The 67763-nt window shown below is 57.5% G+C and overlaps 4 protein-coding genes across 8 annotated transcripts in view; 3 read left to right on the forward strand and 1 right to left on the reverse strand.

The window, feature by feature from the left end:
* Positions 1 to 5071: 5071 nt before the first annotated feature.
* On the forward strand, positions 5072 to 24397 carry SYNGR3 (synaptogyrin 3). The gene is made up of 4 exons (XM_038151379.1): positions 5072 to 5228; positions 15671 to 15911; positions 20400 to 20542; positions 22321 to 24397. The coding sequence occupies exons 1-4, from the start codon at positions 5130 to 5132 to the stop codon at positions 22528 to 22530; spliced, it is 693 nt and encodes a 230-aa protein (XP_038007307.1). The 5' UTR covers positions 5072 to 5129; the 3' UTR covers positions 22531 to 24397.
* Positions 24398 to 26448: 2051 nt separating this feature from the next.
* ZNF598 (zinc finger protein 598, E3 ubiquitin ligase) lies at positions 26449 to 38868 on the reverse strand. 2 transcript variants are annotated; one of them, XM_038151378.1, is made up of 12 exons: positions 38637 to 38868; positions 37426 to 37538; positions 36027 to 36156; positions 34555 to 34766; positions 34154 to 34371; positions 33240 to 33357; positions 32062 to 32246; positions 31663 to 31732; positions 30537 to 31279; positions 29424 to 29559; positions 28531 to 28675; positions 26449 to 28420 (listed from the first exon to the last, which is right to left on the reverse strand). In XM_038151378.1, exons 1-12 carry the CDS (start codon positions 38817 to 38819, stop codon positions 28073 to 28075), a joined length of 2601 nt encoding a protein of 866 aa, XP_038007306.1. In that variant the 5' UTR covers positions 38820 to 38868; the 3' UTR covers positions 26449 to 28072. The 2 variants fall into 2 exon arrangements, with proteins under 2 accessions (XP_038007306.1, XP_038007305.1); XM_038151377.1 differs by having other exon boundaries at positions 31663 to 31735; positions 38637 to 38867.
* Positions 38869 to 49800: 10932 nt separating this feature from the next.
* Positions 49801 to 52153, forward strand: NPW (neuropeptide W). Its single transcript, XM_038151366.1, has 2 exons — positions 49801 to 50551; positions 51744 to 52153. The coding sequence occupies exons 1-2, from the start codon at positions 50150 to 50152 to the stop codon at positions 51777 to 51779; spliced, it is 438 nt and encodes a 145-aa protein (XP_038007294.1). The 5' UTR covers positions 49801 to 50149; the 3' UTR covers positions 51780 to 52153.
* Positions 52154 to 60594: 8441 nt separating this feature from the next.
* SLC9A3R2 (SLC9A3 regulator 2) overlaps positions 60595 to 67763 on the forward strand; it is a 35503-nt gene continuing 28334 nt past the window's right edge. The window contains exons 1-2 of one of the 4 annotated variants that reach the window (XM_038151096.1): positions 60595 to 60919; positions 64814 to 65071. In XM_038151096.1, the coding sequence (XP_038007024.1) occupies positions 60710 to 60919; positions 64814 to 65071 (468 nt within the window). In that variant the 5' untranslated portion in view covers positions 60595 to 60709. Of the gene's footprint in view, positions 60920 to 62905; positions 63034 to 64813; positions 65072 to 67763 lie in introns of those variants that run through there. The other 3 variants (XM_038151097.1, XM_038151098.1, XM_038151099.1) reach the window with 3 other exon arrangements.

The raw sequence follows: 67763 nt of genomic DNA on the forward strand, positions 1-67763 counted from the left end.
AGATGGGGTAAAAAATATACAAGGAATAAAAGACAATGCCCTTGTGGCCAGAGCACATGGCTGGAGGCTCTAGAGGTCAAAATTCAGTTCTTTTTTAGTCATAAGCTTCTTGCTAGACACCAGGTAAGTCACTTCATCTTCTGCAGCCACACTTTCACTTCTGCTTAAGGGGGGTAAAAATAGCTGTTAGGGCAGCCTTGGCCTGTATTTCCTGTTTAGATGAAAATCTCTTTCAGAGAGGGTGTTCTCATGGGCTCGTGCTGCACAAGCCTGGGCTTGAGAGCGTTCACCCTTATAAAATCCCTCATCTCCATCCCTCTCACAAATCTCTTTTCCGTCAGGTTGCATTCTGCTCGTGAATCCGAGGACCCATTGGGGTTGTGTTCAGTTAAGAAACAAAACTTTTCTTATTTTCAGTGTATTTTGGCAGCAAAGCTTGACGTAGCTGTGGATGCTCCTCGCGTCCAGTGTGGCTTGAGCTGCCCCATGTCCTTGTACCTGCCAGCTCTGCTTACCCGTGCCACAGCCGCAAGTGACAAGCACCAATGCCAGCTGTCGGCTGGCACGTCCCAGCACGGTGGCACCTGGCAGTGTGCTCCTAGGGAGGCCAGTTTGGGAACAGCAAAGACCTTGTTCCCTTTTTTCCAAGCTCCCCCCACGGTGGGGAGCAGTGGCTGCATCAGATTAGATTCTGGTTTGCCAAAAGCCCCGAAATGTTCATGCTGGGAGGCATGTGGGGGAGCAGATGCAGAGCTCCCTCCTGAGCTGTTGAGGCCACGGCTGCACCGCTGGGAGGAGTTTCGAAAGCCTTTGGGGCTGGCTTCAGTTTGGGTTTTACGCAAGCACTGAGATACCAGCTCCCCTGCTCAAAACCAGCGCTACCTCAGCTCGCCGAGCTCCGTTAGCCCAGCCTTCCCTCAGTGATTTCAGCCAGCAAAGTTTCCACAGTTTCTTCTGGCACATTTATGCTGGGTTTATCCGTACAGTAAATGCTGAATCCCACCTGAGAAACAAGCAGATGAGTAACCAGCCAGTAAATGTTCTTCCAGGTATTTTTGGATCTCTTAGGATGAAGATGCTTCTGGTGGCAGTGGGCTAAGGCACCGCTCAGCAGGAAGCCCATTCTCTCTGCCCCTGGGCCCTGTGGGCTTCTGAGCTCTTCTCAATATTCCCATCAACGCTCATTTTCATTTTCTCACTTGATGGCCGCAAGCAGCATCAGCCAAGCTCTAATGAAGGGCAAGCAAAGCATTTCAGAGCAACAACTAAACATCTCTCAAAGTGCTGCTTCAAGCCCGCTGCCCTGGGAATGTGAAGGACAAGCTGTTTTCCCACCCACGCCCGTGCCAGGGCCGGCTCAGACCACGGGGAGCTGCTGAAGTGGGGGCTGGAATCTGTGTCCAGAGCCCCCCAGCCCCCTCAGACAGGCTCTGCACGCTGGGATTGCTTCGCTCCAAACACACACTGCTGGGGCTGCTCCCAGAACAAGGGGGTTCCACCTGGCTTTTCCCACCTGGAGCACCCTGTCCAGCTCTGGGGCCCCATACACGATGAAGATGTGGATCTGTTGAGGTCACTGCTCCCCGGGCTGGAGCCCCTCTGCTCTGAAGCCAGGCTGGCAGGGCTGGGGGTGTCCAGCCTGGAGAAGAAAATGCTCCCAGGAGACCTTGGAGCCCCTTCCAGGGCCTAAAGGGTACTGGGCTGACTGGGACAGGTTTCAAAGAAGGAGAAAGCCCCACATTTTGTCTCTTCCAGGTTGTCATGTCCACATTCATAGCCCTGAGAAAACCTGATGGGGTTTTTTGTCATAGAGACAAAGGTAAGAAATTGGCTTGACCAGAAGAAGCAGAAAGCAAATACAGGTTTTCCACTACCTTTAATTAAAGTCATGTAAAATAAAGACATGGGCAGCTCTTGAGCAGTTGTCTGCGTGCTGCTCTGTTTGTTCCCTGTCCCTGGAATCCAGTGGGAATGGTAAATACAGACAAAACCTGTTCAAATCAAACAAACGCTCTGGGAAGTGCCATTTCCAAACGCTGCTGTTCTCCATTTGATGGGGAAAATGTGGAAGGTGCAATATCCTTCCCCACTATTGGCTGGCTCTGTGTATCTGTTGATCTGCAGCAATAGGAAGCCAGACAGAAAGACAGTTTGTATGTGGGCTGGAGATGCCTCCTGTGCTCTATCTGAGCTGGAGCAGGGGGAGAAAACTGGCACCCCGTGATGTGGGCAATGGTTGTATAAACACTGCACACGGCAGAAGTCGGGGGCATGAACCCCAAAGGAAGGACAAGTTTAGGAGCAGAGATTTCAGTGCACCACAGTCATGCCTGGAAGGGTATAAAGGCCATCCCTGTCTGGAAATGGTCATGACTTGTTCTAGGGTAACATCTCGAAGATTCAGGCAGTGTTCCTGCTCCCTTGTGCTTTGCATTGTCCAAAAATTCCAGCTGGGACAGATGAGCTGGGCAAGACACGTTAGAAAGAAGGAGAAAGAAGTGGTTTTCCCATCATCAGGAAGCCAGGAGCAGAGCCCAGAGGTCCAGCTGGTTCCCTGTGCAGCATCCCTGGAACAGGCTGCCTCCCTGGCCCTGGCCATCCTGGAGGAGCAGGGCAGTGCCATGCCATGGAACTCTGGGCTGATGGGTTTGGGGGGGTTTGTGCCCAAAGCGTGAAATGGATTTTTGAGGATGCTGAAACAGCTGCTTCTAAACTGCTGAAGCGGATTGAAAATCTCACCTCGGGTAATCCCTTCCAGTTAATTTGGTCTTTGTTCCTGACCTGCAATTCAGGGATGAGCTGGCAGTGATGCTCTTGGCACTGGGGTGCCATCCCTGGCCAGCTCCACGAGCCATCCTGCCAGCAGAAAGCAGGAGGGACCAACCTGTCATTCTCTTCATGGCCATTTCGGTTTTGCCTGGAAAAATGTGCTGGTTCCTGAGCTGGTGACATTGAGGAATGAAGGGCTGAATTCTGCTTTTCCTGCTGGCAGTCAGAAATAGACCTGGAGAGATGATGACTCACCTGTAATTGAGAAAAACTGCGAGGCATCATTATGAGCTTCAACAGTTAAACCCCGATTCCAGCCTGCCAGAAAGAACAGACTGACGAAGCAGCAGAAGGCCGAAAGGAGCTGGAGACAGCATCCAGCACCCGGGAATCCTGGGCTCCGTGGCTGCACCGTGTGTGACACACCTGCCCCGCAGATACCCCGCGTGCTGTGGCACGGTCCCTGCCAGGGGGACGGGGCCGCAGGGGCCGGGGCAGCTGTGCCGGGGCCGGGAGAAGCCCCCAGCCCCACAGCCCGGTGGCAGCAGGGCTGCGCGCTCCTCCTCGCTGCGCCTTCCCCTGCAGCTCCCGTCCGGAGCAGGGATGATGTCAGGGTTGTCATGGCATCGGTATCTATGGAACCGGGAGCAGCATCGTGGGGCTCAAAACCGGCTCGGGACACGCTCCTGGAGCCGCGGGGGGAACTCCCTCCGCGCTAATCGAGGGTTTCCCTCTGAGCTTCTTCCTTTCCCTCCTTCCTGCTGTCCACGGGGAGGGAGCAGGGATGGGGCTGGGTCTCCTCCCGTCCCGTGGCAGCTCTGGGTGGCTCCTTCCGTGCGAGAGGTCAGCCCCACGCATTTTCACTTCCCTTTTCTTGCGCCAGCCGTGACTGTGCAGCAGCAAAGAGCGGCTGCCCAACCTCGCCCTCTGCCCTCGGCCACTGGCCCCGGTGAGTGGCCAGCAGAGCCCTGGCTGCTGCCAGCTCTGAGCCCTCCCGGCTGCAGGGCCTCTGAGGGTCCCCAGAGGGTGACAGCCACCCTTTGTGGGGGTCTGGGCACAGAGGGGGTGTTTATTTTAGGGTCAGGACCCACAGCAGAGGTGAGCTGAGCAGCGCGGTGACCTCCCTGTGCTCCGGGCCATGGCGTCGCCCTCCTGCCAGCAGCCCAGCTGCCCACAGGGAGCCTTTGCCATTGCCTGGTGACACTGGCGTGGGATGGTGACCCGTGCAAGGACACCCCGCCCCTGCCCACGGCACGCTATCCCCAGAAGCAGCACGGTGACTATGGATGGTAATTCTTGGAACAGCACAGCTGGCAGTGGCAAGGTGTCCTGGCTCTTCTGTGGTGTCCCCAGCCCCGGCACAGTGACCACGGCCACAGCATGGTGACCATGGCCACAGGACAGCAGCACTGGCTATCCGCAGTGCTCACAGCTCTGCTGTGGTGGCCATGCCCACAGCTCGGTGACAGTGGCTGTCCCAGTGTTCCAGTGCCCGTGCCCACAGCTCGATGACAGCGGCTGTCACATTCTCACAGTGCCCATGCCCACAGCTTGATGACAGTGCCTGTCCTGCTGTCACAGTGCCCGCAGCCCCATCCCGGTGTCAGTGCCTGTCCCAGTGTCACAGTGCCCATGCCCCATCCCGGTGCCTGTCCCAGTGTCACTGTGCCCATGCCCAGTGCCTGTCCCAGTGTCACAGTGCCCATCCCGGTGTCAGTGCCTGTCCCAGTGTCACAGTGCCCATGCCCAGTGCCTGTCCCAGTGTCACAGTGCCCATGCCCCATCCCGGTGCCTGTCCCAGTGTCACAGTGCCCATGCCCAGTGCCTGTCCCAGTGTCACTGTGCCCATGCCCAGTGCCTGTCCCAGTGTCACAGTGCCCATGCCCAGTGCCTGTCCCAGTGTCACAGTGCCCATCCCGGTGCCTGTCCCAGTGTCACAGTGCCCATGCCCAGTGCCTGTCCCAGTGTCACAGTGCCCATGCCCAGTGCCTGTCCCAGTGTCACAGTGCCCATGCCCCATCCCGGTGCCTGTCCCAGTGTCACAGTGCCCATGCCCAGTGCCTGTCCCAGTGTCACAGTGCCCATGCCCAGTGCCTGTCCCAGTGTCACAGTGCCCATGCCCCACCCGGTGCCCGTTCCTCAGCTCGGGCTCGCAGCGCCGGGAGCGCGCCCCGCGCCGGCCGCGCGCACCTGCCCCGCGCCCACCACCCCCTCTTCCCCCCCCCCCCACCCGACGGGTGGTTCCTCCCGCCGCCCGCACGCGGCGCTGCGGACGAGCCCACGAGGGAGGGGCGCGGGGGGGGCGGGCGCGCGGCCGGCGGCGCGGGGCTCGGCTGGGCGCGGAGCGGGCGCGGGGGAAGATGGAAGGAGCGTCCTTCGGAGCGGGCCGGGCGGGGGGCGCCATCGACCCCGTGGATTTCCTCAAGCAGCCGCAGACCCTCCTCCGGGTGACCACCTGGGTAAGGCGGAACGGCCGCCGGGGCGCGGGGCTGGGCAGCGGCGGCGCGGGGACAGCGCCCGGTGCGGGGACAGCGCCCGGCGCGGCGGGCAGTGCCCGGGCGATGGGCAGTGCCGGGGCTATGGGCAGTGTCGGGCTGATGGGCAATGCCCTGGCGATGGGCAGTATCGAGGTGACGGGCAATGTCGAGGCGATGGGCAGCTCAGGTGCGTCGTGCCCGCAGCCGGTGCATCGTTGCCGGTGCTCGGCGCGGTACCGGCCCCGCGGGCAGTGCCGGCTCCCGGGGGAGCTGGCGCGGAGTTTCCTCGGGAATGCGGCCGGGAGCGGCGGCGGGATGCGCCGCTGCCCCTCTGCCGTGCGGTGCTGGCGGATGCGGCTCGGAGCGGGAGGCAGAGGACATTTTCCTGCCTGCCACGCTCCGTGCATGCGTGTGTGTGACAGAAATCCGGGAGCCAGCCCTGCCCAGCTCCCCCGTGCTGCTCACAGGATGCCGTGCTGCTTGGACGTTTCCCATCTGTGAATTCCCACCGTGGAGCAGGAGGTGGGATGGGCTGTGCAGGGCTCGGGGAAGGCTCTGCTGGTCCGTGCCCGGGGCGCTGTGCCGGGGTGCCCCTGGGGCCGTGGTGCCCCGATGCCCGGGGCTAAGGACGGCTCCTAATTTGCCTCCCCGAGCCTGGCTTTTTGCTGAGATGTGCAGGTGTGCAGGGCCTTGGGAGGTCAGGAATGCCAGGTCCTTCCCAAAAACCCTGCTGTGGGAAGGATCTGCCCGGCTCTCACCGGCTCCATCATTTGGCTGGAGGCTGGGCATGAGCCTGGGGCTTGTCCTCGCCCATGTCACGCCTGTGCTGGCTCCGTGTCACTGTGGCAGCGCTCAGTGAGGCAGGGAGCTCACAGAGCTGTGCTGAGAGGGGCAGTCAGACCCCAGCTGCCCTCCTCCCGCTGGCTCCGAGGGGCTCTCCGGCCTGGGCTGCCCTGGGAGAGGCCCCAGCAGCAGCACAGGAGCACTTCCAGCTGCAGTCACATGCTCAGAGTTAAAGCACACGCTGCAGTGTGTGGCTGACGGGAGCTGCTGTCCTTCCCAGGCCTTGCAGAAGGCCCACAGCTCCACTGCTGGGGAAAAACGGGGCCAGGGATGGATCTGGGGCATCCAGATCCATGGAGGCGGTCTGGATCTTGGTGTGGATCTTGGGGCATTTTGGGCGGGGTTGAGGCACGGGGCAGCAGTTGTTTCCTAGAAGAAAACTTGGTGTGGATCCTCCCTGAGTGGCGATGGCAAGCTGCTGGCAGTGGTGGAAGGTTTGGGTACACAGTTAAATAAATCTGCCCCACTGCTGGTGAGTTCAGCCCCTCCTAAAATAAATGTGTCACCTTGCACCCAGAGGGCTCCCCATCCTTTTTGGATAGAGGGGATTGGACACTTCTGGGAAGCAGGACCAGAGTATGGAACGTGGGTACAAAATAAAGATCCCAGCTTAGGAGATGTTCCTGTATACATTCCCTGGTTCATTCAGTGGTGAAGTTCCTCCTTTCCTGGCTCTGTGCTCCCAGGGAATCAGTGACAAATGAGTGCTTCCAACTGCAGAAAGGCATCAGCTTAACTCCAAACAGCACAGGGCCCACCAGTGTGCACAGACTGGGGTGAGCAGGCTGCCATCCCATGAGTGTTTGCAACACTCAGAGCTGGCCAAAGCCCGCTCAGCAAAAAGGGAGTTTTTTTCTCTTTTCAGTGGGCTGGGGCAGCTCCCTTTGGAGCCTTTTTCCCAGGTCTCTCACTCCCTGGTGGATCTGTCAGGGTTCATCACCGCTCCAGCCTGGGGTTCAGAGCCCCAGTTTGGCTGTCCCAGCCCAGTTCCCCGTGTGTTAAACCAGTTCAGCCTCTGTGGCCCCTGCCCAGCGCCAGCTGGGGCTGCACTCACAGCATCCCCTCCTGCTGCTTGCCTCGAGCCTGCCTTCCAGGCCAAACCCATGGCAGCACGGAGCCATTGGGTCGGGGAGGCAGCCAGAAGCTTTGCTGGGGTCTCTGCTGCCTTCCTCGCTGCTGTCCTGGGCGAGTGGCAGCGCTGTGGCACGTGGTGACATCCGTGCTGGTGGCCCAGAGCCAACAGAACCTCGCCAGGGCGTCCCAGGGGAGATGAGCTGCCCGTGGCAGCACAAAGCAGCCACGGCTGGGTGTTGGGCCAGCCCTGGGCTGAGCTCAGCTTTGGGTGGGCTTTTTCACGTGGTTTTCCTTCCTGTGCCTCGGCGGCGCGGCGTGGTGCCGTGGGTGCCCCGAGCAGCTGGATCCCACAGCGGGGACAGAGCCTTGCTCTGGGTGTGTGGCAGCTTCTCCTGGGGAGAGGAGGAGCTGCCAGCATGGGCTGGTTTGGGTGGGGGTGATGGAGAAACCCCTCAGGGATTGGGGGCCAGCCCCAGGTGCCTGAGGCGAGTGACTCGTGCTGATTGGGCTGATGGCCCCTGCTGGGGCTTCCCACCACCAAAGGAAGGTGCAGTTCCCTTTTTTGGGATTCCAGGGCTGTCTGGGGGATGTTGTGCTGGCAGACATGTGAGGGACTGGCAGGTGAATGGTGAGCAACACGGAAATGCCCAAATGTCAGCGGTGCCCAACGGGGATTCCTGGCTCTGCCTCCCCCCGGGAGAGTAATTCTGAGTATCTGAGGGGGAAAAACACCACTCCTGGCTTGAGCTGCAAAATCAAAAGCTGGAAAGAACCATTTAACAGTTCCCCATTCATCTCTTCCCTCTCTGTCTGATGCAGTTTGTCAGATGAAGATGTGATCGCTCTTGTGGTTTCCTTTTGAGACATTTTTTGCACAGCCAAACAGAGTCGATATTCATGAGGGCTGCCTGCAGAATCATGAGCTCCTTTCTCTGTCACTGCCCGTGCCAGCCAGACTTTCAAGTGGCCACTCAGCTCCTCAGGGCAATTGTTCATTTAATGCAGGCTTAGGTTTGGCTTTTAAAAGCAGTTTTGGAAAATATTCTGGTAAACTTTTTCAGCAATTCCTGTGATTCCATGCAGAGCAGCAGCAGAGGCTCAGTGCTGGGTCCCATCAGTGCACCCTCACGCCCCTGACTGACCCACCCCATCCCACCCCATCCCATCCCATGGATCCCATCCCATCCCATCCCATCCCATCCCATCCCATGGATCCCATCCCATGGATCCCATCCCATCCCATCCCATCCCATCCCATGGATCCCATCCCATCCCATCCCATCCCATCCCATCCCATGGATCCCATCCCATGGATCCCATCCCATCCCATCCCACCCCATCCCATGGATCCCATCCCATGGATCCCATCCCATCCCATCCCATCCCATCCCATGGATCCCATCCCATCCCATCCCATCCCATCCCATGGATCCCATCCCATGGATCCCATCCCATCCCATCCCACCCCATCCCATGGATCCCATCCCATGGATCCCATCCCATCCCATCCCATCCCATCCCATGGATCCCATCCCATGGATCCCATCCCATCCCCGCCTCGCTGGAGCTCAGCAGAAGTGCAGGGAGTGGGCTCTGGATGGCTCCTCAGGGGTTTCTCTTCCTCCTGAGCACTCAGGGCTCTCAGGGAAGAGCTCCAAGGCTGCTCTGGCGCCCCGGAGCCCCCAGCAATGCTCAGAGTCATTAGCCTGATCTCAGCTGCCTCACACTTCGCTCCTGACCGCTTTTCAGAAGGGTCATCAGATTTCTGCCTTAATTTTCTCTTTCTGCAGGCTGTGGATTAAAGGCAGAACTTAAACTGAGCATTTTGGTAATGGAATTATAGGGGAGCTTTGCTGCATCTGAGCTCGAAATGGTTCTGAATTGTCATGCTCCTGTCATCTCTGGTTTCGGGCGCTGCTGGTGTGCCATGTGCTCAGATTGCGGGGCGCGATTAGGAGCCTTGAATGAGCGCTGTGTCTCAGCCAGCCTCTCTTACCACATCAGAAACAGTAATTCAGGAAAAATCAGTCATGTGCTCACCAACAGACATCCTCCCAAGCTGATTAGCCTGGTGAACGTGGCCCTAAACCCATTACAGCCGGCATCAGCCCACCTCTTTCTGTGCCAGAAACCATCTCCGTGGGCACGTGGCAGATCTGGCAGTGCTAAAGCTGAGTTTGGGCCTTCACAGCCCCTGAGAAATGGTGCAGATCAGTGCTGGAACACCCTGGGACTGACAGCTGTGAAGATAAACTGGCCTTCCCTTGGTGCCCGTCTCTGTGGGCACGTGGGAGATCTGGCAGTGCCTAAAGCTGAGCTTGGGTCATCACAGCCCCTGAGAAATGGTGCAGATCAGTGCTGGAAACACCCCTGGGACTGACAGCTGTGAAGATAAACTGGCCTTCCCTTGGTGCCCGTCTCTGTGGGCACGTGGGAGGTCTGGCAGTGCCTAAAGCTGAGCTTGGGTCATCACAGCCCCCCAGAAATGGTGCAGATCAGTGCTGGAAACACCCTGGGACTGAGAGCTGTAAACATAAACTGGCCTTCCCTTCGTGGCCATCTCCATGGTCCTGTGGCAGATCTGGCAGTGCCTAAGGCTGAGCTTGGGCCTTCACAGCCCCCGAGAAATGGTGCAGATCAGTGCTGGACACCTCCCTGGGACTGAGAGCTGCAAAGATAAACTGGCCTTTCCTTTATGCCCATCTCTGTGGGCACGTGGCAGATCTGGCAGTGCCTAAAGCTGAGCTTGGGTCTTCCCAGCCCCAGAGAAATGGTGCAGATCAGTGCTGGAAACACCCCTGGGACTGAGAGCTGTGAAGATAAACTGGCCTTCTGTCATGGTTCTCAAACCACAATACCTTCCCTTGGTGCCTGTCTTCGTGGGCACGTGGGAGGTCTGGCAGTGCCTAAAGCTGAGCTTGGGTCATCACAGCCCCCAGAAAATGGTGCAGATCAGTGCTGGAAACACCCTGGGACTGAGAGCTGCAAAGATAAGCTGCAGGGCCCTGGGGGCTGGTTGTCCCCTGTGCCAGGGGGATCTGTGCCAGGCCCGTGCACAGCCCAGGGCTTAGAGGGGCTTAGGGCAAGCTCGGTGCTAAGCAGGATTTGGCCTGTGCTCATTTGACCTGAATTGTTTTCCTTTCTCCTTTGGGGGGTCCCTCCTTCCCTGGCTGGGCTCCAGGAGGGCAGGGAGCTGGGCAGGAGGAGTTTGGGAGGCAGTGAGGGGTCTCCAGAGCCTGGCCTGGCTCTCTGCCCCCGTGGGCTGTGCCCAGCACTGCTGCTCAGCAGCCACTGTGGTTTTTTTGGGCACGCAGGACTTGGGAAGAGATGTGAAAATTTGATTTTATGTTTCAGAAGGTTGGTTTATTATATTATGATATATATTGTATTAAAAACGTTACATTAAAATTATACTAAAAATAGAGAGAAAAAGATATTAAAAAGCGAAATAAAAATAAAATAAAATGAATAACAAAGTCTTGTGACTCACTAGAAAGTCTGAGTTAGTTGCTAAGTAGAAATACTCAATAAAGACCAAGCAAGGAAGCACCTGTTGCATTTTACAGAAACAAACAGTCAGTTATTTACATTTGTTCCCGAAGCTTCTCAGCTTCTCAAGAAAAAAAAATCCTAAGAAAAAAATTTTCATAAAAATATCATAATAACAAGCCACGGCAGAGGAAATGAGCTCTGGGCTGTTCCTCCTCGTGCTGACGTGAATGTGTGTGTAACCACTGGGCTCTGCAGTCTCCTACAGCCCCTCACCTTCTGCTGGTGTTTTTTGTAGGTCCCGAGTCCCAGTGCAGCTCCTCAGCAGTGGGAACATCTCACCTTAAAATGGCTGACAGCTCCCGCCGAGGCTCTGGGCTCCTGCTCCCCTGTGCTGGTTGCTTCTTGTTTTCCTCGCCTGGCTCTGCTCAGGCTGCGAGCTCTGCTGAAGCACATTTTAGGGGATGGGCTGCAGGAAGCTGAAAGCAGCAGGGAGGAAAACTGTGTGTGGTGTGACATCCGTGCTGGTGGCCCACCGTGCCACCCCCCGACTGCCAGAGCCAACAGAACCTCGCCAGGCCGTGCCAGGGGAGATGAGCTGCCCGTGGCAGCACAAAGCAGCCACGGCTGGGTGTTGGGCCAGCCCTGGGCTGAGCTCTGGGGGTCCAGCCTGCTGGAGCTTCAGGAGGGAGCGGGGATCTGCAGAGCACAGCTCCTGGAGAAAGGCAGGCAGCCTGGCCAGGCAGCATCCTCCAGATGGCCAAAATGGGGTGGAGGGAGGGCAGACACAGCTCCAGCTCCGTCCACACCTGGAGGGTGTCTCCAGCTGGGCACGGCAGGGTCCCAGCACCCTGGGCTCCTGCGGGGGCCTGAGGGGTCCAGCAGAATCCTGGAATGGTTTGGGGTGGAAGGAGCCTTAAAACCCATCCAGTGCCACCCCTGCCACGGCAGGGACACCTCCCACTGTCCCAGGCTGCTCCAAGCCCTGTCCAGCCTGGCCTTGGCACTGCCAGGGATGGAGCAGCCCGAGCTTCTTTGGACGCCTTGTGCCAGCGCCTGCCACCCTCTGAGCAGGGAAGACCTGTCCCACTGTCCTGTCCACTGTCCTGACCCATTGTCCTGCCCATTTTCCTGTCCCACTGTCCTGTCCACTGTCCTGTCCCACTGTCCTGTCCCGTTTTCCTGTCCCACTGTCCTGTCCCACTGTCCTGTCCCGTTTTCCTGTCCCACTGTCCTGTCCCCTTGTCCTGCCCATTGTCCTGCCCATTTTCCTGTCCCACTGTCCTGTCCCGCTGTCCTGCCCCATTGTCCTGTCCCACTGTCCTGCCCCACTGTCCTGCCCCATTTTCCTGTCCCACTGTCCTGTCCCACTGCCCTGTGTCACAGAAATGCTGCCTGGCCTGGAGAAGTGTCTCTTCTTGCTTGGAAGCAGACTTTAACTGGGGGAGCTGTGCTGCTGGCTTCATCCACAGGAGAGGTCCCAGTTGCTCCCTAGCGTGGTGGGACCCCAGCTCCCTTTGCCCCTCCGTGTCCCCGCGGGTCTGGGGGCTCCTGAGCTGTGCTGTGCTCCCTCCAGGGTGGCACTGAGGCTGCTCTGTGTGCTGAGCTGCAGCTCTGTGTGGAAAGGATGGGAGAGGAGAGCTCTCCTCCTTCCCATTCCCCCCAGGCAGGGCAGCGCCCGTGGGCTGCTGGAGCTGCTGGAGCTGCTGGAGCTGCTGGATTTGGGGCTCCCAGCGCTCAGGAACCCCCACACAGGAGCCCCCGAGCTGCCAGCACATCCCCGTGGCAGCTTTGGCAGGATGCGAGGCTGGAAGATGCGATTTCCCGCCGGGGTGGCTGGGGAGAATCCCGTTCTCCTGCCGTGCCTTGCGCCGGTTCAGCCAGGAAAAGCAGGATTTGTGGCTGGGCTGTTCAGCTGGAAAATGGAGCGTCCTGTGAAGGCCCCCGTGCAAATCCTCTGAGATGCTGCTCAGGCCCACCAAAGCTCGCTGACAGTGGAAAATCTGACCTTGTGTTTTCCCTGATGAGCTGGTGGGGGCTTTGAGCCCCTGTGGTTGGTGAAGGTGATGGGGAAAATGCACTTGATCTGTGGGAACTTCAAAAAAAAACCACAGGGGGTTTATTTCCCTGCCCACATTTATTTCATCCACCCACGTTTTCCTAAAATAAAAGCACTTTTTCGTCTATACTTAGAAAGACAACACCAAATTTATTCTCATTAAAACGTTTCACCAGCACCAGTGGGTTTTTTAAGAAAAACCATAACATTGCAATCCCGGGGTGAGGGAGAGGTAACCCGTGGAAAGGCACGTTTTGACAGGAATATTCCAGGTGGTGCTGATGTTTCGAGCTCATCTATCCAACGTGTGCACTTGGAATTCGTTGCTCCTTTGGCCTCCCGAGGCAAAGCTGTGTGTGCTGTGTTCTGTGCGGTGAAATGTGGCTGTGGGGCTCTCATGGTTTGAGCCCCTGGGCTTGTCTGGCAGCAGGAAGGATGCTCTGCTTTCCAAAATCCTTTGGGACTGGAAGTTAGGTGATAAAACATCCATTTTTAAAAAATAAAACCATGGGCATTGACAGCCCCGGGTGTGCAAAGCTGGAGCAGGCCCCACACAGCTGTGAACTGTATTTTTGGGGGCTCCCCTCCCCACCAAAGCTCGGGCTCCAGGAGGCTCCCCCAGGCTTGGAGCAGGATTTCAGCCCTGGGAGGGCTGAGGGGAACTTCTCAGAGGAGCCGAGTACGAGTTTGCCGGGCTGCCAGAGAAGTAATGGTGTGGAATCAGAGGTCCTCAATTATTCATGTTTTCCAGAATCACAGTGCTTCTTCCCAGGGCCTGTTTCATAAATGCTGCTGCTATTTCTGATGGTAAATAACAATTTTGCATTATTTATGGGCAGATTTTTACAACTGCTGATGTTACAGCTGCTGCCAACGCTCTGGGAAGACGATTAGTGCTGTTTGTTGTTGTTTGTGCCTTACACACAGCCCCTCCTGGGGGAGCCTGGGCCTGGGAGGATGAGGATGGAGGCGAGGGTGGGGATGAGGATGGGGATGGGAAGGATGAGGATGATGGGGATGGTGGGGATGAGGATGATGATGGGGATGATGATGGTGATGAGGATGGTGATGGTGATGTTATGATGGTGATTATGATGGTGATGATGATGATGGTGATGATGATGATGATGGTGATGATGATATGATGGTGATGATATGATGGTGATGATGATGATGATGATGGTGATGATGATGATGGTGATGATGATGACAATGGTGATGATGATATGATTATGATTATGATAGTGATGATGATAATGATATAATGGTGATTATATGATGATGGTGATGATGGTGATGATGATGATGATGGTGGTGATGATGATATGATGGTGGTGATGATGGTGATGATGATGATATGATGGTGATGATGATGATGATGGTGATGATGATATGATGGTAGTGATGATGGTGATGATGATGATGGTGATGATGATGGTGATGATGATGATGATGATGGTGGTGATGATGATGATGGTGATGATGATGCTGTGCCATCCCAAGTGCTCCCCAAGCACAGCACCAGTGAGGAACAGGGTACAGGATGTGGGTGTCCCCTGAGCTCATGGCTGGTGCTCAGGGCTCGCCTGGGCCAGGGATGGGTGGGGACAGGGCCCCAGGCCGGGCCTGAACTCCCAGAGGAGCCTCTTCTCTCTGCCCTGCGTGCCTGCAGGGAGCCGGCGGGGAGCCAGCGGGGCTGCTGGGGCTGGCAGGGATGAGATCAGAGGCTGCCAGTGTGAGGGAGGTGTGCCTGCCCTGCCCTGCCCTGCCCTGCCCGGCTCACAGCCCCTGCCCTGCCCGGCTCACAGCCCCTGCCCAGGGCTCCAGGGTGGGATCCAGGGCAGGATCCAGGGCGGGATCCAGGGCAGGATCCAGGGTGAGATCCAGGGCGGGATCCAGGGCGGGATCCAGGGCAGGATCCAGGGTGGGATCCAGGGTGGGATCCAGGGCAGGATCCAGGGTGGGATCCAGGGCGGGATCCAGGGCGGGATCCAGGGTGGGATCCAGGGCAGGATCCAGGGCGGGATCCAGGGCAGGATCCAGGGCGGGATCCAGGGCGGGATCCAGGTGGGATCCATAGTGGGATCCAGGGCAGGATCCAGGGTGGGATCCAGGGCAGGATCCAGGGCGGGATCCAGGGTGGGATCCAGGGCAGGATCCAGGGCGGGATCCAGGGCGGGATCCAGGGTGAATTGTGCTGCTCCTGCAGCCTCCCCTCCTGCCTTTGGGGATAAGGGAATTCCTGGGGTGTGCAGCAGGGGATGGTGTCACCTCAGGCAGCCGCTGCCATCGCTCTTTCTCCTGCCTGCAGGGGTGTCACAGGGGTGTGGTGACAGGGGTGTGGTGACAGGGGTGTGACACCTGCGGTGCCAGCATGGCCACCTGGGCAGCCCCAGCAGCCCCTGTCCTTCTGTCCCTCCTGGGCCCAGCCAGGTCACTGCTAACAGATTCAGGAGCTGCACCTTTCAGCCCCTGCTGAAAAATCGCCCTGCTGCTCCCAGGGCAGCCTGTGGCCCTGTGCCACCTCCCCACACAAGTCCCCTGTCCCCTCCAGCAGCCATCCAGCCCTTCCCTGGCTCAGCTGCTCAGTTGTCCCCTGTCCCTGGGGACACCAGGCACTTTGTGGGGCCCATCCTGAGAGCAGAGAGCAGCACAGCACCAAGTCCCTGCAGGGACCTGCCCCATCTGGGTGTTTTTCCCCTCCCCAGCGTGTCTGGAGAGGCAGGTCCTTGCACTGCTGTGCCCAGCAGGGCCCTGGAAGGCAGGAGGAGGTTCCACCTGCCAGAGCAGGAACGCCCAGGTGCAGCCTGGAGCCACCGACCTTTGTCGAGCCGGGATGTGTGTGACAAACGCCACGTTGCCATGGGGCCCGGGGCGGGATTGTCGGCGGCACTGCTGCTGTGGGGAGCAGAGTTCAGTGCCAGCAGCAGCACGTTGTGTTCTCTGCTTGCTCCTGCAGATCTTCTCCATCGTGGTGTTCGGCTCCATCGTGAACGAGTGCTACGTGAACAAGGACAGCCAGCACCCCGAGCTGCTCTGCATCTTCAACGAGAATGAGAGCGCCTGCAGCTACGGCATCGCCGTGGGCGTCATCGCCTTCTTCGGCTGCATCTTCTTCTTCGTGCTGGACCTGCAGTTCCAGCAGATCAGCAGCGTCAAGGACCGCAAACGGGCCGTGCTGCTGGACCTGGGCTTCTCAGGTACCCTGCTCTGCTCTGCTCTGCTCTGCTCTGCTTTGCTCTGCTCTGCTTGGCTCTGCTCTGCTTTACTCTGCTCTGCTCTGCTCAGTTCTGCCTCCCTGGGCTCCTTGCTGTGCCCTGCCTCTCCTCTCTGGAGCCTTCCCCGCTCCTCCCGTGGCCTGGCACCACTCCTGTGCCTTGGCTGGGGACAGCATGGGTGGCAGGGGAGCTGTCCCATGCAGCCATGGGCTCAGTGAGCACTGCGGGAGGCATCTGTGCTGGCTGGGGACACTGGGGTGTCCTCACTCTGCAGCTGGAGGCGTTCCCTGAGCCGGGTCTGGCGAGGCCACCCGCAGGGGTGAGGCTTGGTGGTCACATCTCAGAGCCCACAGCGGGGTTTTACCTGCTCACTCCTCCTGCTCTGGCTCACGGAAAGCAAAGGTGCTTTCAGCGGCTGCCTCGGGTCTGGTTTCACTTTGTGCGCGGGTTTGGGGCAGGGCAGGAGCAGCTCTGGGACCTGCTGTGCCCTGGAGCTGAGCTGATCCCTGCAGACAGGAGCAGGCAGGGTGCTCCGGGCAGGCAGGGAACACCTCTGCTGTGTCCTGGCAGCTGCCTGGCTCCCCTTGCAGCTGCTGCTGTGCGCTCCCGGGCTCTGTTCACAGTCTGAGGTGATTTATCCAGCACAAGGTCCCTGATGGCTCTCTGTCCCAAATGAAGACATCCATCATCCCGTCCCCGCCTTGCCCGTTGTTCAGGCTGTTCTCTCCTCGCTGCAAAGCTCATTTCCAAGGTGCTGGAGCATCCAGCCCTCGTTAGATAAAATTTACAGCCCCTTCTGTGAGGCTTGGTGCCTGAAATCCTTGGATTCCAGCAGAAGGGGGACACCACATCCACCCTGTGGCTGCTGCTGTGTCACCGAGCCAGGCTGGGATCCTGCTCCCACCCTGGCAGCCTCTGCTTCCTGCCAGCCCCGGGGAGCTGAGCACTGCTGGGGGCTCAGCTGGCACTGCTGGCACTGCTCTCAGACCCTGCCTCCTTTCTCCTCTGTCCCTGGGATGGATCCACTGCGAGGAGAAATGAGGGAGCCATCCTGGAGTCCTGGAATCCTTGGAGCCTGGAATGGTTTTTCGGAAGGGACATTAAAGCCCGTCTTTAAAGGGACATTGGAAGGGACATTAAAGTTCCACCTTCCACTTGACCGGGATGCTCCAAACGCAGTTCAGCTCTTCCAGGGCTCCAGGGGCAGCCCCAGCTGCTCTGGGCACGCTGTGCCAGGGCCTGCCCACCCTCCCAGGGAAGAACTATTCCTGAAGTGCATCAGGGCAGTACCTGGGTGGCGGCTCTGGGGCACGGCCGGGGCTTCAGGGCTACACGGGCAGCAGCATTTACAGCCTTCTCTTCCAGCTGCTCCTCCAGCTGTTCCCGTGGACAGGCTCGCTGGAGACCAGCTGTGACGGGGCTGGTGGCACATCCTCCCGGTGTTTGCCCTAGCTGATCGTTATCTGCCGGCTCCGCGGGGCTTCCCGGCTCTCCTTCCCTGCTCCAGCCGGAGCTGGGGCTGGCACACGGGACCACACCCGTCACTGCCAGCTCAGCCCCCCGAGAGGGCTTTAAAATTCCTGTCACCCCTCCAAGCATCAGCCCACCCCCCCGGCTGCTGTCCCGGAGGTGCTGGCCGTGCCTGACCCCAGATCTGCCCTGGCAGCGGTGCCTGCCTCGCCCGTGGCACCGGGGCCATCCTCCTGCCGCCCAGAGCTGCCCTGCAGGGGAAAAGCCTCTCCCCGCAGCGCGGAACCTCCCGGAGGGCAGCAGCGGCTGCCCCGCGCTCCCGGCTGAGGATGCTGATGGCTCCGGCGTGAGGAAGGTCGGTGCTGCAGAGGGGTTTGGCAGCTGCAGTTCCCAGCGCAGCCGTGCTGGCTGTGCATGATGTCATTTTAACTCCTGGCGTCCCGGGGGTGCCACCGGGGCTGGGGTGGCACCGGGGACAGAGTGGCAGCGGCGGGGTCAGCGGCAGTGTCCTGCCAGGGAGGATGAGCTGCACTGGGTGCAGTGGTACCCACGGGGGTGCTTCCCCTGCACAGAGCAGTGCCAGCCCCAGTGCCAGCCCTGGGTCCCCAGCCTTGTCCCCGAGCCTAACCAGTGCCAGCCCAGTGTCCCTTGTGCCAGCCCTGGGTCCCCAGCCTTTTCCCAGAGCCTAACCAGTGCCAGTCCAGTGTCCCTTGTGCCAGCCCAGCCTTGTCCCTGAGCCTAACCAGTGCCAGCCCTGTGTCCCTTGTGCCAGCCCCGGGTCCCCAGCCTTGTCCCTGAGCCTAACCAGTGCCAGCCCCAGTGCCAGCCCAGTGTCCCCAGCCTTGTCCCTGAGCATAACCAGTGCCAGCCCAGTGTCCCTTGTGCCAGCCCTGTGTCCCAGCCTTGTCCCTGAGCCATCCTGCTGCTCCCCCCGTAGGAATTAACCTCTGGGAGCTGCTCTTGTTTCCCCTCTGGGTTTTTAGCTTCCAGCATGCCCCAGTGTGGTTCTGAGCAATGGCTGAGGTCCAAACGTGGGGCTGGGGCTGGTTCCCGTTCCAGGGAGAGCTGCTGGGGAGGCCCCTGTACCAGCAGGGGAGCAGAACACATCCCTGGGTTAGAGGGTGACCTTTAAGGGGTGAATCCCAGGAAATCTCTGCCCTTTGGTGCTGGCAGCAAGTGACTGTCCTGAAGGGAAGTGAAAATGCTTGTGCAGAGATTTGGGTGGCTTTGGTGACAGGACTGGCTGGGTTTGGTGAAGTGTCTGTCATTTGGAAAAGGAAACCCGCTGATCCTTCCTGAGAAGGGAGGATTCCTTCCACGGCCAGGCCTGGAAGGGATGGGAATTCCCTGGATGGGAATTGCCAGGCCCAGCTGTGCAGGAGGAGGCAAGGAGCTGTGTGTCTCAAACTGCAATTAGGGGCAAATTCTCAAGGCCTCGAGCCCTGCGCCTCCAGCACTCAGTGTGGATGCTGCCAGGCATTTTATGGCAAATTTAGGGAAAACTGGCAAGATAAATGGGAATAAATGGGAATAGATGGGAATAAATGGGAATAGAGGTGAATAAATGGGAATAGAGGGGAATAAATGAAGGTTCTGCTGTGCTGCTGATCCTTGGGATCCTTGGGATCACTCCCAACATCCCCGTGTGCACCGACACCCAGAATATGAGACAGGAATGGTGGAGACCCTGCAGGCAGCACCAGGGGAGGGTCCAGATGCTGCAGCTCCTCTTCCCAGGGCTGGACAGCACCCCTGCTGCTGGCCCTGTGTGGCTTTTCCTTGGCTGTGCCCTGAGCTGCCTGGCACTGGCACTGCTGGTGGCTGGGGATGGAATTAGGGCAGCTGCAGCCGTATCTTGCTCGGCCAGCTTTGCTTCCAGGCAGGAATAATCAAATAATCACCAGAGGGTTTCTGCTCAGCTCCACAGGCCCGGGGGGATTCTCTGCAGGGATGAGCAGAGCTCTCACGTGTCCTGGAATCACGGAATTACAGAATGGGTCGGGTTGGGAGGGGCATTAAAATCCATCTCATCCCCCCTGCCACGGCAGGGACACCCTCCACTGTCCCAGGCTGCTGTCCAGCCTGGCCTTGGGCACTGCAGGGATCCAGGGGCAGCCCCAGCTGCTCCGAGCCTCCCCACACTCACAGGGAAGAATTTCTCCTCAATATCCAGCACAAATCCACCCTCCCTCAGCTCAAGGCCATTTCCCCTTGTCCTGTTATTCAATGCCCTGGTGAAAAGTGGCTCTCCAGCACGTCTGGGGAGGGTGTGCTGTCCCTGGGGCTCACTGAGATCAGGCTGAGGCGTGGCTGAGCTCAACTTCAGGCGGGCAGCACGCTGAGATGTCCCCACAGGCTCCTTCCATCTCTGGGTTTGTGCTCAAAAAGCTCCTTTGGGCCCAGGCTCCCAAAATTCCCATTCCTGTTGGAACCTCCGTGGTTTGTGCAGCAGCAAAGCAGAGCTGCTGGGCAGGGGCAGCACTGACCCGCTCAGCTCCTGTGGGATTTTGAGTGAATTTCAGACAGGACCCCTGAGTTGTTTTGGGTGATTTTATTTATTTTCCTTATCTTCTGCATAGGCAGGAAGGGTGAGTTCAGCTCACATCTTCCCTGCATGGCTCAGAGGGTCACAAGGCTGTTAGCTACAAGACCTTTTAAGGATTTATTGACCAATAAAACACTGCTAACGAGGATATTTATGCTTTTGACCCAACCCTTCAATGGTTCATCTGATGGACTCATGCTACAGTGTGAGCTTTCTTAGCCAATCAACTTATGACACCCAAACTGACAGTGCTACACTTCAAAACTCAAAACTTTCTTCTCCTTAGCTTGACCTGTCTCTGCTTCAAACCATAAATCCATTCTCCCTTCCAGCTCCTCAGTCTGGGAGCCTTTCCCAAGGTCCCAGATCAAACCCTGGGTTTCACTCCAACCTTTGGCTCACAGCCCCAAGGTTCTGGGGGTTCCCTGCCTTCCAGATTCTGTGTTCCCCTGCAGGTTTCCTGGCCTTCCTGTGGTTTGTAGCCTTCTGCTTCCTGGCAAACCAGTGGCAGAGGACGACGCTGACCCGGGGCTTCTCGCAGGGCGCGGACGCGGCGCGGGCGGCCATCACCTTCTCCTTCTTCTCCATCATCATCTGGGTGAGGGGGCCGAGCAGAAATGAAACCTGCCTGAGCTGCTGGGGGAGGCTGGCTTTGCAGAAGTGGACGCTGCCGGGCGGCGAGGGGCTGTCCTGGGGAGCCTGCGGGCTCTCCACGCCTGGGACTGCTGGCTCCTGGCCAGGGGAGCTTCAGCTCGGCCTCCTCTGCCCGGGGAATTCCAGGCTTCCCTTTCTGCCGAGGCCGGGAGGTTTTGTTCCCGTTGGAAACGTGTGGCCAGCCACGAGCTGCCCCGGTTTCGGGACCTGCTTGGAGGCAGGGAGTCCCCAGGAGCAGAGCTCTGCACCGAGCAGCTTCACGGGGTGGCTGGGGGACTTTGGGAGCTCTCAGGCTCATCAGCTCCTCCAGAGACACACCAGCCTGGCCCCTCTGCTGTCCACCTGCAGAAGGGGCTTAGAAACCCCCTTGATCCCATTTTCAGCTCCACCTGGGCAGAGGAACTCCAGCCAGGGCTGTGAGAAACTCCCTGATCCCATTTTCAGCTCCACCTGAGCAGAGGGACTCCAGCCAGGGCTGTGAGAAACCCCAGGGCTCACCTGGACCCCACCTGGGCCAGGGGGCTGTGCCACCCGGGGGGCTCCCACCCCAGAGCTGTGTGTGGAGAGGCAGGGATGGCTCTGGGTTCCCTCCAGCTTCCCCTGGGCACAGAGCCCCGGGATGTGCCCTAATTCCACGTTGCCTCCAAAGAACTGGGGCAAAAGGCAGCGCGAGGCTCTCCAGCTCCAGCTCTCCCCCAGTTCCACTGCTCCTGCTTTATGATTATCCCAATAAATCTCTTTTAATCCCAGCTCTTCCCCATCTCTGCCACGGGGAAGGGCCCTGGGGGGATGCTGATCTGCTGCCACCCCGGGAGGGCTGTGGGGACACCACTGCCACCCTGTCCCATCCCAAAGGCTGGCCGCGATGGCCGGGGAGCCATTCCTGGCCTCTGCAGACACTTTTTAGCCTCCTCAGAACGTCGTTTACAAACGAATTGAATTGTTAATGAAGCCTCCTGGAAGGAGAGCGAGCGCGGGGCGCTCCCGGCTTTGCCGCCCACGTTTCCCACCGTTTGCAACCTCAATTCCAGCAACCTGGAAAAGGGTGAAGGAGTCTCGGCAGAACTGACCCAGTTTTCCGGGCTGGCTCCCGGCAGCTCTCCCTCCCCACAGCAGATGTGTTTATTTGGGCCAGCAGTGCCAGATGTGCACGGCCAGGGCCCCCCACGCCAGGCAGAGCTCTGGGGTCACCCTGCCCCTCAGAAATGGCCTCTGCAGTGTTCCCGGGGGGTTTGGGGCTGGGTTGGCTCCCTGGTACAAGGGAGTGGGGCGGCAGCCTGCGGGGTGCTGCAGGGGCTCGGTGCTCTGCAGGCAATGGGGGATGTGGGGTGCTGGGGGATGTGGGGTTCAGAGGGCTGTAGGATCCCAGGGGGGATTTGGGCTCCTGGAGGAATTCGAGGTCCTGGGGGTTTGGGGATCCTAGGAGGACATGGGGTCCTGGTGAGATTCGAGGTCCTGGGGGTTTTGGGAACCCTGGGAGGACATGTGGTCCTGGAGTGATGTTTGATGCTGCTGAGACACAGCATGCTGGGGAGATTGGGGGGTCCTGGGAGTTTGGGGGTCCTGGGAGGATCAGGGGGTCCAGGGGTGATGTGTGATGCTGCTGAGACACAGCATGCTGGGGGGACACGGGGTCCTGGGGGGATTGGGGGGTCCGGGGGGTTCCGGGGTGCTGCGGGGTGGCAGCCCTGCCCCGTGTGACGCTGTCCCTCGCTGCCGCAGGTGGTGCTGGCGCTGCGGGCGCTGCAGCGGTACCGCCTGGGCACGGACATGTCCCTGTTCGCCACCGAGCAGTTCGGCACCGACCCCGGCGCCTCCTACCCCGGCTACCCCGGCGGCAGCGGCGTGGAGAGCACGGAGACCTACCAGAGCCCCCCGTTCACCGAGACCTTAGAGGCCAACCCCAAAGGTTACCAAGTGCCAGCGTACTGAGGGGCCGCGGCGGTGCCACCCCCGCCCGGTCCCCGATGTCCCCAGCCCCGTTTCCTTGCCGTGGCGAGTCAGTGCCGGGTCCCTTTATTAGCTCGTTGTGCAGTGAATTCTGTACAGTGGTATTGGTTCTTGTCTTACCTGTCCCAGGGTTTCTAAAAGCAGTGTTCCCTCTAAGCCAGGAGGAAGGAAGGTTGGTACCGCATCACCGACACGTGGGGAGGAGGAGGAGGAGGAGGAGATGTCCCCTCCGAGCTCGGCTGGGAAAGCCCAGGACACCTTTTCCTCTTAGAAAACAGCAGCCGAGGAATTCTTATCTCGTTCTTCCAGAGCTAACACAGAATCCAGCGAGGGGGGTGGGCAGTGGGGGGAGCTGGCCCTGGCTGCTCCCGCTGTGGAGCTTCCAGTCCAAGTTCCAGGAAAGTGCCAAATTCACAGGGAAATCGGTGGTGCCTGTGTTTTCCTTTGTATATACTTGCTGCACAAAACAAATATCCAAACGGGTGTTTCCAGGCTTGGTTTAGAGGCACAGGGGGGCACGGCAGGCCGGGGTTGGGAGCGGTATCCGGAGCGCTCCTACGCTCCAGCAGGTCCTGGTTGAGGGTTTCAAAAGTTGCTGTTTGAAATGGAAACCAGCAGGAGCTGGTTGCTGACTGGGAGTAGCCTGTGGTCAGGGGGAATGGGGCACTTCGTGGTTCCGTTTCCTCGTGGGGGATTGGGAACTGTGCAAATTCCTAAGGAATTTTGGGTTGGCGGCACTGACATCCTCACCCCGGAGAGGTGAGGGCCGAGGTGAAGGGCTCAGACTCGACATCCAAGGCCATTAGGAGCAATATTGGACTTGCATTTTTATTCTGGGAGCAGCCGCCATCCGTCAGCTGCAGCAGAAGCCCGGGTGGGGACACGTGTGTCACCCTGCAGCCTCCAGAAATGAGGGATTCAGGCAGGGAGCCGGGAGGGCTGCACAGGCCATCGGAGTCCATCCCGTGTGGGCTCACAGCCGTGTCGGAGGTGGTGTGGGAAGAGTCAGTGAAAAGCAGCCAGGAACAGGCTCGGGCCGGGGCTTCAGCTGCAAAGAACAAAGGAGAGGAGGGAATGTGTAAAACCCAGCAGATCAGCCACCTGCCACCTCTCCCTGCCCGTGTGGCAGCTGGTCCGGGCTGTGCCACTGAGGGCTGGAACTCGAATTCCCAGCCCGTGGGTGGCAGCTCCGTCCCTGGAGGCTCCCGGCGCTCCGGGCTCCTGCCGGCAAAGCCACCGCTGCCTCGGAGCAACAGCCACCACCTGTCCCCTCCCTGCCACAGGTCGCCGTCGCCACAGCTCATCCTGCTGCTGGGTGGCAGATCAGTGTGCTAATTAATGAGCAGCAGGTTAATGCTAATTAAGCAGCCAGTCGTGCCCAGGGCAGGCCGCTGGCGAAGCTCCTTGCCTTGGCTCCGGGTCCTGGCTGTGCCCAGCCCCTCACAGGTGCCTGACCACGACACCCCAGTGCAGCATCAGCCTCAAGGGATTCCGGGATCTTTGTGGTTTTGTGGAGTCAGTTTTGCTGGGAAAGAAAAAAAAAAAAAAACCCGAGGATTTTGATACAGGGTACGGTAGAACTGTAGCAATATTTTCCTTAGAGGGAACACTGAAACTTTAGCAGCACAAACAGTACTTGTGTTAATATTTTAGCAAAATTATAATCAATTTAAATGTTTAAATTGATTGTACGTGAGATAATGTTCGTTGGGTACAGTGTATTTTTTCTAACTATAACATAACTGTTCCAGAGTTTCCGTGTAACCGTAAAGAGCTAAAGCTGTGTCTGCCTGCGGGACACGTCCTGCCCCGTGTGCCCCCTGCTGAATATTACACGCTCTGAATGTCCCCCCGAGGCCTGCATTGCCTTTCTTTGCCCCCACACGCACATCCCACCACGCTCTGGGACACGGGGAGGACACCAGCGCCGCTCCCGGTGCTTCCCGAGGCTGGCTGCAGCTTCCCAGGGATTCCTTCGCCCTGCAGGAGGAAGGGCTGGGTGCCTCAGGGGCTTCCTGGCAGCGCAGGAGATGCTCCTTGATGAAACTGGGCTGGGAACGGATAACCTGTCCAGCCTCACCACTCACCCGGGGGGTGATCCTCTGCGCCCAAAGTGCCCGTCAGGCAGTGCAGGGGTGGCAGCCCTGCTGGGGTGGCACTGGGACGGGCAGGAGCCACAGCTGGAGCGTTTTTGCAGGGAATGGCGCTGGGCTCGTGTCCCGTGTGGCCGTGCCAAGGCCGTGTCACCAGGCAGGACGGGACAGCCCCAAACTCCCTGGCCGTGGTGAGAGCCCTCACCCACCTCAGCCAGCCTCACAGCCCCAGCCGGGGGTTTGTTGGTGCAGTCCCTGGCCTCGCGGGGTGACACCCGTGCCTGGAATCCTGCCCCAAACCCTCGGGGAGCCCCCCAGCGTCCCCCCAGTGTCGGGTGTCACCGTGCCTGGCAGTGGCAGCCCCTTGGTGTCAGAGCAGAGCAGGGTGTGCAGGGGGGGCTGTCACCAAACACACCCCAAGGGGGCCGAGGCTGGAGAACCAGAGCCAGGGCTGCAGTGACCCTGGGCTGCTGGGGCTTCAGGGGTTTGGAACACCAATTTTCCTCTTTTCTCCTCTTTTTCTCCCAGCTGGGCCACAGCAGCACTCACCCCCTTGTAACCACCCGAGCCACATCCTAGGAGGATGCCAGGGCTGTCCCAAAATTGTCCCAAAAGCATGCCAGGGCTGTCCTGAGCGTGCCAGGGCTCTGCCATCCTCACCAGCTGTCTAGAGCCCTCTGTTCTCCCCAGAGGCCAGCAGCACCTGGAGCTCACAGAGGGCTCAGCCGTGCCCAGCCCAGCCCAAACGCTTCTGCACAGTGCTAGCTCTAAATCTGGGTGGAAAGAGCAGAATTCCAGCGTTCTGCCTTCCCTGGAGCTGCATCCTGCCCCAGCCATCCTCTTGCTCCACCACTGTTGCTCGCCCCATCGTACGCTGTGCAATCCAAGCATATGAAAAGATTTGGAATTTTTGCCAACATTTCAAGCTGTTCCCAGCAAAGGGGGAAGCTTTGCCTAAGTGATGTTCAGTAAAAGCATTCTCCCCCTGCACTGCTGCTCTGTGTCAGGGGCTGGAGCACACCCTGAGGGCAAACCCCTCCCTTTGCAGGCAGCATTGGGATCTCACGCTCTCGTGCCTGGACACTGGGATGAGATTCCCATGAGATTCCCATCGGTTCGTGCCACAGCAAGGAGTGGCACCCAGCACTGCTGCTCTGCCCGTCAGCCCCTCCCAGGGCTGGCCTGTCCCTTCCCTCCCAGGGCTGGCTCCTGGCTCTGCCTGCTGCCCCTCTGCTCCTTGGGAAATGCCATGGCCGTCCCATGCAGCGGGAATTTCTCTCAACAAACACTGCTGTGTGTTTCAGACCCCTCCCAGCCCGTGCTGTCCCCACGCAGGTGGCTCTGGTCCCCTGTGGTCCCGTTCTCGGTTGCATTTTGCCCGCTGTGTGTCACCAGCCCCTGTCCCCCCTGCGAGAGGCTGGGGCCCAGCCCTCACTGCCTCGACTGGAACCCCGAGTTCAGCTGCCTGGATTTTGTTGCAATACACATTGAAACCTCAGCTCCTTGCAGAGTTTTGATCTCCAGCAGCTCCCGGCTGGGGGCTGGGGGGTTCAGTTTCTTTGCCAATACCTCTGTCCGAGCAGACGCTTCCAGGAGTTGCAGTTGTCACTAACCTCTGTGCAGTGTAGTACAAAGTGGACTGTGTATGGAAATAAGTTTCAAATGTTTACAATTTTGTATATATTATACATATAAAAATATCTTTTGAGAGAACAACCCGTGGTTCTGTATTTTCGGTGTCTGTGTAACCAACTGCAACTTATTTTCAATAAAGAGCTAAAAATGAATAGAGGAAAAAAAAAAGAGATTTGGTAATAACTTTATTGAATCAGGTGAGCACAAGGAACAAGGAAACTGCAACATCAGGGCCCAGAGATGCAGCAGCTCGAGGGAACTCCCAGCAGCACCTCCCAGGAACTCAGAGCTGCTGATGGAGAAATAATGAAACCAAGGGAAGACAGAAGGGAAGACATTTCACTCCCTGAACTTTACAAACCAAAGGGATGGGGAGAGTTGCTGACTGGAAGTGGTGGCAGCACCCAGCCCCCTCAGGGGCCAGGATCAGCTCCAGGATCCTGAGTGAGGCAGGAACAGGGACTGCCAGGGGCTCGTGCACCCAAATCACCCTCCCCAGCCCCTTCTGGGCCAAATCCAACGTGCACAGGTGGTCAGAACAGTCTTAAATATTCAAGAAAAGAAACCCAAAGCACTTTGCAGCCTGAGAGCAAGCAAAAATAACACATGTAAGGCAAGGAAGAGTGGCTGTAGGCAGGAGCAGCTCTTGGGTAACGCTCTGAGCTCGATTTCACAGAAATGATGGTGCTAGAAAAGCCATGTTTCATCACTACAAATGACATAAATTAATGTCAGCTTTGCTCCTACACGTTAGAAATAACTGAACCTGGAGATGGGAGAGAATCAGACACTGAACTACAGCCAGGGGGACTGCTGGCACTCCAACACCTCAGAGCTGCTGCTGGAGGAGTCACTTAGAGGAGGAAGAGATCCCCCTCTTCCTCTGAGGTGCAGTTTGGGGGTGCCAAGGAACAGGAGCACAGCTAGGCCAGCCCGGTGGTACCGAGGGAGGTGCAGGTGTCAGACTACTGTAAACAGATAAATGCACTTAAAGGCACTGCAGAAAACATGGTCAGTAATCAGCAGCATTGAATGTCCCAGGATGCTGTTGGGAGCTCCCACCAGTAATACATCCAAGAAATTGGAAACATGGCAGTCATTAAATAAAATTCCCGTGTGCTTTACGGAGAGTAAAGCCTTAATGCTGTTACTGTACATGCAGGGCTACAAAACCAGCTTCTTGAAAGAACTTTACAGAAGAAGTCAGAGGCAACTTCTAATCTTGCACAGATCGGCCCAATTCTTCAAGCAGCAGAACTGACTCTGTTTGCAGAAAGGGAAACTCTGCAGCCCAGTGTTTGCAGCTGCCCTGGTCACACACCCCAGTGAGCAGCACTCTCTTGCACCTTTTACACCCCTGACTAGTGTGATCTTCACTGAAATAGCACAAAAAAAAATCAGAATGTTATAAGGGAAGCCACCTCCGTTCATTTCAGTGATCCATAAACTTCCCCCACCCCCAAACCAGAAAGAAACCCCCAAACCAGAAGCTTATTCCCCTACTGTGTGTCCCCTGTCATTCTGCAGATCCAAAAGGAATCCCAGCTATTGCGTGTTCCGGGAGGAAGGAGCCCTGCCTGCCCCCCTGCAGCTCAGCCTAACCCTAGCCCAGATTTGGGAGCTCAGACAGCGGGTGGGGACGAGCTCTGGCACATTCCCGTGATCCCTTTGCCCAGGAGGGCTTCCCAAGCCACCTGCTCCTCTCTGCCTCAAGGGCACCGGCCCCCAGCTACTGCCAAACCTCGTTCCAAAGTGCACATCCACAGGCAGAGCCCGGGTGGTGGCCCCGGGGAGAGCTAACTGATGATCCTGCTGATTGCCTGCAGCGAGGGGAACTCCTCGTCCTCGATGTGCAAAGCTTTGTGGGTCACCACGTCCTGCTGGGTCAGCACCTGCCTGCACGTGGGGCAGATGTAGCAGTCGAGGTCGGCGGGGGAGTCCGTCTGCCAAACATTCTTTCTGTTCTTTTTGGGTTTGTTGGAGCTTTGCTTCTCCTTGATCCGGAAGTCGTTGTGAGCAGAGAGCAGTTCCTGCTGCTTGGCCGTGTCTGGCAGCAACACCAACAACTCCTTGAAAATCTTCTTGAAGTTTTCCCCCAGCAGCTCCCGGCAGCTTTTGTAATACTGAGCTGCAGAGATCAGCCCCTGCAGGGGACAGGGACGGGCAAGAATCAGAGGAAAAGGAATATTTGTCTATTGAAAATCCCACTGGAATTCAGGCCTCCCAGAAAGGGAGGCTTTGGGAAGCCACTCACCTGCCTGAACTGCCCAGAATGAGTTTTAAATTTGTTGAACTTGGACTCGTCGCTCTGAAGAAATTCTTTAATGGATTGTATGAGCTGGATGTTCCTCTGCTGGAAGTTCTCAGGTATCAAGTATGATCCGTGACAGGATTTTGGCCTGTGTTGGGAAAGACCAGAAGTGACCCTGACACTGGTTTGTGTCACACAAAGACGTCCTGGGACGTAAATCACAAGGCTGTTCTGGTTTACAGCTGCACGTCCTTCCTCCACACAGCTACACAAAAGCAGCACAGGGCTGTCTTGTCAGGATAATCAAATATGGGATTTCCCTATCAGATTCCAGCTTTACACAAACAGAATGTTTAAAATCCAAGTTTAACGTGGTCCTGACGTGCTGCTCTGTGAGCTGGGCGCACTCAAAAGACCTGAGCAAAGACCTCACTGTGAATAAACCAACTGATAATGCAGGTTCTGTACGAAACTGACACAAAGTTTTCCCTCCCCTTTTCCCAAAAACTCCTCTTTCTCTCTCAGAGGAAGCAGGGAGCAGCTCCTGCAAAGACCAGAGCAGGGAAGGTCACCAAGGAGAACACGCCTCAGCACCTTGCTGCTGGGACTCCCACAGAACCCACAGGAAGCACAGAACATGTTGGAGCTGTAGATTCCCAAATAAATCTAGGATAGACCAAGGTGTGAGCAGCCAAAACATTGCCCAGGTCTGCAGCTCCTCAGACTTGTAACTACACAGGGTGTTTTATGCAAGTCTCCTGAATCCAACCCACAGCACCCTGGGACTTCCCAAGGGAACCTTCCACCTGCTGGCCCCTTGGAGTCACCCCCCGTGTGCTGTTTGAAGCCCCTGTGACACGAGGGGACGTGAGGTGTCCCACAGGCCCTTGACTCACTCTTTCAGAGCTGTAGTGACGGGTTCAGAGATGGTGGAGGATGGGATGACAGCGAAGCCCGGGGGGGGTTTGCTGACAGGCACCGACAGGCCCGGAGGCGGAGGAGGGTTCTTCAACAGCACCACGGAGTTAAAGCCTGAGGGAAGCAGGGAAGGGGCAGGAATTAGAGCAGCCACAGAGCCCCGGCTAAAACCCACACCAGTGCCTGACACACTCTGCAGAAGCACCGAGAAGAGTTTGCAGTGCAGACATCACTATACTGGAGAAAACATAAAAAAAGTCTTCAAGAAGCACTTGAGAGTGGCTGATGTTCCTCTACAGAGAAAGCGCTTTAATTATTCATTTCCTTTCTCAATGGAAATAATTTTGAAAGCCCACTCCAAGTCACAGAGAAAAACACTTGTGCATTATTAAAGTGAACACAAAGCACGGGAGGAGGCAGCAGGCCTGGCCTGGCCTCTCCAGCAGGAGCTGCACCAACGGCGGTGCCGGCGCCTCCCGATGCAATCCCACTGCCATGAAAACCACCCCGGGTCACGACTGTTCCCGTCTCCCTGCTTCCACAAGGGTGTGGCTGAAAGCACGGCAGGAAACCTCTGCCAGCACGGGAGGAAGTGAAGTGACAAGCGCCAGCAGGGACAGGACACAGCCAGATTCCCTTTGCCTGCAGCGGCTTCCAAGGCAGATCTTGGAGCTCAACACACGGATGTGTCAGCCCTGGGGACAGGGAAGAACCAGCTCTACATCCATGAGCCACCTCCAGCGAGCTAACACCTCCAGCTGTGGGGCAGAGGTGAGTCCCAGAGGACGTTCCAGCCCCTCTGTGACACCCACGCTGCCTCTACCTCCAGAGCCCAACCTGGCAGCTGGCGGCAGAACCACACGAGAGCCAGGAGTTCACACAACGCATCCAGGTGTTCTCTGGGCTCTCCCCAAGCAAAGCTGGCCATGCTCAGCAGTGCTTCCCCATCCCTGGAAGTGTCCAAGGCCAGCCTGGAGCAAGCTGGTCTAGTGGAAAGTGCCCCTGCCCACGGCAGGGAGTGGAAGGAGATGATCTTTAAGATCCCTCCCACCCAAACCATCCCACGACTCTGAGCTCCATTCCCTGCTTACCTGGTGGCGGGGGCATCCTGGCTGATCCTGAGCTCCCAAGAGCTGGGAAGTCTTCCTGAGGTAAAGGGCATTTGTTAGTCCCTGGGGGCTTTTTAAGGCCGGGGGGCTCTTTGGGTGTAGCACAGCCAGCTGATGGTTTCTCCGAGTGCCCGTTGACGAGGGCCGTGGCAGCAGGGAACGCCCTGCAGGGCTGCTCTGCCTCCGGGGGCTTCTCTGTGGCTGGCCTGGGCAGCAGCGGCTCCTGGGGCGGGCGTGGGGACGATGGGCTCTGCTTCTCAACCCCCATCTTCTTTTTCTTGCCCACTTTTGTAAAAGTTTGTGAGGTAGAGGCTGCCAGCAAGGACGAGACGTCGAACATGGTCGGGGTGTTGCGGATCTCCTGGGTGGTCAGGCCACCGCTGCCGTCCTCGTCGTCCGAGTCACAGAGTTTATTGCTCTTCTTGCTTCCTTTGGAGGTGTTCAAGGATGGTTTTTTGGCTGGCTGGTTGACGCAGGGGCCGCTCATGGCTTTGACCACGTTTTTACTGGAACCGCTGTTCCACGCAGATGTGATGTGAGTTACTGTCCTATTGGTGGGCTTCACTTTGGACACCAGCGCTGGGAAGTCCTCCTCCTGGAAGGCTGCTTTCCTGGCAGTGGCTGTGTACAGCAGAGACATCCCCGACGAGATGGTGGGAGCTGCAGAGGAGGACAAGCTTGGGAAATCTTCTTCTTTAAGCTTAACCAGTGGTGGCTGAGCAGAGCTGTGGGGAAGGGAGAGGGCTGAGGTTACCGAGGCAGCAGAACCCCAAGGGACAGCACAAACCCACAGCTCTCCACTCCTCCTCAGAATGTCACTTAGAGTGACACAACAGGAGTTGGACCAGATGATCCTCGTGGGTCCCTTCATGCTGAGGATATTCCATGACTCTACTCCATGATTCTAAGATCAAGGCAGGAGCTGAAGCAATGCCTGATGCTGCTCATGCTGGTGAGCGGCACGGAACCAGCTCCAGGCAGGAGGGGACGGGGCAGGGGAAACCTTGGAGGGATCAAGTGATCTGGACAATTATTTTCCCCAGAAATGCAGAACACATCAACCAGCTTCTAACCGTGCTTTGTCCCTGCTGCAGCCCTGCAGACTCACCCTTGGAGAGGTCCTGCTGCAGAGCCGATGGCTGGAAAGTCGTCCTGGCTGAGCGCGCCGTTAGCAGCTGCTTCTTTTGGAACAGGGACAGAAAGAGCAAAGACACTGTTTTCAACCCAAACCCATTCATTCCAGAGCAGGGGCTATCAATGGCCATGACTGCAGCACTACCAAGGCCTATTTTCAGCAGCTGATGATGTCATTAACCGACATTCCAGAGGAACAATTTCAATCCCTGCATCACTGTTTCCTTCAATTAACCGTGCTGCCCATTATGCTGAGGCATTCAGGAAATTCATGATACTTCAAATGAGTAAAACACGGGTAAGGCAGAACTTTCTGAGGGAACCTTCCAGACACTGAGATGCCCTGCAGCTGCAGGACCTGTCCAACACTCACCTGTGACATCGTTTGAAGGCTTTGGCACACGTTTGGAGCCGAGCACGTCGGGATCCCTCAAATCCTCCTTTCTCCCCCTGCTGCTGCTGCCTTCCTCTTTGTCCTCCACCCTCTTCTTCTCTTCCTGCCGTTTGGCTGCCACAGATGCCCTGACTGCTGCTGCAACATCCCTGTCTTCTTCTTCCCTGCAGGACAGGGCAGACCCCCTTGGTCAAACAGCGAGGATCCCGGAGCGCTGCCTCGCTGCAGTGTCACCTCTGCGGTGCCAGCTCTGGTGACAACCCTGATCTCGTGCTGCCACCTGCTGAGAAGCCCAAACCAGCCCCACCACTCCAATCCACCCCAGCCAGGCAACATTTTTCCCCCTGCATTTCCAAGTTCCATGTGTGGGAATAACAATCCAAACCAGAAGAACCCGGGCTGAACTGGGAGAGACAGTACCACGGATGCAGGGGGCACCTGTCTCATTTCCACATGTATGGAATCACTCTGGGAGGCCACAGGAACTCTTAGAGGCATGGCTGGGCATGAACTCTCAACACACGCACGATCCACATGCCACACCAACAGAGAGTGTTTTGGGATGGACTTTTTCCCCCCGTGGAATCACCAGTAATGAACCTGCTGCCCGTCCAGCGAGAAAAAGAAGAAAATAAGATGTGCAGGATGTAAAAAGCACTCGGGTCTGGCGTGGATGAGAGACTTAGAAATGCAAAGTTTCATTTCAATACTTAACCCTCTTCCTTTCCCAAAGCACTCAGCCTGGCCACACAGAGATCTGTTAGTTCAATGGAAAGCATGGTCCTTAGAACAGGAATTTCATGACTACCCAGACCCAAAACTCCATTAAACCTGCACAGACTTGTCACCTACTTCAGAAAATCCCATTTAGAGAAGTTTGCATAAAAACAGCTACTGGAATTAATTCAGGGTTCTGAGTTTATTTAACTCAGAAGTTGAGGGTTACATGGTTTGTTTCCTGAGCTGAAACCTCACACAAAATAATTCCAAGCATGTAGCCAGGACTTGGATTGGAAGCTCTCAGCTAAGGATTCACCATGGAGGCTTCCAAATTTTGTATCACTTCCTTCCTCCTAATCCACCAAAATATTGTGAATTGGCAAGTAAAAGCCAAGACTAAATGGCAGTAAAACTCCACACAAGGTTGTGCTACTCACCTCTTGTACCTCCAGCTGCCTCTCCTGTTCTGCTGGTTCCCTCGGCTGCTCAACCTGCTCGCCCTCCCTTGCCTGTTGAACCTGTCAACCTCCTCGTAGTCATCTCCACCTACAACACCTGAAACAGAGGGGAGGGATGATCACTCTCAGTTATTTCTCTAGTGTGGGTATCACGCTGTGCATGAAAAATGCAAAAATATCCAGGTACCAATAAATGATCTTCATTTCTTTCTGATGACCAAGTCAGCAGTTCTCCTAAAACTATCTGTCCTCATTAAACTCACACACAGGGAAATCCCACATCAACTCAAAATCCCACATCAACTCAAAATCCCACATCAACTCAGGCAGGAAGGGATGTCTGGATATCCCCTGCTCCAGCCCTGTACTCAAAGCAAGGCCAGCTCTAAAACTACATCAGACAGCTTTGTCTGGGCAAGTTCTGGTTATCTTCAACCTCTGCAACCCCTCAGGTTGGAGAGGCCTTCTCAAACTCTGCAACCCCTCAGGTTGGAGAGGCCTTCTCAAACTCTGCAACCCCTCAGGTTGGAGAGGCCTTCTCAAACTCTGCAACCCCTCAGGTTGGAGAGGCCTTCTCAAAGTCTGCAACCCCTCAGGCTGGAGAGGCCTTCTCAAAGTCTGCAACCCCTCAGGTTGGAGAGGCCTTCTCAAACTCTGCAACCTCTTGGTGCTGTCCCAGGGACTGTCTACCTTCTTTGGGAAGAATTTCTTCACGGCTACGAAATATTCACCAGGCATTCCTGAAAACTCTTAGAGAGTAAGACCCATCGAATGGTTTGGCTGGTGGGGGGACCTTAAAGAACACCTCCCACCAGAGCAGGCTGCTCCAAGCCCTGGGTGCCCGCAGGGACGGAGCGGCCGCGGCCGTGCCCCCCACCCTGCCCCCGGCTGACCGTCGGTCCTGCGCGGGTGCCGGGGCGCGTAGGTGAACTGCAGGTCGATGTGGCGGTTCTGGCGCGCCTCGGCGCGGCTCTTGCTGTGGCAGGCGCTCTTGTGGGCCTTGTAGTCGATCTCGGTGCGGAAGGCGTGCGTGAACTGCTCCGAGCTGCAGCGGCCCTCCTCGCACAGGAAGTGCTTCTCCCTGAAGTGCTCCCGCAGGTATTCGTAGTCACTGGGAAGGGAAAACACGGAGCTGAGCTGTGGTGGCGTTCACAGGGGTCCCAGGAAGACAGAAGGGATGAGAACTACCACTCTGCTTTCAAACACTACTTACGGCCTAAATTCAAAGCACACCCGAGGAATTTTACTTCAAAATTTAAGCCAGAAAAAGGACTCGTATCGATCAAGTACTTGCCTGTAGTACTCCTGAGCCCCCTCAGAGTCACAGAAGTGGCAGAAGTAGTGATCCCTGCGCAGGTGCTTCAGCAGCTCGTCGTTGTCCAGGTAGCGCTCGTCGCAGAACTTGCAGAGGGGGTGGCCCCGGTGGGAGGTGTCATCGGGGTCCCCGTGGATCCGGTGCCGGGCCAGGTCCTTCCTGGAGTACCATTTCCTCTCGTAGGTGAAGATCTGGAGGGCAGGGATCGTGTTAATACATTGGTATTTATAGATTTGGACTGTTCCCTACGGACACGGAACCAAACAGAACCAGCCAGGCCCTGTCCAGCTTCTCCATCTGTAGGGGTGGAAGATTTGCTTCAAAAAGATGCAGTTTGACCACCACCACCTAAAATCTTTGGTGGACAGGAAGTAAAATTCAAGTGATAGAGTGAAATTAAATCTAGCTTTCATTTCTCTGAACACTGGGAATCAATTTAATTCACTTTTTTTTCCATTTGGAATCTTTTTATGCCGTAACGAGTTTAAATTATAACCTCTGGAGTGGAAAAAGCCTAACTATGTATTTATCAACAAAGACTATTTTGCATTCTCGAATTTAGGAACCCCAAGGGAGCTGTTTTACCTTCCTCTCACAGCAACCACCCCAAATGGCTGCACGCAGGGGATCCACTTCAGTGAACAGCTCGTGTATCACAAGCCAGCCCTCTGTCCCCACCACCTCGTGAGCTGTTTTGGTAAAAAGGGTTCTGGAGATGCCAAAAAGATGAACCCAGCCTTGAGAACAGAATATCCTTTATTTCTGGCCTAGACAAGGACTGGGAAATTGCTCTGGGAAAAGGTTTGTTTGGCTTTGCCGAGGCTGATGGACTGAAGCTTCCACAGTTTAAGAGTTTCTTTTCAGGGGGTATGAGTAACATGGGACTTTTTTCCTTGAAATAAAAATCTCTCCAGTATTCTGAAATTAAAAAGCAACAGTTTTAACATTGTTTGAGAGAGAAAATGGCAAACAAGTTCCCTCAGTGCTGGCTGTGTACCCTGAGCATGAAGCACCTCACCAGAGCTCAAAGGACACCAGAAACCAAAGGAGGTCCTGCCCTCCTTTGCCACTTCCCTTCAATCAGCTCCAGGAATTCCAAGACCACAGGAAAGACTCAGCTCAGTTCCCAAACTTATTAGGGCTCATTTAGGTCAACCTGCTCACTCCTGGATCCCATTCCTTTTGGCAGCAAACTCCAGTTCACCTGGCACAAACCAACTGGGGCACCACCACCGCGGGGTTTAATTTAAAACCTGGAGAAGCTCCAGGCCCTCTTCATGAATCAGTTTATGGAAGGAGAAAGGCTTAAAATAAAGCAACTGGCCTCACTGCAGGAAGAGGGAACTTAAATAAATCCTTGCCGTTCTGTCTTCCCATCTTCCCAGGAACTCCTGGAGGTCACGGAGGGAAATTCCCTCCTTCCCACACATCCAAGCAGAGGCCCAGCTCACCTTTAGGTGTTTAACACAGAGTTTGCAGCAGAAGAGCTCGTGCTGCTTCCTCATGTGCTGCTCCAGATCTGCAAAGGTGTTGAAGGGCTTTGCATCGGGGCACAAGGAGCATTCGTGCTGCAGCAGCTTCCTGAGGGACGAGAGAGATTCCCAGAAATGACCCAGCTCCCTCTCAGCACCCCCACGCCCTCAGCTAAACACAAACGTTCCATCCCTGGCAGAAGGCTCCAGCTTCAAGGCTGCCCCTGCAATCTGCAGTGGGGTTGTGGCCTGCTCATGGCAGGAATTGCTCATTGCAGGAATTGTTTATTGCAGGAATTGCTCATGGCAGGAATTGCTCACTGCAGGAATTCTGCTGGATGGCAGGAACAGGATGGAACCAAACTACACCGAGGTTCCAGCTGCTGGAGAAGAGCTGAGCAGCCGTGGAGTAGGAACCACACTGTCACTGCAAAACTGAGTAAACTGCAACAAACCCTTCCCCTGCTGGAGATTCCTGCAACCTCCACATCCAATTCCATAACAGAGAAACTGTCAGGAACTGGGGAATACGGTGGGGAGAGATAAATTGAAATTAAAGAATTGTACTGGGAAAGGAGGGAAAAAAACCCCAGCCAAAACCCCAGCACGCAGTGGCTCCCAGGAAGAGCTGAGCACTGGTCTCACTGGGAGAACTCCTACTCCCTCATTCCCATAAATATCAAGCCATGCAAAACTGTAAATGTCCCAAAGTTACATTCTCAGCTCAAATCAGGGTGAATATAATGCCCAATTCTCCAAGGAAAAGGTTTCACTGCCTGTATGCATCTTTTCCACTCTTCTTTCCATTTTCTCAAACCCTCCCAATTAGGATTGTTATGAAAATCTTTGTAGAACGTGATGCTAATGCCACGTTTTCATTCTGCACTGTTTTTTCCGCTTCACCTTTTTTCTCTCCCGTTCAGAATTAAGATCTTTGTGTGAAGACATTGTTACTCTTCATGCAATACTTGGCACACCTTGGTTTGGTTAGTCCTTATTCAGCACAGCAGTAATTACAATTACAACAGTAATTAAGTCATTAAGTCTTTATCAATTTCCACAGCAGCCACGCAAGGAATGGGAAGGTTTTCAGCACGTTTGCTGCTGTCCAAGCTGCCAAAAGTGACTTTTATGGAGAGAGCAAAGCTTGTGCGTTGTGCTGGTGAATCCAACACCGCAGCCCCAGGAGCTGCTGGGTGCTCAGGGCCCTGCTCCAGCTGTCACCTCGCCAAACACACCTGCACGGCAGGTGACTCACAGCTCCCGAATGCCAGGAGCCAGAGCACCCCGCCCTCCCTCCAGCAGCAGCAGCGCTTCCTGCCACGTCCCGTGTGCCACCACGTGCTCGGGGACACGGCAGGGAGGAGCCAGCGCTCACCTGTACAGCGCGTACACCTCGGCATCCATGAAATAAATGTCGTATTTCTTCTCATGCTGCAGCTGCTGCAGGGCGATGGAGGAGAAGGACGGGAGCTTCCGCCCGAACACCACCTGTGGGAACAGCAGGCACGGGGATTCCAGCAGGCGCGACCTCCGGGAGCTGCCCACGCCCACAGCCCTGTGCCAGCCTCAGCTGTCACCTCCCCGGGGAACTGTCCCCTGCCACGGCACATCTTATCAAGCCGCCGGGGAAACGTGGATGGGCCCAGCCCGGCCCCTGGAGTTTGAACGAGATTAGGAAACGCTCCCGGTGTGTTTTGCTCCCACAGCTGGTCCCAGAGTAAATATCCTCAGGCAGCACAACCCCTTCCACAGCCAATGCCCGGCAGGAGCCCTGCCCCCGGCTCCTCCCCGGCTCCTGGGGGAGCACACGGGGACTTGGGAGTCTCCAAGTGACAAGTGACTTAATGCCCAAGGCTGGCAGGGAAACCACCGTTTGGTCTTTCCTTAACTCCCAGGAAAGCGAGGAGCTAAACACACAGCACGTCCCGAATCACCTGCACCACGCACCCCTCTCAGGGCATCTCCCTGCTCCAGCTGCCCCCCGGGCTCGGAGCACCGCAGCTCCCAGCTCCAGCACACATTCCCAGCCCGGGAATTGCTGCGGGAACAGCTGGAGTCACCGGCTCCAACCCAGAGAAGCTGAGACATAAACACAGTAAGGAATTTCAGCTCTTACAGCAAAAGCTACATCGGATATCCAGAAGTAGATTCCCAGAGAAGCTGTGGCTGTCCCTGGATCCCTGGCAGTGCCCAAGGCCAGGCTGGGCAGGGCTTGGAGCAGTCTGGGACAGTGGAAGGTGTCCCTGCCATGGCAGGGGTGGCACTGGATGGGCTTTAGGGTCCCTTGCATTCCAAACCATTCCAGGATTTTACGATTCCATGATCCTCCCTAAGAGCTGCTGGAGCAGGGAGCTCCATTCCCTGCTGCCAGAGCGAGCCATCCCCGCTGACTTCACACCATAAACATTCGCTCTAAACTCCATTTTCTTCACGTTTCGTTTCCCACTCTCCCGGGCAGCGGCGGCACCCCCGGGAGCGGAGCAGAGGGCGGATAACCCGTGCCGGCCGGTGCCACCGGGCCCATTCCCCGTGAGGAAACCCGGGAGCTGCCCCGCCCGGCCCCCCCAGCCCCGGGCCCGGCCTCACCTGCCGCAGCTCCTCCCGGCACACGGCGCAGTAGCGGACGCCGCAGAGCGCCCGCATCCGCACGGAGCAGCGGTAGCAGATGGGGTGCTCGCAGCGGCCCAGGGCCACCACGTCCAGCTCCCCGCAGCACAGCACGCACGGCCCGTCCGCCGGGCCCGGCCCCGCGCCGGCCATGGCGGCCATGGCGGCCTCGGCCCCGCGCCGCCCCGCCCGCACCACTGAGCGCGGGCTAGAGCGCCGCCCCACCATAGAGATGCACGCTCGCACAGCGCTCGCCGGCCATAGAGCTCCGCCCAGAGCGCCGCCGCGCTGCCGGAACTGATTCCCCGCACGGCGACAGCGCCGCCCCGCTGATGTCACCGCGCGGTCCTCCAGCGGCCGGCCATAGAGACGCGGCGCCGTGACCATAGAGATGCGCGGGGCGGAGCGGCCCCGGCTGCGCCGCGCTGGCTCCCTCTCGCTGGTGGCTCTGAGGCGGAGGAGGACCCCGGGGGTGCTCGGCGGTCCCGGACACGTTTGGGGTCCCCAGGTCCTTCCTGGCTGGGGGGACATGAGGGACCTCGGACTCTGCACCTCAGTCTGTGGGGACATGAGGGACCCAAGGCTGTTCCTGCCACCTCAGTCTGTGGGGACATGAGGGACCCAGGGCCATTTCTGCCACCTCAGTCTGTGGGGACATGAGGGACCCAGGGCCATTTCTGCCACCTCAGACTGTGGGGACATGAGGGATCCAGGGCCATTTCTGCCACCTCAGTCTGTGGGGACATGAGGGACCCAGGGCTGCTCCTGCCACCTCAGTCTGTAGGGACATGAGGGACCCAGGGCTGCTCCTGCCACCTCAGTCTGTGGGGACATGAGGGACCCAGGGCTGCTCCTGCCACCTCAGTCTGTGGGGACATGAGGGACCCAGGGCCATTTCTGCCACCTCAGACTGTGGGGACATGAGGGATCCAGGGCCATTTCTGCCACCTCAGACTGTGGGGACATGAGGGACCCAGGGCTGCTCCTGCCACCTCAGTCTGTGGGGACATGAGGGACCCAGGGCCATTTCTGCCACCTCAGTCTGTGGGGACATGAGGGACCCAGGGCCATTTCTGCCACCTCAGTCTGTGGGGACATGAGGGACCCAGGGCCATTTCTGCCACCTCAGTCTGTGGGGACATGAGGGACCCAGGGCCGCTCCTGGTATCTCAGTCTGTGGGGACATGAGGGACCCAGGGCCATTTCTGCCACCTCAGTCTGTGGGGACGTGAGGCTCTCAGCCCATTCCCGTGCCCCACTGCTGGTGGATGTGGATTTTCCCAGGACAAACACCTCCCCCGGGCTGCCAACAGACCCTCCGTGGGTTCATCGTATCGCCAGCTCCGCTGCTTGGTTTAATTTTAAAATTTTGTATTTTTTTATTTCCCAAGTAAACCCGGGGTGACTGGGGAAATAACAGCGTTAAAAACGCACTCGGAACACTGCAGACCCTGGGGTTTGGGATCCACCAGAGCAGCAGCACAAAGGAGCTCAGTGTGACGTGAATAAACCTTTACTTGCTGCAGGGGCTGAGTCCCACACAGTTCCCCCTGCACGGAGGCAGCCCAGGTGTGAAAAACACCAGCCACTTGTTTTTAGAATTTTAAAAGTTTAATAGTAATAAAATGGTTATGAAAATAGTTATGTAATTAGAGTAATAAAAATTTGGACAGTTAGGATTAGGACAATATGAGACAATAAAAACAAAGAGTTACGGACAGTCCGGGTACCTCTTTCTGGGCAAAATAAGCCCGAAAAAGGACACACGTTTACAGAGGATTAACCCTTAAAAGCAACAGCCTATTGCATATTCATACATCTCATACATGATTCAAAACTGGAGGTGTTTCTGCTTAATGTCTACTTCCCCCCTTCATCTTGTAAATCAATTTCCTTGGCTCCTCGGAGGCTGAGTTTTCCCGATAAGGAGGCAATAATTCTTTTCTTGGAATCTTGGTGAATTGTTGCTGTTGTGTCTGAGAAGAATTTCTGGATTACCTTACCCGTTCCTTGAGCTAGTTACAAAAAGTATCTTACATCGCATAGTTTCTATTTTAATATTATGCTACAGCCTAAAAAACTACATTTACCACACTACTTTAAAAGATTAATACAGCACTACTAAAAAAAAGATTAATACAACATAGCTTTCCAACATAACACATACAGTATCAATTTTAATATTTGCGAAGAGCCAGTCGTACGAGATGCATTTTTCACAGGTGGGAATTGCTGCTGCTTGGACAGGAGAGGGTGCTCCAGGAGCAGGCAAAAATGCCTCAACAGCAGCCATGTTCCTCTGGAAGTGGGGGAAAAGGAGAAAAAGGGAAAAGAAAAAGGATAAAAGCTTGTTTGGTGACAGCACAGAGGAACACACAGGAAGTTTTTCCAAGTTTGCTGCCTCCCACCTCTTCTTCCTCACGGATTCCTGCTAAATGACCAACGCAGGATCACTGAGTCATAAAACCATGGAATGGTTTGGGTGGAACCTCAAAGCCCACCCAGTGCCACCCCTGCTATGGCAGGGACACCTCCCACTGTCCCCCTGGGTGTTTTCCAGCCCTCTCAGGGATCCAGGGGCAGCCACAGCTCCTCTGGGAATTCCATCCCAGCCCCTTCACCACCCTCACAGGCAGGAATCCCTTCCTCACATCCCATCTATCCCTGCCCTCTGGCAGTGGGAAGCCATTCCCCCTTGTCCTGTCACGCCAGTTCATGATGAAATTCCTACTGGATTCCTGGGGTCTTGCTGGAAGATCTGATTAGCACCACTATGGTTCCCTTCTTTTCCCCGAATTCCTTGCCATTTGAGTCAAAAGTTGCTCTTCGTTATCTTTGAGCCATAAACAATCATTTCAGGACAAAGCAACTCGTCAAACAGATCATTAAAACATCCCATGATGCTCACCAGCCTCGGTTAATGACATCTGTGCCATCAAATAAATTAAGTAATAGCTTTGTTAAGTGTTTGGGAGCAGATAATGCCGGATTGGAAGGATTTGGATCATTGGGTACAACAGGTAATATTTACTTTCTCCTAGAGAGCCCCATTTATCCCTCTCGAGTGGAGTGGGATAACACACGTCTCGCTAATCAAGCCTGAAGTGTGTTTGGGTGGGGCTGCGTGGAATAATTAGGAATGACTGGTGATGCTGGCTGTAATTACTCCAGGAAATGTTCCCCGAATTAATGACACTGTTGAAAATGTTTTTGTGCCCCAACTGCATCACCCAATTTTGGAGAGCAATTAGCCTGAAATGAGCTGCAGGCTGCGGGCACTGATGTGCTGCCCCGAGTGTCACTTGGCTGGGGAGTGACACCATGGCTCGGGATCATAAACACACCTGGGCAGCTGGGATGGAAAGGGACATTACTCACTGCCAGGACAATGGGACATGGACACTCGGCAGGAGCTGGGACATTTTGGAGTTGGTGACATCACTTCCCACCAGCCCAGGAGCACCAAGGACCTGCTCCAAAGCTCTGATCCTGCTCAGTGTGTCCACAGCAGTGTGGTTTTCCCCCAGGAACGTGTCGTGTTCCTGGCGCTGCTGCTCAGCAGGCAGGCAGCAGCTCCTCAGCTGGGGCATTTTCTGCTTTGGGGATGATACTTGTTATAATCAGTGTCTGGGGGAAAACCACTGAAGATTCCGTGTCCCGTCACAGTGCAGGTGAACCTCCCCCAGCACTGACAGCTCCTGCCAGGTCAGATCCCATCCTCAATCCTCAGATCCAGGGAGTTCATTTGGAGCAAAACCCACGCTAGGACATCATAGAATGGCCTGGGCCGGAAGGAACCTTAAAGATCTGTGTGCCTTCCAGCACAGGCTGGAGGCCAGATCCATCCCTGACCTCTACATCCACCGTGGGATGACCCATCCCAGCCCAGATCCCAGCCCAGATCCCAGCCTGTGGCACGTTGCCATTGCCAGAGTTGGGTGTCCTTAACTGCTGCCTCTTGCTCTTCCTCCACAGCACCTCAGGGAGCAGCTTGGAGCAGCCCTTCCATGGCATCACGGCCTCAGGCTGCACCAGGGAACCTTCAGGGTGGATATTGGGAGAATTCCCTCATGGAAAGGGCTGTCCAGCCCAGGGCAGTGTTGGAGTCCCCATCCCTGGATGTGGCACTTGGGGACACGAGTTCGTGGTGGCTTTGGCAGTGCTGGGAGCGTGGTTGGACACAGTGGTGTTGGAGCTCTGTTCCAGCCTCAGTGATTCGGTGATTCCATGATTCCATCTCCTGCTAACGCAGCTCTGCTGCTGCCATGGCTTTTCCAGCAGTTGGACACATCTTTCCACAGCTGTAAAATGCCAAAAAAACCCCCTCTCTGTTCCATTTTGACATCATCACACAAGTTCCCACTCTCCTGGCATTCCCACCATCATCAAGCAGCACAAAGAATTGCTGAAAAGCCAACATTGAAACCTTCAAACTTCACCAAATCCTGTTTGCAGCTCCTCACCCTTCTGGAGAGCCATCCTGCTGGTGCCTGTGAGTCATGTGTTGAGATTAATTTATTTTGTGGTGCAGAGAGGTTTTTATAAGCCTGTTTGAAGGGATTGAATCATTCTTTGCTGATGATTTAAAGATGCTGGTTTATTTCTCTGGTGATTGCAAATGAAAGCTGGATCTTAGCACTGAGTGTGACCCCAAAACATAAAGAAATAAAATTTTATAGAATTAAATGGTTCTAAATATCTTAGTTGGTGCTTAGTTCAGTGCGTTGGCAGGCAGGGAATTTTTTCCTCCCGAGAAAAAGGGTTCATATTGACACTTGGGATAATTGATTTCCATGTTTACTCACTAAATATCCCATAATAAGTGCAGGAAAAGGCCCTTCTCCAGTCATTTCACCAGCAATAAATACACTTTGGAATAATTGATCAGTCTGGAGATGAGCACAAGAAGCCCACTCCCCTCAGCAGAGCCACAGCCCCAGTATTTATAGCTCAGCACTGAGATCCTGTCCAAGTGCAGAACCAAAGGTTAAGCCTGGGATTAATTTCCCATTCCCAGCTTGGTGCCGACACAGCTCATTTGCAGCCAAGGCTCTCAGTGCAGAACGGGGAAATTTGTCTTCGTTTGATAAAGTTTCTGCTAAAAGTGATGATTTTCTCAGCGTTCTGTTTTAAGGAAAATAAGTCTCAGCCAGCCCCTGAGCAGCGGCTGCTCACAGGAACCTCACTGCATGGATCCTGGAAGGGTTTGGGGTGGAAGGGACCTTAAAGCCCATCCAGTCCAATCCCAACACCTCCCACTGTCCCAGGCTGCTCCAAGCCCCGTCCAACCTGGCCTTGGGCACTGCCAGGGATCCAGGGGCAGCCCCAGCTGCTCTGGGCACCCTCCCCATGCTCTGAGTCAAGAATTCCTTCCCAGTATCCCATCTCACCCAGCCCTCTGGCAGTGGGAAGCATTCCCTGTCCTGGCTCTCCAGGCCCTTGTCCAAAGTTGCACCAGGGGAGGTTCAGGTTGGATATTAAGGAAAATTTCTTCATGGAAAAAAGGTTGTCATGCCCTGGCAGAGGCTGCCCAGGGCAGGGGTGGAGTCACCATCCCTGGACTGCTCAGTAAACGCGTGGATGTGGCACCTGGGGACATGGGTTAGGGGTGAACAAGGAGGGGGTGGGTTGATGGTTTGACACAGGATCTTGGAGGACTTATCCAACCTTAACTGTGCAGATTTGCCTGAAGGCAGATTTATTCTCATCTACACCCCTCTGAGCCCTCCAGCCACCTCACACGTGTGCACTGGAGAGCCTCAGCTCATTACATTTCAGGAGAACAGGAGAGCTCTTGGGAGTTGTGTGGGCTTTGGTTAGGAGATCTCAGGACTGTCAAACAAAAGATTCATCTCCCAACCCTTTCTCCTCGCAGCAAACTCTGCAGAGCAGAGCCAAATGTACTCTGCACTTCACACATCTGGCTATTAACTCTCTGGTGGGGTTGGGAATTACTTCCAGGAGAAAGCCTGACTCGTGGACTGGAGGGGGCTGAGGAGCTGCTCACATTTCAGACAGCAGCCCACGGCATCTTTTCTCCCTGCTCTTTCCCCTGCTTCTCAGAGTTTTTGTCTTTGCTGCTTTCCTGAGGCAGCACCGTCATCCCACACGGTGGGGAACTTCTCCTCATGGTTCCTTGGTGGTGTTATGTCACACCCAAAGCGCTCTGTGATGCTGCTGCTGCAGCCCTTGATGTGTTGGAAGACTTTGAATCTTCTGCCAAGCACAGGAGAGGCAAATACAGGGCAGGGCGGGTGATGGTGTCTCACAGTCCATCCTCTCACCCGAGAGGCCCCACCAGAGCTGGGCTCTGCAGCTGATGAGTCACCCCAGCAGTGAAGGGTCCCTCCTGCAGCTTGCAGGATGATGGGCAGCTTCATTAAGCTGGAGGTGAGGACCCCTCGGTGGGTTTGGTGAGTCTGGACCTCTGTTTGGTTCTGGTCTCCCATCAGTGATTCAGTGATTCCCTCTCTGTACCTGGGTTTGGAGCAGAAATAATTCCACTGACTCACCTGGGGCTTGGCTATTGTCTGTAAGGGGCTTTGAAATCCTAAAGGATCAACGCCTGGAGAGTGTGGGTGATTGTGGTGTGAGCTCAGCACAGAACCCAAGTGAGGAAACAAATTCCCTTGGCTTGGAGCAGCAGCTCCGTGAAGCTCTGCACAAGTATCACAAGTCTGTGGGATTTTTTTCCTTACCTGTGTGCAAAAGGATCCATTGTTTCGTGTAAAGGTTTCTCCTGCTCTCGTTCTATCCTGTGTGACATTTACAGTACTCTTTGTTCCATTAGCAAAGTAATCTGAGATAGTTTATTATCCTTTGGAGACTTCACTGCCTTCTGTTTAACTTCCACGTGACTGGACCCTGAAGACAAAACCTCTTAAAATAGTGTGTGAGGCTAAAAATAGTGGGGAATGAGTTGCTTCTTAGGAGTCAAATAATTAATTTAGTGCACTTTAGCAAGATCTGCAACATTAGGAAACACCCCTTGTTGTTTCCTCTTTCTCTTCAGAGCCACCAAAGCCTGCAGCAGCTTTCTCAGGAGTCAAGGTGTGTTTTACCTCACAGCTTGAAACCGTAATTTGTTTGTAGCAACTGCAGCTCCTTTATTTCAGAGGAACAGACAAATAGCATTTAATCACGTTCTGAATCACCGGGGGCAGGAATTGCTCCGTGATCCGAGTTTGTTACACAAGGACGCGCTCGAGGTGCAGGAAAATGGCAAAGGTTGTTATTGCTGGGGCTTTCTGGTGTGCTGCCACCACAGCACCTGAGGGACAGCGGCTGTTTGGGTCCCCCTGGCTGAGTGCCTCCTCCCAACCCCACACGAACACTCTTCTGGTTGCCCAGGAGCTCAGCAGTGGGATGGGTGTTGGAAAACGTCCGGATTTACTGAGCCACTGTGTGGGAATGTCTTTTTCTTGCCATCAAGACTTTGCTCACTCCCGGGTTGAAGTGCTGCAGGAGGCAGCAGGGGTGTCACTCTGGGAAAGGAGGGGAAGCGCAGGAATTTGGTGTCTGGGCAGAGATGGAGCAGTGGGGAATCAGAGCAGCCACCTGGGCAGCAGGGTGTTCACACAAATGTGACAAAAATGTCACATTTTTGAGTGGGACCTGCACTCCCAGCTCGCTCAGCTGCCAAGCTTCCAACCTTGTCTGAGAGTCACCTCCTCACAGCAGCACTGGCTGTGCTCCACCTCGGGCAGTGCCTGGCACTGCCTGGTATGGCATGGGCAGCAAAACTCATCCCTTCTGCAACCTGCAGCTTCAGTTCCGTGCCTCCAGTGGTGAAGCTGCTTCCGGCTGATTTGTGTCCGTCTCTCCAAGGCCAACCTGCGCAGGAAGGCAGAGCTGGGCAGTGGCCAGGTGAAGGCCCTCGGAGCAGGAGGCTCCAAGTTACTCAGGCCAAACTTCCATTCCTTGGGTGGTCTTTGGCAATGTGCTGAACGCTCCGTGCCTCAGTTTCCCAGCCTGAAGAACAGGATGGTCCCAATTAGCAGAGTTGGATGAGTTTGCAGAGTGCAGGAGGGCAGGCTCTGTTCCTCTTCATCCCAAGTGATGTCACCTCCACCCTCTCATACTCCCACAGGGACATGCTGGAGAGCCCAAATGGCCCAAAAATGTCATGAATAGAACAGGCATTAATGCCCAAGAGTGCAGAGGCCCCATGGCAGGGCTGGCCTCGCCGATTGCTTTGTTTTCCTGCTCGGCTGAGTTGCTAACCTTCCAATAAACACCAGAGTCATTATCATAAAAATGTGGAAAATGCTGTCATTAAACCCCACCGGTTTCGCTTTCAAGTGCCTCTTTCTGGGACATCAAATTCATTTAGCTCATTCTCCAAAGCCACAAATCCTGAGTGGCTGCAGTAATGTGTGTGGTGGGAGGTGAGAGCACAGCAGGAATGAAATCGGGTGGAGAGGCTCTTCTGAGAGCTCGGCTGGGTTTATTGCAGGGGTGAAGATGTGGTGCCTCCAGTTGCTCACCCCTCTCTCCCCTCAGCTGTGGGGTCCCTCGAGATGTTTTCCAGGAGCCCCAGTTCATGCTCTGGAGCTGTGGTGGAGATGGTGGGTGCAGTGCAGAAATTGCAGGCTCCCTCTGGAGAACCCGAGCATCCAGCAGGATGGGAGTTGCAGCAGAGCCTTCCTCTTGCAAAAAGAGTGATTTTGTTCCAAAATGAAAGAAGAAAACCTTAAATCCTTTCATCAGCCGAGCCATGTGGTAAATCCCTATAGTTAGGTTCATCAGAGAAGCTGTGGCTGCCCCATCCCTGGAAGTGTTCAAGGTCAGGTTGGACAGGGCTTGGAGCAACCCAGGATAGTGGAAGGTGTCCCTGCCCACAGCAGGGGGTGGGACTGGATGGCCTTTAAGGTCACTTCCAACCCAAACCATTCCAGGATTCTGTGATTCAATGATGATCCCATTCCCCTTCCCCTCAGCAAATGTGGAATGACATCATTAAGGGTTCATCCGAGCACTGGGGTGAACCCCAGCACTGGGAGCTGTGTCTGTGTGGTTGGGAAATGTGATGCTGGAGCCAAAATCAGAGGGTTTAAATAAAAACATAAAAATGGGGTTTCCAAAAGGGCTTGGGGTCAGCTGGACCCTGCCCGGGGTCAATAAACACCTGCAGCTATGGAAATTACTCGAGAGGCTGAAATCTCTGTGAGTCTGTACAAGACTTCCATAGGAACCAGGACTTGTTCAAAAGTTTTTTATCTCCCAAAAATAAGCAGGATTTTGCTCCTCTGGGGGAGTTCCTGGCACAAGCCCACCCCGGAGCAGCACGGTGCCATGTGCCCGCTGACGTGCCACGGTATTTGCGGAGCATCGGCTTCTGCGAGAGGAAGAAGAATCCTAAAATTATCTTTACTTACTCAGAATATAAATAGCAGACAAATTGCTTATCAGCTGTTTCGTTGGAAAGATATTTAAAAATACTTGGGAGAGGAAACGTGCACTCTGCTGGAGATCCGGAGCCGTGCTCTGTCCCAAGGGTCTCAGCGCCTTGCGGACAGAGCTGCTGGCTGTCAGCAGGGATCATTCCCGGGAGGAAAGAGTTCAGTTCATGGAGAGTTTATCAGGGTGACAAGTTACCCAAGTCACACCAAAAACACACAGAAAAGACATTTCAGGCAGATCCGTGGGAATGAGAAAATCTTCCCTTCCTGGCTGGGAAGGTTGAGCCCACGTTGGAGCGTGGCTGCAGTGAAACAGGAGCTGCTAAACCTGCCTTTGTTTGGGCACAGGGCAGGTGCAGAACAAGCCAAGAGGAGCATCGGGTGCTTCCAAATCGATCCTTCCCTGGTGGGGAGGAGGGAGCGTTATGGCTGTAGCTGGAGGGAGCAGAGCCCCGGAGGCAGCGCGTGTCCCGAGCCAGGTGACCGGGGGATGAGCTGGGCTGCTCTGTGAGCTGGGCTGTACCGCTGCCATTCATTAATGGCTCTATCAAACAGCAAAGTGCTGAGGCCCTTCTAATGTCCAGAGCACTCAAGGGGTGACAGAAATAGCCCATCCAGCAAGGATTGGCTCGCACTGAGACGGGAGCATCCTTACTGTAAACCTGGGCGCTTCCAAGAACTCGAGCCGTGGCTGAGTTGGACTCTGCTCGGGTTCATTACAGGAACGAGTTGTGCTCTGCACAGACGTAACTTCCAGCATCCTCTCACGGAGGGCTGGATCCCCCTCCTGCCGACTGGGATTTGCGTTCACTCCCAGCCTTCTCAGAAGAGGAAACTCGAGAGGCTCCGCGCTGACATTGCTCATCCCTGCATGGCCTGGTCCCTGCTGGGCCAAGGGCCGGTTCCTGCAGGAGCAGGACGTTGCTCGGCCGAGATTCCACACTCTGAGGGGTTCCCAGAATGGCTCTGTGCCCAGTGTGAGCCTGGAAAAACATCCCCCAGAATGGAGGGGCACAGAACACCAGCAACTGCAGGCTGGGCTGTTAAGGTTTCCATTGGGATCTTGTGCTTGTTGGGTGGGAGAAGAGGGGGCTGGATGGTGAAGGACTGGGGGATCCCAATGATGGGAAACAGCCTGGATGGGATTCCTTTGGAGCATGTTAAAATGAAATCCACAAGGAGAAATTCCAACCTCTGCCCAGAGCAGCTGTGGCTGCCTCATCTCTGGAAGTGTCCAAGGCCAGGTTGGACAGGGCTTGGAGCAGCCTGGGATAGTGGAAGGTGTCCCAGCACAGGGCAGGGGTGGAATTGGATGGGCTTTAAGGTCCTTTCCAAACCAAACCATAATTCTAAAATGCTGAGATTAAAATTAATCTCTGTGTGGCCTGAAAAAACCCCCAGAAATTATTTAGTCCTGGTTCAGCATATAAAGCCAAGAACTTCCCTAATAAACAGGGGGAACTGGAATTGCTCTCTGATGAGCATAAACTCGACCTGCTTGGTTTCATTAAGGAATCTGGCAGGGGGAATCAGCTGACTGCAAAGGCAGAATTGATGGTGATATCGTATTTAAGAAGAACTGAGTGGCAGAAGGGGAGGGCAAGCAGCCTGGCAAACCCCCTGCAAATGGTCCTGAGAGCTTCACCGCAGGGAACACGAGGATGCTCACGGATGCTTGGGATGCTCCAGGCTGCAGGGGAATGCCCAGAGGATCTCGAGGCCACGGGGACGATGCTGAAGGCTCCAGGGAGGATGCCCACGGACGCTCGGGTTGCTCTGGGTTCCAGGGGGATGCTCCGGGGATACTCGGGGCCATGGGGAGGATGCGAAATGCAGCAAGGGGGATGCTCACGGACGCGCGGGATGCTGCGGCTCGCAGGGAGACGCTCGGGGATGCTCGGAGGACGCTGGGGGCCATGAGGAGGGTGCCGGCATCCCGAGGGGGGGCTGCCGGGGGAGGGCGGCCGGGGGCTGCCGGGGCGGAGCCGCGGGGCCCCTCCCGACGGCGCTATAAACCGGCGGGGCGCGGGAGCGGGGCAGCCGTCGCTGGGGTGCCCGGGGCACAGCCCTGCCCGCACCGTGCCCCGCGCCATGGCGAGGGGACAGCTGTCGGGGGGCGCCTGGGGGGCCCTGGTGCTGCTGGGGCTGATGCTGCCGGCCGCCCCGGCGGGCGCCTGGTACAAGCACGTCGCCAGCCCCCGGTACCACACGGTGGGGCGCGCCTCGGGGCTGCTGATGGGGGTCCGCCGCTCTCCCTACCTCTGGCGGCGGGAGCTGCCGGCAGAGCCCCCCCGGCACCCCGAGACCCCCACCGGGGACAGCTCCCCCGGCACCCCGGACCGCCCCGCCGGGGAGAGCCCCCCGGGCGCCGCCCCGGCCCCGCCGCCGCCCGGCCCCGGGCGCCTCCTGCAGCGCCTGCTCCGCCGGGGATGGGGCTGGGGCGGCCCCCGCCCGGCCCCCGCACGACCCCCGCCCGGCCCCCGGCAGCCTCAGGTAACGCGGGCCCGACGGGAGAGGGGCTGCCGGGGGGATCCGGGGGATCCGGGGGGAGCGGTCGGTCCGCGGGGCTCCGGGATGCTCGAGGGGCGCGATCCAGCCGCGGGGTGCGGAGTCCTGCGGTCACTCCGCGGGTGCTGGGGGGTCACCAGGTCATGAGGAGTGTGGAGCTTTGATGGGGTTTCATCGGGAAATTGGGGCGCAGGGAACCTTGGAGGGGCATCGCCAGGTAAGTGCGTGTTTGTAGGGGCTGCACTCTGCCTGTAGGGAAGAAAAAGATCTGGATGAAGTGTCCAAGGTCAGGTTGGGCAGGGCTTGGAGCAACCTCGTGTAGTGGAAATTGTCCTGCCCGTGGCAGGGCGCAGAACTGGAGGATCTTTAAGGTCCCTTCCAACCCGAACCATTCCAGTACTGTAGGATTTCTGTGTTCCCTGTTTGGTGCATCACAAACCTGCGCTCTGTGGGACCGAGCTGCCCATGCCCAAGGGGTGTCCCTGGGGTATCCTCGGGTATCCACGGGTATCCGTGGGGTCTCCATGGAGCTGGCAGCCCGATGAATCCGGGATGCTCCCAGCACGGCCCTCCCCTGCTCAGGACCCTTCTCCTGCCCCTCGGGGCTCAGCCAGGCTGCGTGGGACTGCCTCGGGGCCGGCTCCAGGCTTTACATTTCTTTCCTCTTATGTAAAGCTGGAGCCAACATCCAGCTGAAATCCACCGAGGCTTTTAGCTGTTGGATCAGCCCCTGAAACATGTAGCTGTATTCCTCCCCCACTTCATTTTTTTGGAGGAAGTCTGGGATAAGAATCATTCTGGGAAAGCCCAGACAGGTCAGCTCAGCCCTGGATACGTTGTGCTGTCCTGGGCACCGCAGGCTCTGACCTGGGTACACCCTTGCATCCCTCTGATTTCCCAGCCAAATTCCCACTGGGAACCCTGTGGGCAGGTCCAAACCTGGAATTCGGGTCTGAGTGGGGTTTATCTGAGTGGGGTTTATCTGAGTGGGGTTTATCTGCACGCACGGAGGCAGAAAGGGAATCTGCAGGTCAGATCTCAGCCTGTGGAGGAGGAGATTGAATGAAACTTGTGAATGGAGCTGTGGTTTAAACACTGAAACGGGGTCCCACGTGGGGAGGGAGGTGGTGCTGGAACTGGATGCTCCAAAATAACCCAATCCCTCTTCTCCTTCCAGCTCTTCCCGCTTGAAGACCTGGCTCTGAGCCGCTGACAGACGCGGTGGAGATGCTTCCTGTGCCAGAGGAGCGCTGGCTGCCCCAGCTGGGACCTGCTCACCTGGCAGGCAGGGAAGGTCTCCTCGCTGGATCTCCGGGTACTCTGACCTCTCTGAAACCACACAGACAGTGACATCCCAAAACTCTGATTTCTCACTGATTTCCCACGGCCGCTGCCCAGCCGCAGCAGCAAATCCATCTCGTTTCCAGGTCAGCCCTGCGCCATGAACTCGGGGAGAAAGAAACAGGGGAGATATTTATTTTTGTTTATTTTTTTTACATTTCTGTACTGTCTTGTTTGCAATCTGATAGAAACATGTTCGCTTCCTCAGAACCTGCCCTCATTAAAATGAGATGTGATCAAAGGAAACTTTGGCTTCCTGGTGCTGCTGCAGGGTCTTGGTGGGGTTTTCTTGAGAGCAAAACCCGGTCCGGCTCTGCACGGGGCTGACACGTCAGCAGCTGGGTCACTCCCAGATTTTTCTGACATGATTTAACTCCTTGACAAATTTTTTTCTGCAGTTTTACAGTAAATCTCTTTTACTGCCTGTCGGGGAGTACTGCCAGGCCAAGTGCCAACTCAGATGACAAAATTTTGGGATATTTTCTCAACTGGGCTGTACAAAAGCTCATTGCTCTGCTTGTGTTTTAGGGTTTAATTTCTGTATATTCCCACTGATGGAAGTAAATGTCAATCCCCATTAAAACAGGGAGAAGCCTGAGGGCTGGGCAGGAGCACGTGGGGAAGGGGTGTTGGAGTGGGTGGGATCTGGGATTTAGGGAAAACTGAGGTTTGGGGGGCTGAGTCTGGCACTGCTGAGCTTTAACCTGCCAGGGGATTTTGCAGGAAATTTGACAGAAAGAACCATTTCCACCCCTTTTAGATGAACCCCCTGCTCCTGCCAAGGTTTGTGCTGCCTCTGGCTGGGGTCTGGAAGGAAAATCCCCTCCTGGGGCTTGTCAGGGGAGCCAGGCCAGGCCAAGCCCTCCCTGCCACGCTCCCCTCACCCCAGGGCTCTGTCACCCCTCACAGGGGAGGGTTTTGGGGGCTGAAACCCATGGAGGATCATTCTCTCCCAGTTGTTTCCCCATCAGTTTCTCCTCCATGTCCCCCTCTCCTTCCCCCCTCCCATGATTTTCCAACTCCTGCCCTTCGATGGCACGGTGCTGGGATGGGCACAATGAGACACGATTGCTGCACTTGAATCCATCCTTGGCAGGAGCCAGCAGCCCCTGGAGTGGCCACGAGGCCAATTCCTCCAGGAAGAGAAGGGATAAAATGAGGCGGAACAGGTAAAGCTCTGCTTTGAACAGGAGGGTGCACAGGGGGTGAAGGGTGGGGGGATGACAGACCCTCATCTGTTGGCAGCAAACACTGGATGTGCCAGGTGCTGGAGTGAACCCAGCGAGACATTCATTAAAAACCACAAACCCTTCACTCCTCACCTCGGGAAATCATTTTTCCTGTAGAGCTCGAGCTGATTCCCCACCAGGGCTGTAAAATAATTTCCTCTGCACTGCTGTTTCTCTGGAGACATCTGGGCCTTCCCTGGGGGTCAACGAGCCAAATAAAAAGGAAGGAAGCTAAAAAAGGCATTTAATTACCCTGCCACCTCAGGGCAGGACCCAGCCATCCCTAATGGATGTTAATCTGATCCCTTCAAGAGGCCGGTCCTGAGGGAGATCCCACGTTCTTCCCCATCACATCCCCTGCTCCGAGGGGCTGCGTGCCCCGACCAGCGGGATCCCAGGGCTTGGGATGTCCCCAGGGAGTCCTGCCCAGGCCCCAGCCAATGCTCCGAAATGAAATGCAGCCACAGGGATGCTCAGGGGGAGTGCCAACATCTGGGATTGACAGCTGGGAGCAGAGTGAGGGGACAAAAGCTTTAGAGAGGAGCGTGGAGAGGCCCGGAGCTGCAGCAGCACCTCGGCCCTGGCCCCATTGGGGTCCTGGTGCTTCCCCATCCCCCAGAGCAGCTGTGCAGGGAAAACTGCAGCCAAGGAGGTCAATTCCCGGTGGAACTTTGGGATGGGAGGGTTCAGAACCCCCCAGGTGCCAGGGGCACAAATCACCCCTTCCCTCCCACCGTGTCCCAGAGGCTGTGGGGCGGTGGACAGGAGGTGCCACCAGGAGTGCCACGAGCAGCGGCAGCTGGCGGCTTCCCCAGGCCCTCTTGTGCTCACCACGGAGGCTGGGACGAGCCCTGCCACCACGTCCCCATCCCTGCACCCTTGCAGAGCAGGGAGCTGCCCCCGTGGGTCCCCTCTGCCTGCGCGGCCCCAGCCAAGGCCGCAGGTCCTGGAAGGGACGGACGCTCCGGCTCTCTGCCGTCCCCCTGCCCCGAGCGTGGATCTGGGCAGCCCCGGCATGAGGCTCGGGGTGCCCACGCAGCACAGGTGGGCTCTGGAGCTGGATGTGGCCCGGGTCCATGCCCTAGGTTGCCTTGGCACTCTGTGGGCGCAGAGGGGCTGGCGATGCCCGCGGCTCCCCGGTGCCAGCGGACGCGTGCTGCTCCAGACCCAGAGGCTGTGGCGGGCAGGAAGATGTCCCACCCCAAGCCGGGGCAGCTCCCTTTCCTTCCCGGCTGCCTGGCCTCTCCCAGGGGAGCAGCAGCAGCCAGTGGGGGCTTTGGGAAGGGCAGAGGCCGGGCAGGAACCGGCCGGCCCGGGGGAGCTGCTGTGAGCTCACGCTGGGCAGGCCCGGGCACACACAATGGGCCCGGCGGGTACCAGGAGGAAGAAAACTCCCCCAGGAATTTCCTCCACCGTCGGCTCTGCTCAGAAGCTGTTCCTCAGGGACGCAGGCCAGGACTGAGCACATCTGTGGCTGTGGGTGGAAATCCCTTGCACGGAGCTGGCTGTCCTGGATGGTCCCTGCAATGGCCCCAAGTGGCCCTGGGCCGCAGGACCTGCTGCTGAGCTGGGCTCTGCCAGGATCCCATCCCTCCCATCCCTCCCATCCCACCAGCCAGAGAACTGATGGGCGCTGGAGATAAGGGGCAGGAGCTACAGGGATCAGGAGGTGACAGCACCTCTGTCTCCAGGGTGTCCAGAGCACTGACAAACAGCTGTGGCTTAGAGACCCTGACACCGATGGCCCCAGCTGAGCTGCAGCAGCCCAGGGCTGTATTTGGGGAGCCCAAGGGGAAATGCTGGGTCAGAACCCCCCTGCAGGCCCCTCAGGTGTCCCCTGGCCCTGCCAGCTGCAGGTGCCACCCCCATGTTGAGCGTACACAGGGCTGTATTTGGGGAGTGCCCGCTCTGCGTTGGGCAGCTCAGCTGCCACGGGCACATTGCCACCAGGGGCGGAGGGGACCTGTGCCACCAGGGGCAGAGGGGACCTGTGCCACCAGGGGCAGAGGAGACCTGTGTCACCAGGGGGGGAGGAGACCTGTGCCACCAGGGGCGGAGGGGACCTGTGCCACCAGGGGAAGAAGGAACCTGTGCCACCAGGGGCAGAGGGGACCCACCAGGGGCAGAGGGGACCTGTGCCACCAGGGGAAGAAGGAACCTGTGCCACCGGGGTGGAGGGGACCTGTGCCACCAGGGGAAGAAGGAACCTGTGCCACCAGGGGCGGAGGGGACCTGTGCCACCAGGGGCAGAGGGGACCTGTGCTACCAGGGGCAGAGGGGACCTGTGTCACCAGGGGCAGGTGGCACTTATGGGGATGGATGCTTCCAGGACTGGTTGTCTCTGGAGTGAATGCTGCTGAGGATGAGCACTCACAGGGACAGAGGGCCCCAGAGGCAGCGCCGCTGTGACATCCATGCCCTTGCTTTGGCAGGCACGGTGACATGCCAGTGTGACACCACCGGCAGCACCAGCTCAGGGAATGAGCTGTGCCAGCACCAGCCTCCTCAGGACCCAGTCATTCCCTCTGGAGCTGCATTATCCATGGGGCTTTGCTGAAGCCAGCAGACACATCCCAGCTCCTGCAGGGAAAGGCGTGTCCTGCCTGGCAGAGGCACCGGGTGTCTGTCCCACGGGGACTCTGGGTGTGGAGCAGGGCGGCTCACGCTGGGCTGTGGGAGCAGCGTCCCTGGAATTCCCACGCGGAGCCTCAGGTGTGGCCAGCCCGGCTGGGCCCGTGGCCAGCTCAGCCTGCACAGCAGCCGGCAGCACCGGCCCCTCCAGCTCAGCTCAGCTCAGCTCCCACAGCTCGGCTCAGCTCGGCTCGGCTCAGCTCGGCTCAGCTCGGCTCAGCTCAGCTCCCACAGCTCGGCTCAGCTCAGCTCGGCTCGGCTCAGCTCCCACAGCTCGGCTCGGCTCAGCTCCCACAGCTCAGCTCCCACAGCTCAGCTCCCACAGCTCTGCCACCTCCTGCAGACAATAAAGGAGCTGCCAGCTTGTGCAAGACGGATCTCCCGGCTCTCAGCAGCGTGGCTGAACTTTCCGGACTTTCACAACCCACAAAACCTGTAATTAATCCTGCTAATGATCGGTTCTCCTTCTATCCCCATCAATCTAACCTGGGAAATGTTTACAGCTCAATAGTGCCACACACAGAGGCTCAGGGAAAATGGGATGGTGTTTTTTATGAGCTCTCCTCTCATTCCTAGCTCCTCCAGCAGCACTAATAAATCATCCCCTTGGAAATCATCCCCTGGGAGCAGCCAGGCCCGGCAGCCCCACGCTGAGTGATGGTGAAACAAGGGAGGAACGAGCACGGAGCATCTGAGCCAGTGGGAAATCCCAGGACTTCATTTATCCCCAGTTAGAGCTGGTCACTGCAGCGGGCTCTGCCCTCCCAGCAGGGATCAGCAGCACCAGGAGCAGCCCTGAGCTCGGGCACAGCTCCCTGCACGGCCAGCACAAGGTGCTGGGAGTGCTGGAAGTGGAGCCTGGCGAGCTCCAGCTGCGGGGTGGAAAGCTGGAATGTGGATAAACACCGGCACTGGCGAGGAGGAGGAGGCTGAGCAGGAGGAAGAGCAGCTCCCACGGCTGGGAAGGAACCAGGAGAGCCAGGAGCTGTGTCCAGCCCAGCCCTCGGCCAGCAAAGCTCCCAGCCCCAAGCAGGATGAGCTCAAAGGAGTGACCAACATCCCGGGACAGGGATGGGCTGGGGGGACATAGAAATGCCACCAGATCTGCCCAAAGTCACTCACGGAGCCACGAGTGAGACACGGGGCTCTTGGCATCTCAGCAATGTGAGTGCAGAAGGACCCACAGGTTCTTTTTCCTGGCGGGAAAACCTCCCAGCCCTCTGGAAGCCCTGGCACAGCCCAGTGGCTCCATCATCACCATCCTCCTCCTCAAGAGCTCCTCAAAAACCCTCCCCCTGCCTCAGGAACAAACCCAACTGAGCAGGCTTGGGGGGTCAGCTGAGGATTTCCAGTTTCTGAATGAAGATGGACTTTGTGGGCTCCCAAAATCCCCACTTGGAGCTGCCCGGGAGCCTGGAGGGTGACTGATTTCTGTAACTGAGAAAGTCTTCCCAGCACCTGCATTTTAAATCAGTGTTGCAACAGCATCAGGCCTAGAGCAGACAGAGCAGGACACAGGTGGGATTCTCTGTCACTGCTCAGCCGAGAGCAGGGAGGGAATTGGAAGCAGATGTCGACCAAAAGGAGCCCCAAACCCTTCCAAGCCACTGAGCTCACAGGCCCCTGCACTGCCTCTGCCTCCAGGCAGGCCCAGTCCGGACTTAGACGCAGAAATTTAAACGGAAAACTTCTTCCTGAGCAGGATCTGCTGGATTTACCCCAGGCTCTGCCATTCCAGGCTGCAGGAACCTCGCTGTGCTCTCTCGTTTTGTTTTCAGCGAGACTTGGGAGGATGGGGAAAGGCAGGAGGGGGAGAACCAAAGGGATTTTGTACCTGGTAAGGATCACCTTTGCACGCTGTATTTTAATGTTCCTTCCAGCTCCTTCTCTATCAGCTGCAGGGAGAAAATGCAGGATTTCCTGCAGTACAGCCCAGAGCTGCGTGCCAGGGGCACAACCACAGCTCCTAAAGTAGAGGGATCACGAAATAAAGGTTTTATTTTAGGATCACAAGGTGCTCAGGCAAAGATCCAGTGCTGAGTCAGGGCTCTACCAAGTCCTCTACATTCTCTACAATAAACAGATGGGTTTTTTGGGGGAAAGAATGCTTTTTGCAGACACTGAGGTTGAAAAAAATCAATAAATCCAGGGCACACTTGAGAAAACGCTTGTGCTTGAAAAAGAGCATTTAAAAAAATTAAACTGTTCCCCCCCTTTTTGAAATATTTCCTCTCTGTTTCATTATCTTTTTATGCTCCCAATGCTTTCAAAAAGATATTCAAAAGGGTTAAAATATTTACTCTGACCACCCGAAAGATTTTCTCCCACTGTGTTTTTATTGCGCCGAATCAAAAGAAAAACTTTTTGGTTCAAATAAACTTGAAACAATTCCTTCTCCTCCCCCCTTGCCTCCAGCATTTTGGTTTAGCCAGTGAGTGGAAAAATCAATTATTCGCACTCCTCTAGCCCGATAAAAAGCTTCAGGACTCCACAAAGAGGCTCAGGGGAGCAGCTGTGTTGTACAGCAAATAAAACGGTCTCAGTTTCTCTGCTCTCCTCTTGGGTCACAGGATCCTGTGCTGAGGTCAGCACTGCTGGGGTGACACAGGCAGTGGAGGAGCCAAAGCACCGCCACTGGGGGAACCAAAACAGCCTTCTTTGGTGGGACAGCACATCCTCCTGGGGGGACATCACATCCTCCTGGGGGGACATCAGATCCTCCTTTGGGGACATCACATCCTCTTGGTGGGACATCAGATCCTCCTTTGGGGACATCACATCCTCCTGGGGGGACATCACATTCTCACGGTGGGACATCACATCCTCATGGTGGGACATCAGATCTTCTTTTGGGGACATCACATCCTCCTGGGGGGACATCACATCCTCCCTTGGTGGGACATCACATTCTCCTTTGGTGGTTCATCAGATCCAACTTTAGGGGGGCATTACATTCTCATGGTGGGACACACATCACATCCTCCTTTGGGGACATCACATCCTCCTTTGGGGACATCACATCGTCTTGGTGGGACATCAGATTCAACTCTGGTGGGACATCACATCCTCATGGAGGAACATCAGCTCCAATTTTGGTGGGACATCACATCCTCCTGGGGGACATCAGATCCTCCTTTGGGGACATCACATCCTCCTGGGGGAACATCACATCCTCCTGGAGGGACCTCACAGCTGCCACGTGTGTCTGGAGCCAGGGGCTGAGCCCGTTCCCACCCCACAGGGACAGACACGCCAAGGGACAGCAGCCAGTGCCCCCACCCAGCCCCTGCTCTGCAGCTCCCAGCGCCACACTGCCTGCAGGGAATGAGGGGGCAAGGACTGGCAGAGGTAAATAATGAGAGATTTTTCAAATATATCCAAGCATGGTTTTGGTCCCAGGGTTTTTAAGGGTGAATTTATGCCTAACTGCAGTGGAAGGAGGTTTTTTTAAGCAAACTACACATTAAAAGTAGATCAATATTAATTTCTGGAGCCTTTATTTCCAGCCTCCAGCTGGCTGCTGTGTTTGCTCCAGCCCTGTAAAATCTGGCAGGAAAGCTGTTGAGGAAGGAGAAGCTGCAGAAGAAGGCCTGAGAACCTGTGTCAAAGGAATGTGACACTCAGGGCATCACTGTGACAGCTGCTCTGGGTCGTGTCCTCCTTGTAAAAGATTTCAAGGAAATGAAGAGGAGGAATGCAGAAAGGTGAAGATGGGGATCTGTGTTCACTCAACAAACTCAGCCCAGGTGAAACCCAGGTGGCCTCTCCAAGGGTCAGCCCGGATGGAGCCGGAGCCTTTCCCCACCAGGAGCCATCCAATCCTGGAACAGTTTGGGTCGGAAAGGACCTTAAAGGACTTAGAGGTCCAGTGCCATCCATCCAGTGCCACCTCTGCCACGGGCAGGGCCACCTTCCACTATCCCAGGTTGCTCCAAGCCCTGTGCGACCTGGGGACACTTCCAGGGCTCCAGGGGCAGCCGCAGCTTCTCTGGGCACACTGTGCCACAGGGATCCACCAGACCGCTGCTGCTCAGAGGGTTTTGGCCCCGGGGCTCCATCAGCCGTTGGTGCCGGTCTCGGTGCCGGTGTCGGTGTCGGTGTCAGTGCCGGTGCCGGTCTCAGTGCCGGTGCCGATGTCAGTCTCGGTGCCAGTGTCGATGCCGTTATCGGTCTCGGTCTCGGTGTCAGTCTCGGTTCCGGTGCCGGTGTCAGTCTCGGTTCCGGTGCCGGTGTCGGTCTCGGTCTCGGTGTCGGTCTCGGTTCCGGTGCCGGTCTCGGTCTCGGTGCCGGTGTCAGTCTCGGTTCCGGTGCCGGTGTCAGTCTCGGTGCCGTTATCGGTCTCAGTCTCGGTTCCGGTGCCGGTGTCGGTCTCGGTCTCGGTGCCGGTGTCGGTCTCGGTTCCGGTGCCGGTGTCGGTCTCGGTGCCGGTGTCAGTCTTGGTCTCGGTGTCGGTGCCGGTGTCGGTCTCGGTCTCGGTGCCGGTGTCGGTCTCGGTTCGGTGCCGGTGTCGGTCTCGGTTCCGGTGCCGGTGTCAGTCTCGGTGCCGTTATCGGTCTCGGTCTCGGTGCCGGTGTCAGTCTCGGTTCCGGTGCCGGTGTCGGTCTCGGTGCCGGTGCCGGTGCCGGTCTCGGTTCCGGTGCCGGTCCCTCCCCGTCCCTCGCTGCGGCTCCGCCCCGTCCCCTCCCGTCCCGCCGCCGTCCCCGCCCGCCGCGCTCCCGGTGCCGCGGGGCAGCCGCAGCATGGCCGAGCTGCGCATCGCCCCGGCCGCGGCCCCGAGCCCCGCCGCTGCCCCGCTCCCTCCGCCGGCCGCAGCCCCAGCCCCGGCCCCGGCCCCGGCGCCGGCCCCGGTCCCGACCCGCCCCTCGGCGCCCGCCCCGGGCCGCCCATAAAAGCGGCCCCGCGCCCGCCCAGCCCCGCCGCCGCCGCCGCTCCGCCGCCGGCCATGGCCAAGGACCAGCTGAAGCCGCGGCTGTGCCGAATGCTCAAGGGGGAGAGCGGCTACGGCTTCCACCTGCACGGCGAGAAGGGCAAGAGCGGCCAGTTCATCCGCAAAGTGGAGCCCGGCTCGCCCGCCGAGGCGGCGGGGCTGCGCGCCGGGGACCGCGTCGTGGAGGTGAACGGGCTCAACGTGGAGCAGGAGACGCATCACCAGGTGCGGGACGGAGCGGGGACGCGCCGGGCCACCGCGGCGGCCCGGGCCGAGCGGGGCCGTGCCCGCTCCAGCCTCCCTGCGGCTTCACCCGAAATATCCGCGCTGGAGCATCCCCGGCCTGGCCGCGGTGGGGCGGGGGCCGCGGTGGGGCGGGTGCCCCCCGAGTTCCAGGGCCGGGCTTTGCGTGGTCCGGGACCCGCGGCCCCGTGCTGGGCGCTGCAGCCGAGTCAAGGTGGGAAAGGCGAAGGTGTGTGGGGCTGGGCAGGGCTCTGCCGCGTTATGCAATCTGTGGTGGAAAGGAATGGGGAGACCCGGGCTTTATTTCCGGCTCTGCTGTGGGTTTTCTTGGCTGCTTTGGACGAGCTGCGCCTGCCTGCGCAGCCCGGAGCGGAGGAAGATGCCTGAAAATCTCCCGATAAAGCCGTGCAGATGTTCGGCGGTTGGGCTGGCCAGGGAGCGATAGGGCTCGCAGGGGAGTCCTGGCTCTGTCTGACCATGCTGGGACCGGGCAGCTCCAAGAGTGCTGTTTCTGCTCCAGCAGAAGCTGTTTCAGGCTGTGGCGTTTTCTCCTTGTAAAACTGAAACTTATATTTGTCAAACAATTTAGTCTAAAAAAACCAAGAAATGCGGGGAAAAAGCAAGCAATGAGGAAAAAAGCACAAAGAAGCAGTGAGGTTCAAGCTGCTCCAGTCCTGCCGGACACTCGGAGCCTGGCAGGGGTACAATTTGCCTCGTGGTTTGTGGGGCTCTGCAGGATTTGGTGTTTAAGTAACTTAAAACATCTGCTCAGCCCCGCTGCCAGCACTGCAGGGGACAGAGCTGGGATGTGCCTGGACCCCCCAGAGTTTTGGGGGGCTCTGTGTTCCCAGACCTCGCCCCAGGTGTGGATGTCGCTGTGCTGAAGGTGAAGCTGACCCTTCTAGGTGGCTCCACTAAAGCCCCGTGGGCTCCTCTCCTGAGCCTGCTGGGGCTTTGGTGGCTAGCTGAGCTTGTTTTGATGCTCTGAGCCAGCCGTGTGAAAGTTGATGTTTGTCCTGAGTGCGATCTCAAACCCCTTGAAGGAGGATCCCCATCTTTGATGTGGCTGGGCAGGAAGGAGGGCTGTGTTCCTGTGGTGCCTTGGAAGCCACCAGAGCTCCCTGCTGGCGCTGGGCTGCTGGGGACGGGCGATAGCGGAGCCAGCTGCGCCTTTGAAACGTGCTGGGGCTTCCCAGTAGGTCAAGTGAAAAGGGAGGGGGAAATTTCTCTTTCTTCCTTTTTTTTTTTTTTTTTTTTTTGTTGTTTGTTTTTGTTTTTGCTGCTGGCAGCAGGCTGGAGCCCTGGCACTCGCCGGCTGCTGCAGAGCAGTGATTGGAACAGGGCGTCCCATCCCGGGTGCCCAGGAGCTCGGTGCCCGCTCCCGCTGGGATCTGTGAGAGTGCCAGGGGTGGGAGCCCTGCCTGCTCTGGGATCACCCATTTTCCTGCCTCAGCGCCACAAGAACCTCTTCCTTCCCCCAAAAGCACCGCTGGGCCGTGGCGAGGGCGATGCCCTGGCGGGTCACACGATGGCTCTGAGCAGCCGCCTCACCGCGTGCCGCTCCTCGCCCAGCCTTGAACAAGTAACACTTCTCCATGTGCATGGGGAGCCCGCAGCACACAAGGCCTTGCTGGTTGGGTGTAACTGTGTTTCCAGCTGAAGCTGGCAGCATTTTTGTCTTTGTTCTCTGTTTTTTTCCCTTGGCTTTGCCCAAGGAGCGAAGGCAGAGCGCGTTCTGTCTCGGACTTGCATCCCGGGTTCCTCGGAACCGGGCAGAGCCGCTGCTCCCGAGCTCAGAAAGGCTCCTGGTGCATGGGAGCCTGGCAGCATGGAGCAGGGCACGGGCACCTCTGTGGGAGCTGCTGCTGGTGGCACCGTGAGTCCTTCCTGGGCGCTGCTGTTTGGCAAGGGTGGAAGGGCCGGGGCCGGCGCTGCCGGGCTGGCGCTGCCGTCGCCAGGAGTAAAGTCTGCTTGGGTGGAGCTGCGGAAATGGTGGGGCTGGCTCGGGTGCCGAGGAGGTCCCAGATGAGCAGGGCAGGCTGCGTTGTGTCCAGAAGCCTGCGGGACTCCGGGCTGGGAGCATGGCTCGGAAGCGGGTACGGTGCTGGGCAGGAGCTCGCCGCGAGCTGCTGCTTTGCCTGCCACCTCTCTGCTCTGTCCCCAGGGAGACGTGCTGCCTTGGGGGACTCCTCACAGCCTCTTCTGCTCGTCCTGCTCGTGGGGAGGGGGTGAGGGGCTGCTCTGTGCCACTCTCCATCCCTGCCTGGCTCAGCCCCCACTCGTGGGACCATCGCTGCTCTCGCTGTGGCTGTTGGGGGGCTCGGCCATGGGGTGAGCCCAGCACTGCTCCACGCCAGCTTTGGACCCTTCTGTGGACCCTCCGAGTTTCTCTGCAGTCTGTGGGACCCCTGTGGTCCCCTGTGCTGCCTGGAGCACCCGAACTGCAGGCTCTGGGGGATGTCCCTGCAGGGCCAGCACCTTCCCCATCCGCACCTTTGCTGCCGTGCTTTGGCTGCTGCTGCTGCCAGGTCCCCTCTGGGAGAAGTGTCCCTGCCCAGGCGCTGCTGGTGTCAGCAGCACCGTCTGATGTCGGGTGTAAACGGATCTGGACGGGAGCAGATGGATTTTCTGGGCCTGATGGATCAGCACCCTCCGGGCTGGTTGCGGGTGGGAGCCTGGGATCGCTGCCGTGCCGGCAGAGCCGCGGTGGATGAGTTGGTTCAGGCCAGGCTGCAGCCTGTACATTTCTTCCAGGCTGGCTTTTTTCTTGTTTGCAGATACTGGCTCTGTTGACCTTGAGTGGAGCTCGCAGGGAGTAAATAAATGCTGGTTAATTGCGTATTAGGCTCGTTTGTCGCTCTAACCTTGGCGTGTCTGGCCACCGTGACCTAGATCAGAGCAGGAGCCCTGCAAGGAGCCCCGGGCTGCTTTTGGGGGGTTCCCAGCACGTCTGGGGTGTTCAGGGCCACCCCATGGCTGGGGATGGCGGCTGAGCAGCGCTGCCAGCAATGCCACCCCTCCTCCTCCTCGGGATGAAGGCCTGTGCAGGGAGGAGGTGCCCTCGGCAGCTGCCAGCAGTGAGTCTGGAGGTGTTTTCCCTGTGGATGTTCTGGGCTTTCCCTGTTTCCATCCCAGCCCGCTCTGGTGGGATTTACCCCCGGCCTGGCTGTGGGATCAGCTCCTCCTGGCTCTCTGCAGTGTCAGTGCCCGTCGGAGCCTCTGCCAGTCCCTGATCCCTGCAAAGGAGCCGGGCACAGCAGGACAATGTCCCCATTGAGCCCTGCCTGGAGCTGGATCCCGCCAGGGATGGGCTCATCTCCCGCTCCCTGCACTGGCTCCCCTTTTCCCTGCTGCTTCCCAGCAGGAGCTGGGGATGGATGGGTGGATTGGGCTCTTTGCTTCCTAGATCTACCCCTAGCCTGCACAGTGGTGTGGTGGGGGACAGTCCAGCTGCCCACATTGGTGCTTGGAGCTTTCCTGTGGCCCCTGGCTCGTGCCCTGCCCTGGGTATGGGAGCAGAAGGACGCCCTGGATTGAGGAGGCGAGGGTGTTTGCTGGGTGGGACAGAGGGGTGCTGATGCTTGAGGGGCAGTGACAGCCTCTGGAAGCTCTTGACTGAGCAGGAGGCCATCCCAGGTAGCTGGGCAGGGTGATCCTGGGTGCTCCGGGCAGAGCTGCTGCGTGGCTGCAGGACCTGGGCTGGCAGAGATCCCCTGGGATCTCCCAGAGCTGCGTCCTTGCCCTTCCTGCCCCATCGCCGGTAGCTGGGAGCACAACCCAGACGGAGCTGCAGCACTGGGGGGGAGCTGATGGCCCTTGGGTGCCACCCTGAGCGTCCCCTGGGCTGCTGCTGAGCCGTGTCCCTGTCATCCCCAGGTCGTGCAGCGCATCAAGGCCGTGGAGACGGAGACGCGGCTGCTGGTGGTGGACAAGGAGACGGACGAGTACCTGTGCAGCCTGCGGCTCACCTGCACCGAGGACATGGTGCACAACGGCATCCTGCTGGGCTCGGCAGTGCCCCCTGCCAAGGGCCTGGCCAGCGACAACGGCGAGGTCTGGAAGCCACAGCTGGATGTGAGCGGGGGCAGCCTCCAGAGGCATTCCCACAGCTTCTCCTCGCACGGCAGCAGGAAGGTGAGGGGGGCTGCGGGCAGCACGTGGGGCCTCCTGGGATCTCCTTCCTCCTTGAGCGTGGCTTGTCCCGTCAGAGAAAACCCTTCTGTGCGTGACTGTCACCGTGGGGGTCCCCAGTGTCCCAGGCTGCCCTGTGGAAGCTCTCGCTGCAGGCAGCTGGGGGCTGTGCATTCCCACCCCTCCGGTGCCCCGAGCGTCTCCTGAGCTGCTGGGGGGCTCTGGGGGGCTGCCAGTCCTGGGGACAGTGACCCACGGTGCCTCAGCCAAGGCTGGTGTCCCAGCCTGGATCACGGGGCTGCGGCCGAGCTGGAGCTCATGAATGAGCTTGTCTCCCTCCATTATTAGCAGGAGGGAGGGAACATCTGCGTTGAACGTGTTCGCAGCTTTTTGCTGAAATGGGAAGTTAATTGGCTCTTTTGAAGCAGCCTGGGTCTGGGCTGGGATTCGGCACTAAGTGCCTTTTATTGGTAAACTCCTTTCCAGGAGGGAAGGAATTCGGGGTGGAAAACGTCCAGTTTCCATGGCTGCGGGGCTGGAGACGGCGCGGGCTTGTGCGGGGCTGATAGCGGGGCTGGCTCAGCTGCCCTCCCCAGCTGCCAGGAGCTGCTGGCCGGTGTGTGTCCACGGCCATCTGTCCCCTCCCATCCGTGTCCCCCCTGTCCTGTGCTTGCTGCTCGGGGCTGCTCAACAGCCTCTTCAGCAGGAGCTGCCTGGGCATCCCCCCTCCTCCTCCTCCTCCTCCTCCTCCCTGGGGGCCCTGCAGGGGCTGCACTGGGTCGGTCTCTGTCCCCTCGCAGTGGGGGTGGTGGCTGAGTGCTGGCCCACAAGTGGCCACTGGGCTGCCAGGAGGCCATCCATGGGAAAGTCAGGAAAGCACTGTGTCCTCAGGAGCCCCCCCGTGCAGAAATCCCCCGAGCAGGTAAGGGACGATGCTGATGTGAGGGGCTCTCAGCTCTGCTGCTTCCCTCTGGAGCTGTTTGGAATCTTGCAGGGAAGGCTCCTCCTTCCCTGGGGCAGCCTTGGAGGCCGTGTTTTATTTCATTTATTGCCTGGTGTGAAGCTGTCTGTGTGAGGGTGCTGCTGGCTGTGTTCCCCCTGGAGCTGGAGCCCTTCCCAGGGGGGGACAGGGTGGCTCGGGAGCCCTTCCCAGGGGGGGACAGGGTGGCTCGGGAGCCCTTCCCAGGGGGGACAGGGTGGCTCGGGAGCCCTTCCCAGGGGGGGACAGGGTGGCTCGGGAGCCCTTCCCAGGGGGGGACAGGGTGGCTCGGGAGCCCTTCCCAGGGGGGGACAGGGTGGCTCGGGAGCCCTTCCCAGGGGGGGACAGGGTGGCTCAGGAGCCCTTCCCAGGGGGGGACAGGGTGGCTCAGGAGCCCTTCCCAGGGACAGGGTGGCTCTCCACACGGGGCATTTCCTCTGCTGCTCTGTTCCCTGCGCTGGTCGGGCTCCAGCAGCAGGAGCTGACGGGAAGTCAGGCCGGGGAACAGGACGGTCCTTTCCGGCCTTTGGGCTTTGGCTCCTCCAAGGAGAGGGTGGGACAGGGAGAGCAGGGCTGGGAGGGGGGAGGAGAGCCCCTGTTCCCCCCAGAGGGGCTTTTCCTGGGCACTCACTGGGCTGGACACAGGGGGCTGGCTCCAGGGTGATTCCCCCCTCGTGGGGATGGGTTCGGGCTGCTGAGCACGCTGGGGTGGCTTGCTCCTGCCTCGGCAGCTCTGAGGAGAGCTGGGCACTGCCAGCTGTCCCGCCAAGGTCACTTCTCCATGCCAGGGCCCTGTGTGACTCTGGGGTGAGGTCAGGGGTGGCCGGGGCAGCAGGACCTGCATCCTGTCCTGTGCCTTGCCATCCTGCCTGATTCGAGGGGGTGAAACCTGCTCCAGGCTCCTGGTCTGCTCGGTGTGTCCCTCTTGCTGGCTGCCAGGGCGTGGTGGAGAAGGGGGGGTGAACCCAATTTCTGCCCTGCCCTGTGCCCCCCCGTGGGGCAGCTCGAGCCTGACCCTGATCCAGCAGATCGCAGGCACTGGAATGTGCAGCTCCTGAGGGTTTTTGGCAGATTGCTGCCGCTGCAGTGAGGCTGTGACAGCTGGGATACACTCAGAGATTTGTCCCCAGCCAGATTTAGGGCTTTTCTGAGCTTTCCTGGAGGCGTTCAGTGAAGGAGAGGAGGCAGCTCCTTCCCCCCTGCAGCCCTGTGGGAGCTGGGGCCGCTGCTCCAGGGAGCTGCATTTTTGTCAGCAGCATTTGTTTATAGAAAGGCTGGACTTTTCCTGCATTTGAGGCCGGGGTTGTTCAGGGCAGCCTGAAGAGACGAGCAGCTGAAACAAAACAGAACAAGGAGGGAAATCTGGTGGTTGTGATGGAGCAGGGAGGGTGGGCACAGCCCTGCCACCCCCCAGAGCTGCCATGGGTGGGGAGGTCACCGTGCTCCCCGGCAGGGACCTGGTGCCCAGCACCTCGTGCTCCAGGAACCTCGGTGATGCCATGAATAATTCAGCACGTATTTAAAATCCTGCCCGGGAGCAGGTCAGCAGGGCCGGCGGCCAGCAGCTGTGGCTGTCACAGCTCTGCTGTCCCCAGCGCCATGGGGACAGTGCCCTGCATGGCCGTGGTGGCACGGGGAGCCAGGGCTGCCCCGTCCCACAGAATTGTGCCCATTCCTGTCTCTGCTGGGCTGGGGGGGTTTGTCCCACGTGTCCCC

Source organism: Motacilla alba, chromosome 14 (genome assembly GCF_015832195.1).
Source record: "Motacilla alba alba isolate MOTALB_02 chromosome 14, Motacilla_alba_V1.0_pri, whole genome shotgun sequence".
Lineage (NCBI taxonomy): Eukaryota > Metazoa > Chordata > Aves > Passeriformes > Motacillidae > Motacilla > Motacilla alba.

Coding starts and splice junctions, on each gene's coding strand:
- SYNGR3 (XM_038151379.1), top strand. CDS start 5,130: ATGGAAGGAGCGTCCTTCGGAGCGGGCCGGGCGGGGGGCGCCATCGAC. Junction 5,229..15,670: donor TCCTCCGGGTGACCACCTGG/GTAAGGCGGAAC, acceptor TTGCTCCTGCAG/ATCTTCTCCATCGTGGTGTT. Junction 15,912..20,399: donor GCTGGACCTGGGCTTCTCAG/GTACCCTGCTCT, acceptor GTTCCCCTGCAG/GTTTCCTGGCCTTCCTGTGG.
- ZNF598 (XM_038151377.1), bottom strand. CDS start 38,819: ATGGCCGCCATGGCCGGCGCGGGGCCGGGCCCGGCGGACGGGCCGTGC. Junction 32,247..33,239: donor GGCAGCTGGAGGTACAAGAG/GTGAGTAGCACA, acceptor CCTGTCCTGCAG/GGAAGAAGAAGACAGGGATG. Junction 31,736..32,061: donor GCCTTCAAACGATGTCACAG/GTGAGTGTTGGA, acceptor CTGTTCCAAAAG/AAGCAGCTGCTAACGGCGCG.
- NPW (XM_038151366.1), top strand. CDS start 50,150: ATGGCGAGGGGACAGCTGTCGGGGGGCGCCTGGGGGGCCCTGGTGCTG. Junction 50,552..51,743: donor CCGGCCCCCGGCAGCCTCAG/GTAACGCGGGCC, acceptor TTCTCCTTCCAG/CTCTTCCCGCTTGAAGACCT.